At 39.8% G+C, this 72,089-nt stretch overlaps 1 long non-coding RNA gene across 1 annotated transcript; it reads left to right on the top strand.

Annotated features, from left to right (window-relative positions):
• Positions 1 to 48,491: 48,491 nt before the first annotated feature.
• On the top strand, positions 48,492 to 68,393 carry LOC138760143 (uncharacterized). Its single transcript, XR_011355461.1, has 3 exons — positions 48,492 to 48,579; positions 65,293 to 65,589; positions 68,237 to 68,393. It is a non-coding gene; the product is annotated as an uncharacterized lncRNA (long non-coding RNA).
• Positions 68,394 to 72,089: the final 3,696 nt, after the last annotated feature.

Below are 72,089 nucleotides of genomic sequence, written 5' to 3'. Positions count from 1 at the left end.
AGATTTAAGAAGTTTGGATGCTTCAGAGATTCTCTTTCTAGTGTCTGAAGGTCTCTATTTGATCCATATCTTTACATCTTTTCCCACAAGGTAACCTTGATTAGAGGGAGGGAAGAGATTACATTTAGTTTTTGGGTTTTTTCTTTTCTTTAAGATTAATTTGTTAAATATGGATTTAATTATGGTTTTCATAGATCATATCAGTAAATTAGACCAAACTTACCCTTTGTTTAGATCAAGGGATAGTCTAATGTAGTTTTACTTATTTTCTATTCATATGTATATGATAGGACATGTTATTTGTTTTATTAAAAGATTTTGTATGAAAGATTTAAATGTTAAACTCAATAAAAAATATTTTTTTAAAAAAGAAAGAAATCCATACATCTGTCTTCAATACTCTGACTGACAAAGGCAATGTTCCAAAAGCCATTTTGACCTCCCAATCTAACTGTACCACCTACAATCTTTATGACGAGAACACACAATAACATTAGAAATAGAAGCAGGAATGGGCAGTACAAATAGCATCATAGAGTCATACAGCAAGAAGCAGGCCCTCCTTCCAGAACCAAAATGTTCTATACATACCTGTACCACCTGCCTGCATTTGGCCCATAATCCCTGTAAATCTATCCTATCCATATATCTGTCTAGATTTTACAAACTTGCAATGGTACCTGCCTCAAAAACCTTCTCTGGCAGTCTGATCCACACACCCACCACCCTCGAAGTAAAAATGTTACCCTCAGTTTCCTGTTGAATCTTCCCAACCCCTTCCCTCACCACGTTAAACCTTTGTCATCTGATTACTGATTACCTTATGGGCAAAAGACGATCCATTCAACCTGTCTCTTCCTCAAATGATTTTGTATACTTCAATAAGATCATTTCTCCTGTGCTCAAAGGAATAAAGGCCTAGCCTGCTCAACTCTCCCCATAACTCAAGCTTCCAAATCCTGGAAACATCCTTTGCACTCATTCCAGCTTCACAACATCTTTCCAGTAGCATGGTGACCAAAATGATGTTGATGATGACGCTTCTCTTTATCATCATTATGCTGGTATACCAACCAATGAAACATCGACCAGAATATAAAACAGAATGCAATAAACACATACAATAAAACATGTACAATAAAACCACAATATTCTGAAATAAATTGTTAAAAAAATGACTGATTCTGAAATAAAAGAGCAGTGCCACTCAACGCTGTGAATTGGTATTTAACATTATCATGGTTTCCGTAGAAAAAAAAAGCTCTTTTTAAGTCTGTTAGTTCTCAAGCGAAGGCTCCTATAATTTCTGCCCCATGGTAGGAAAGTAAATAGTTCACGGTTAAGGTGTGCTGCATCTTTAATGACATTCCTCGCCCTGTCCAAACATAGATGGTAGGCAATTGCATTCCAACAATCCGTTAGGCAGTTTTCACTACCCGCTGGAGGCCTTCCTGTCTTGTGCAGAACAATTCCTGTACCACAATGAAATTTTGTAAGTCAGCCCACTCTCATCTATAAAAATCTAATAGTTTTCTAGGGTGGAGGTGTAACTTCCTCATACATCTCAAAAAATAAAGATGTTGTTGTACCTTTTTGATCAACATTGATGAATTCAAAGGCCACGTGAGATCATCAGTAATATGGACCCTCAGGAATTTGAAGCTCTATAGCTTCCCCATCACCGCTCCATTGATGGAAATCAGGGCACGAGTGTGCCTTCCCACCCTTCTAAAATCCATAATGATCTTTTTGTTTTCTGGATATTGAGTAACAAATTGTTCTCAGCATGCCACAAGGCTGGGTGCTGAATCTGACCCCTATAGGCCATTTCATCATCCCCTGTGATCAGGACTACACTGTGGTGTCATCTGCGAACTTTATAATTAAGTTTGCATTGTACATGGGAACGCAGTTGGAGGTGAAGATGGAATACAAAAGAGAGTTCAGCACGCAACCCTGGGGCATTGTCATGTTCAAAGTGATACTGGAGGAGAAAATGTTGCCCAACCTAACAGAATGGGGTTTGTTAGTAAGAAAATCCAGAATCCAGTTACAAAAGGATGAGCTGATACTATACGAACTAAGTTTGGTTATCAGCTTTGATGGTACAAGAGTGTTGAAAGACGAACTATAATCAATAAATAGTAATTTTATATTAGAGATTGATCTATCCAGGTGAGTTATAGTAGAGTGTAGCACTGTTGAAATAGCATTCTCTATCAACCTATTAACATGATAGGAGAATTGATGTTGATCCACAGTGGCAGGCAAACAAGGTTTCAGGCAAGATAAAACTAACCTCAAAACATTTTGTGAGGATGGGAGTAAGTGTAACAGGATGGTTGTCATTCAGACTCATGGTGGTAGAGCACTTTGGCACAGGCACGATTATAGCAGTTTTAAAACTTGTTGGAACAACCGCCTTGGCCAGACAGATTTAAAATATCCATTAAAAACCTCTGCCAACTGATCTGTGCATGCTCCAAGCACTCGACCAGGAATGCCATCTTATCCGGCTGCTTTCTGCACATTCACCCTACTAAGGATGGCCCTCTCCATGATAGATAACAAGAGAGGTCCTTCATTTGGTAAAAGATTCATCTTGAAAGGGACATTGTTACTTTCTCAATTGAAATGAGCATAGAAATAATTAAGCTCTTCAGAGAATTTTAATGGGTCACAGCTAGAAACAGATGCTGTCCCAAATTATTTATAATCTGTGATAACCTGTATACCCTGCCACATGCACTGGGTCCAAGGATACAAAGTGCTCCAAAGTGGGCCTCACCAATGTCTTATACAACTGCAAAATCTATAATCAATACGATCACTGATGAAGGCCAATATGCCAAAAAGCTTTTTTGACCACCTTATCTAACTGTAATGCTTCATGCCCCAGATCCATGCTAATCAGTGTGTAGGTCCTAAATCCCCACTATTCACTTGTAGGTCCTATCCATAGAACCGTAGAACATTACAACACAAAAATAACCCCTTTAGCCCTTCTATTCTGTGCCAATCCACTGCCTACTCTCACTGAGCTTCACCAGTCTATAGATCTCCTTGGGGCAGCATGGTTAGTGCAGAAGTTGGTGCAATGTTGTGGCAGTGCCAGTGTTTGGGACAGGACTTTGGATCCCATGCAGTCTGCAAGGAGTTTATATGTTCTCCCTATGTCTGCATGGGTTTTCCCCAGGGGATCTGGTTTCCTCTCACCCTTTAAAAAGTAGATTGATTATATGTAATGGCGGGGGGGGGGGGGGGTAGGGCACACCTCAAGGCTGAAAGGGCCTGTTACCGTGCTGCCTTTCTAAGTTATAAATTGTACCTCTCCCATCCATGTACTTGTCCAAATTCTTCTTAAATGTTAAAGCCTGTATTCCCCACTTCAGATGGCAGCTCGTTCCACACTCCCACCAGTCTCTGTGTGAAGAAGTTCCCCCTAAACTTTTCCCCTTTCACTCTTAGCTTTGCCCTCTGGTTTGTATCTCACCTACCTTCAGTGGAAAATACCTACCTGCATTTACTTTGTCCATACCCTCATAATTTTGAATGCCTCTTTCAAATTTTCCCACATTCTTCTACTCTCCAGAGAATGAACTCCTAATCTGTTTAACCTTTCCCCTGTAGCTCAGTTCCTGAATTCTGGGCAACATCCTAGTAAATCTTTTCTGCACTTTTTTAATCTTACTGATATCTTTCCAGTAACCAAAGCTACACACAATACTCCAAATTTGGCCTCACCAATTTCTTATGCAATTTTACCATTACATCACAACTCCTGTACTCAGTTCTTTGATTTATGAAGGCTAATATGCCACTTTCGATCTCTATTCCCAGATCCATCTGTTCTACTGCACTCCTCAGTGCCCTGCCATTTACTGTGAATGTCCTTTCTTGGTTTGTCCTTCCAAAATGCAGCAACTCACACTTGCCTGCATTAAATTCCATATGTTATTTTTCAGTCCATTTTTTCAGCTGATCCAGATCCCTATTCTAGCTTTGAAAATTTCATGGCTGTCCACAATGCCTCCAATCTTCGTGTCACCTGCAAACTACCTGATCCAATTTACCATCATCCAGATCATTGATATAGGTGACAAATAACATGTTCCCAGCACTGATTCCTGAGGCACTCCACATGTTAGACTTTCCAACATCCAACTCCTCTCATTTCTCTGTATTAAATGCCATCACCCATTCATCTGCCCACCTGCTCAAGCAATCAAGATCCTGCTGAACGTTTTGGCAATATTCTTCAGAATCTTCAATCCCAGATATTTAGGTAAACATCCATAAATTGCTGATCACGTCCATGTACTTCATTTTCAAAATCAATGACATAGAAAACGATCAACAATTAGCCTAGCACCAATCCATGTGGCACACCATTAATTCCAGTCTGAAAAACAACCTTCCACCATTACCCTCTTCTTTCTTCTTTGCAGCCAATTTTTCACCCATTCTGCTATCTCTCCATGGATTTCATGCAATCTAACCTTCCAGGGCAGCCTACCGTAAAGAACCTTATGGAATGCCTTGCAGAAATCAATATCCACAACTCTGCCCTCATCGGTCTCCTTGAGCTCATTTTCAAAAAAACTATCAGATTTATGTGTCACGACCTCCTACCGACAAAACAGTTCTGATTCTCCCTAATCAGCCTACGTCCATCCAAGTACATTTTTATCTTCTCCTTCAGAATACGCGCTAGCAACTTACCAACTACAGATGATAGCCTACTTCAGGGGGTGATCCCTGTACCTGCAGGAAGACCACCCAAGGGGCTGACTCCACCTGGCCGGCTGTCAATCAGCCGACCTGAATATAAACCTGAGTCGGCCCCTCCTGAGCCAGTCACACGGGGAGCCACCAAGGCTTGAACTTTACTGGAATAAAGCCTGTTGTACAGTCTTCTAAGTTTTGTGCTTCCGTGCTGCGACCTTAGCATATCACATAGAGGCACAATCTTTACTACTCTCCGGTCTTCTTGCTTGTAACCTGTACTTAATAATGATTCATAAATTACAGCCAGGGCACCTGCAATTTCCTTTCTAACTTCCCACAGTAGCCTTGGATATATCTGATCAGGCCCTGGAGATTTGTCTACCTCAGGTCCTTCAGCACCTTCTCATACATAACACCGAAAATGTCAAGACTACTACTGACTGCCCCAAGTTTCCCAGTCTTTCTCCACAGTAAAAACAGAAGGATGTATCCATTTCATGTCGCTCTGCATGGAGTTGACTACGTTGATACCTGAGGAGTCCAATTTTCTTTCTCTGGTTATCCTTTTATCTTTTGCATACAGTTAAACTCAGGTATCCAGCACCTCTGGGGATAAGTGGATGTCGGATAAGTGAATTTTCCAATTGCTTGAGATTGTGTGTTGTGTAATTCGCAATCTTACTGCTAGGGGCACTAATTTTAAACTTTAGTATTTTTTACCAATTTATTTTCTGCAATTTTTTTTTTTTTGCTGATTGATTGAGGCTGCTGGTTGCTTGAATTCCAGATAACAGGGATTTTACTGAACTTATAACATCTCTTGGGATTATCTTTAATTTTTCTGCCAGAGCTACCTCCTGTCCAATACACAAATGTACTGGAGAAACTCAGCAGGGGCACCCAGCATTCATAGGAAATAAAACATAACCAATGTTTCAGGTCTTTGTCAGGATCTGGAAGGGCTCAGATTTGAAATATACCCAACTTTTATTTCCAATGGATGCTGTATGACCTATTGTGTTTCTCCAGCACATTGGTGTGATCCCCTTGACCCTAGGATCTGCAAATTTTCCTGTCTCCTGTCTTCATTTTGCTATTCTGATTTCCTTTTTTACCTTGTTGCTCAGTTCCTGAAACTCCTCCATGTATTGTCCCCACTTTTGTTTTGAATATGTTATTTTAATTTTCATAGACTCAAACATTATAATCATTTTTAACATTCATGTAACATACAGAGTTAGTATTTATTCCCCCACCCCCAATCTTCATACAACTGAAAGTACAGTCAATTAAATTACATCTATAACAAAATGAAAACACCCCATAAATCCCCCCTCCTCTTTCCCACCATTACGGCACCAATATCTAAGCTGTTGGCACCAATCTTCCCCCCCCCCTCATCATTTTAAGACGTGCTCAAAGCACCCATCTACCACTTGTACCTCCCTCCCTTTCTTTGATCTCCCTGTATTCATTCTTACTTCTAATATGCATTAATCTTTAAACATTAACATTATGAAAATAAAACATATCCCCCCCCTCATATTCCTCACAATTACAATATTTATACTCCATCTTTCCCCTGAATTCTTCTTTACAATTTATTTACATTGAATCCCCGAAGCAGTGGTAGGATTCTTACAAGGTTTATCGCCTCCCTTGCATCCTTAAAAAAAACTTTCTTTCCCCTCTCACCCTTACTATCTCCAGCATTGCCAGATGAAGGAGGGTAAACTCAATTTCCTTTTTGTTTAAGTTTCTTTTTAACTGGGTCAAATTCCCTCCTGCATTTCAATAGCAACACACTTATGCCCACTCAGAATAAAACCTTTCCCTCATATTCCATGGAAATCCCCCCCACCCCACTCCCCAGCCTTCACACCCACTGCCTTCGCCCGTAAAATCCTCTTTTTATCCTGGAAGCAAAGGAGCCTTATCAGAAAAAAGCATGGCCATTGGTTTGGCCATGTACTGTATACACATGATCCCAACTGTTTACAATTCCCTCATTCCTCCTTCTTGCTCTTAACCAGAGCTTGAATTTCCGTTGTCATCCTAGTTTCCTAGTTGACCCTGTGCCTCATTTCCACTTACCCCACAAGACACAATATCACAATCCCCTTTGTTCCAAAATCTATCACTCTATCTTAAAAATCCTCAGCAAATGAATACTTATGCCCCTTTTTGATAGAAAATCCAAGTCTGAATGAGTTAGCAAAAATAAGGGAGCAGGACAACAGCCAGGCCTGGGTTGGTCATTGGAAAGTAACATTCTTGCCATAAAGCCTAGGTTCCTTTTCTATCCTAAATACCTGTCCAATTATCCTGAGGGAATGACTCCTAATTCTGAATTTTCTGCTGAGAGAAAACAGCAAATTACATCTATTCTGTCAATCTCTCTCAAAATCTTGTACATCTTTATGAGATCACCTCATTCTTCCAAACTCTCTTTGTGCATAGGCAATGTTTCTTTGATTGTTCTTTTTAAACACAACTCTTCACCCAAATCTTGCAAAAGCATTCTACATCAACGCCAAGATTCTTCTAGTGCCAAGATTTCTTCTAAAACTCAGAGAATGTCAGTGATGGTACAGTTAAATTACAAAACTAGTACAATTTCAAGGTTTTTTTTATATTTACAAGGGTACAGTGAGAAAGTTTAGATTGTGATCTAAACAAAACAAGCTTAATACAGCATGCAATGCAGGGTTACAGTGGAAGAGAATTAGAACAGGGAAAAGGCAACATTATGTTATTGGTTGGAAATTAATTCATGAGCCTGATAAGGACAGGGGAAAAAAAACTGTTCTTGAAACGTATGAGATCAAACATTCATGAATTTTCTTCTGAATGGAAGGTGGGAGTTTCCGCAAAGCAGATCGTGTTATATGGCGAGCTCTCCACTGGCCACCGTGACAGAGGTGCACCAAAGAAAAGGTACAAGGACTGCCTAAAGAAATCTCTTGGTGCCTGCCACATTGACCACCGCCAGTGGGCTGATATCGCCTCAAACCGTGCATCTTGGCGCCTCACAGTTTGGCGGGCAGCAACCTCCTTTGAAGAAGACCGCAGAGCCTACCTCACTGACAAAAGGCAAAGGAGGAAAAACCCAACACCCATCCCCAACCAACCAATTTTCCCCTGCAACCGCTGCAATCGTGTCTGCCTGTCCCGCATCGGACTTGTCAGCCACAAACGAGTCTGCAGCTGACGTGGACTTTTTACCCCCTCCATAAATCTTCGTCCGCGAAGCCAAGCCAAAGAAGAGAAGGAAGGTGGGAGAAGAAAATGTGGTCTTTTATACAATATTTGTAAGTATTGATGGTGTGGGTGGAGGGGATGAGGTTCATGTGATGGTCTGTGCTGCATTCATAACTTTCTCATCCTGACAGGCATGTGTAGAGGTTGCTGAGGGACAACAGGGACCTGCCAAATTTCTTCAGGCTTCTAAGGAATTGGTGGTACTAGTGTTTTTCTTGTCCATTGACTCGATGAGGCCCAACCAGGACTAATTGCTGAGAATGTTTATATTTCAGAATTTAAAGCTATCTACTATCTCAAAGTTCAAAGATCAGATTTATTGACAAAGAACATACATGGTATCACTAGAACATACATGGTATTGCTATGATCCTAAGTTCTTTTCTTCCTGTGGGCCAGGCAGAATTTCTGTTTATCAGTAAATGTAAACTGTATTCAGGAATGAAGGGGTGTGTACAAAAGATGAAATGTAAACAAAGAATTAAATTGAAACAAACTGACTGTCCAATACAGAAAAAAAAATTATTCAGCAATAAATAATGTGCAAAGTAAAATTCCTTAAATGAATCTCTGATTGAGTGTTGTTTAGGACTCTGATGGTGGAGGGGTAATAACTATTCCTGAATCTGGTGGTTCAAGTCTTACAGCACCTATACCTCTTTCTTGATGGTAGCTACAAGAACAGAGCATATACTGGGTACTGTGGATCCTTGATGATTGCTATTGCTCTCCAATGGCAGCATTCCATATAGGTTTTCTTGATGGTGGGGAGTGCCTTGCCGGTGTACTGGGCCAATAAAAGGAAATAGAGAGAATCCTGGAAATTATAGACCAGTGAATCTTATGTCAGTGGTGTGCAAAATACTGAAGAGGATTCTTAACGATAGGATCTATGAGCATTTGGAGAAGTACAGTCTACTCAAGGATAGCCAGCATGGATTTGTGGAAGGAAGGTCGTGCCTCACAATCCTAATTGAATATTTTTTGAGAAGCTAACAAAAGAAATTGATGAGGGTAGGGTGGTAGATGTGGATTTTAGTAAGGCATTTGACAAGGTGCCCCTTGAGAGACTCGTTCAGAAAGTGATAAGGCGTGGGATCCATGGAACCTTGGCTGTGTGGATAAGACCACGAGGATCTGTTCTGGGACCCCGGCTCATTGAGATTTATATAAATGATCTGGATGAAGATAGGATAGGCCAGTGAGTTCACAAATGATATGAAGGTTGGAGGAGTTGTGGATGGAGCTGAAGGTTGTCAATGTTTACAAGTTATTGGCCACAGTGGGCTATACACATTCTCACATTTTGCAGAGTTGGATGGAAAAGTGACAGATGGAGTTCAATCTGCTAAAGTGTGAAGAGATGCATTTTTGAAAGACAAACCAGAAGGCCGAGTACAGGGTTAATGGTTGGTTACTTAAGAGTACGGATGAACGAAGGGGAGGGACTTTGGTGTCCAAATACATACATCCTTCAAGGTCGCCACACAGGTTGATAGGATAGTTAAGAAGGCCTATGAAATGCTGGGCTTCATTAATAGGAGGATTTAGTTCAAGAGGAGAGAGTCATGTGGCATCTCTGCAAATCTCTGGTATTGAGTATTGTGCTCAGTTCTGGTCACCTCATTACAGGAAGGATGCTGAAGCTATGGGGAGGATGCAGAGATTTACCAGGATGTTACCAGGATTGTAAAATAAATCTTACAAGATTAGCAGAGATGGGACTTTTTTCTTTGGAGCTTAGAAGGATGAGAGGAGACTTGGTCCCTATCTCTCTTAACCCTTCACATCCATATATCTGCCCAAATGTCTTTAGTACAAGCTTTTTTGCTTCCTCTGGCAGTTCCTTTGAGATGCTGACCACCCACTCAATGAAAACTTTGGACTTCAGGTTCTTTTTAAATCTCTCACCTTAAATGTATTGTTATGAGCCCAAAGGACCCCAAAACCCAACAGCAATAGTCATTCACCAAGACAAGTAGTTTTTAAAATAAAAGTTATTTTTAATCAACTTTAAACATGAAAACAGAATCAAACTTTAACTTATCTCTGTACTTAACTAATCCAAATTAACCCCCTTCTAATTCCAAGTGCACATATATGTAATGTGTGTGTCAATTTAAGGAAAGTTCTTTAGTTCAGAGTTCAATCTCACTTCTCCTTCTTCCAAGTTCTCTGGATGCAGATGCAGGCAATTCTTATACTTGTGCACAGAATTTAACATGTATAAAGTTCACCTTGCTTTGGTTTACCATTCAGGATGGTTCTTGCAGGATTTGCAGAGAGAGATTTGTTGATCCAGGATTTCCACAACTGAGGTACCACCATTAGTCACCTTAATGTCTCACTAATTAAACTTGTCCCATCAGAAGGTAATCTCTTTCTTTTAGGCCACCACAGAGTTCCTTTTTCCCTCTTAGTTCAGACAGATAGCACTTTCAGCCATCAACTGCTCTGGAGCTTTTCATCAGTTTCAACCAGCTTCCTGGCTTACACTGTTCAGCTTCTCTTCAGTGTCACCCATACTAGCTGGGAGATCTTGATAACTTGACTCTCTCTCTCTCTCTCTCTCTCTCCGACTGAGACTGCTGGAAAGCCCATGTGACTCTCTCACTTGCAAAACCCCCACCTTCTCCAGCAAACAACAGGAGTTATTCTCCTTGGTCAAGTTGTTGTCTTAGATAAACAAAACCTAGGAGTGACCCTTCTGTGAGCACACTGTAAGTACTCTTCAAACAGCCAGTTGGTCTCCTAAAAACAATGGTCTTTCATTTCATGACATCATTTCAATTAGCACCTACTTGTGAAATGTGCATCACATTCTCCAGAGATCCTGCAATGTTATTGAATATGAATTCTTGAGATCTGTTTTAAAATGTGTGTATGCATGTAACCTTACTCTAAATCTTACCAAAATCCTCCCAAATATTTATAATCCATTACAATATGCTCTCTAGTCCCACAATCATCATTGCAGGGAGAAAAAATGTGAACATTCACTTCATCAATGCCTCTCATGGTCAACCTCAGTTCTGGGCGGTGGGGTGGGAGGGAAAGACCCAGTCTATCCAACTTCTCAAACCCTCTTGTCCTGGCAAGACTTGTGAAGTCTCAGTCACTGAATATATTCAATAAAGAAAGATAAATAATAAGAAAGAGAGAGAGAGAGAGAGAGAGAGAGAGAGAGAGAGAGAGAGAACCCTGGAAAACAGAGGTGCAGAGATCAATTAACCAAAATGTTATAAGAACCAGTACTCAGTTTGCTCTGGGGCCATTTTAAGGAAGCAGAACTTGAAAAATATTTATTGAAGGGAGATATGTACTGTGCTGAAGTGGCTTTATGTGGTAGCCAAGTTTGATTTCTCTCAGTAAGGAGAATGTGTATACCCCACTGTGGCCAATAACGTTTGAAGAGGGATTAGTGTACCACATCGTGACCACATTTATTTTGGCTGACCCACAAAAGGGTTCTAGAAGCTTTGTGAAAATCACTTGCTTTGTTTCCCCTACATCAGGAAAAGGGGAGCTTTGGTGGTCACTCATCTGAAAAGGACATTTCTCTAGAAGCACTCAACAAGCATTTTGTGAGTTTACATCAGTTTGTCACCCCGATATCTCTCATCTCATTCGTAAACACTTCTTTGCATCAATTTAAGAGTCTTCACGTCAACACTGGATTTCTGAGACTGGACTTTGAACTGATATTCAAGAATTAGGTCTGAATTTTAATGGTTTGGGATATTCACACACACAGCTTTGTGCATTGTTGAGGGTTAAGTTTTGAGAAGTTTGAGAAAGTGTTATATTATTGGTGATTAATAAATTAACATATTATTTTAAATATAAGAAGGTCTTAGATAATTTCTATTGCTGCTGTCTGAATATGTGACAGGATGAATATCAGAAGTGGAATGGAAGTAAATTCTCAGCCATGATGTTATTGAATGACAGAGCAGATTAAAGAAGTCAATTGGCTTACAGCTGCTTCAGGTTATCTTCTTATGCGTGTTACCTTTCCATAGTTTAATCCAAAATAACAGACTTCTCATCCAGCCTGCTACTGATCTCTTCCACCACAAATTGAAAACTTGTTTCTCCTTAATTCCACCCCATAGAAGCCATCTACGTGCCTTTAGGGCATCAGCCTGAATATTAGCTGTCATTAGTGTTGTTCCATTCGGCAGGGAATACTTTATAAATTGTAATAAATTAAAGAGAGATTTTTACTATGAACTCATGTGTGATATAAACTATATGGAGGCTGATAAAATGTGTTTAATTTATATCTTGAATTAAAGTTCATTGGGCAATTATTCTAATTAGTTTGAAAACAAAAATCAGCAGAATCAAATTACCAGACTATTTTACACATTCTTGATTTTCTTCTATGTTGTTGTCACTAATTTAAAAATAGACTGCCTCTTCATTGTAAAAAATTAATTGACAGAATAACAGAACATTTACAGCGAGGAAAGAAGATACTGTAAAATACCCGATATCCAGAATTCAAGCAGCAGAAGCCTCACACAAATAGCAAAAAGAAAAATTGTGGAAAAGAAATAAGTTTTAAAAAGTTTCAAATTACTGCTCACCCCCTCCCCCAATCCATGCAACACAGAATCTCAAGCAAACAGAAAATTCATTGATCCAACATTTACCAATCCCTATAGGTCCTAGATACCAAGGGTTTTTATTGTACTTGGCCTAGTATGTCCAAGCTCAGCTTAAGCATATTCCTGCTAACCCAAGCCTCCCAATTATCTTCTTCCAATACATAATCAGTTCCCTTTCCAAAGTTACAGTTGCATCTGCTCCACTGTGTTTTCTGGTTATATATTTTAGACCTTAAACTATTGATGTGTTTAAAATTAAAACTTTCGTCCTGTAATCTTTAATCCTTCTTCTTACCTTGTCCCTTCTATGCTTCCTCATTCCTGACATCTGCACCAATGGGAAATTGCCTTCTGATGTCATCAAATTAATACCAACCAATAACCAAACAATTTTTTTCACAGTTTGTCTTTGAACCTGCTTATCAGTCTTAATTGATAATTCAATTGATTAATTGCGTTTCAAATGAAACTCAAATTATTTGAAAAGTGAAGAATGTTGACCACTTACCAAATGATATGTTGCCAAAAAATGCTCCTTTATAAATCTAGATGGCAAGTGCACTAATTTAAAAAAAAGATTTTTACCTGGCCCAGATAGCAGATAATACATTGCATAATCAATGAATTGACTGTCCAATTATTTTTGGGTATGTGCACTTTTTGAACAAAACCAGCATTTATTGGTCATTAATCACTCTTGAGAAGATGATGGTGATCTGCTTCCTGAAGCAACTACTGTCCTTATGATCAAGCTACTCCCACCATTTAAAAACTCAATGCTGGAGAAACTCAGCAGGTTAAACAGTATACAGGTTAGGAAACAGGCCATCTTGGCCACTCTAGTCCGTACCGATCTAAGTGATTTCCTCCAGTCCCATCTACCTGCACTTTTCCCATAACCCACCAATCCCTCCCATCCATATACCTATTCAACTTTTCCTTAAATAACAAAATTGACTTTGCTGTGACCATCTTTTCTAGAAGGTCATTCCACTCAGCCACTACTCTCTGAGTGAAGAAGTTCCCTCTCATGTTACTTCTAAACTTTTGCCCCCTAACCCTTAACTTGTGTCCTCTTGTTTGAATCTCACCTACCCTGAAGGGAAACAGCTTATTCACATCTACTCTATAGAATATCTCTATCAAATCCCCCCCCCCCCACCCCCAACCTATGCTTCTATGCTCCAATGAATAAAGATCCAATCTACTCAATCTTTCTTTGTAATTTATATTCTGAAATCCAGGCAACATTTTAGTAAATTTTCTCTGCACCCTCTCTACCTTATTAATATCCTTCCTATAATTTGGTGACCAGAACTGTACACAGCATTCTAAATTTGGCCTCACCAATGCCTTGAATAGTCTCAACATCACTTCCCAACTCCTATATTCTATGCTTTGATTTATAAAGGCCAGCATAACAAAAGCTTCCTTCACTACTCTATCCACATGAGATTCCACCTTCAAAGAACGATGAACTGTATTCCTATATCTCTCTGTTCCTCTGCATTCCTCAATGCCCTCCTGTTTACTACGTATGTCCTGTTTTGATTATTCTTTCCAAAATGAAGCACTTTACACTTTTCAGTATTAAAATCTATCTGCCATCTTCTACACAGTCCAAATTGTTCTTCAATCTCTGAAAATCTTCTTCACTATCCACAACTCCACCTATTTTGGTATCATCTGCATATTTACTAATCTAGTTTACCACTCCATCATCCAGCTCATTAATGTAAATGACAATTAACAAGGGACCCAATACCGATCCCTGAGGCACTCTGCTTGGTACCAGCCTCCATCCTGACAGACAGTTATCCACCACAACTCTCAGGCATCTACCTTCTAGCCACTGTTGAACCCATTTGACTCTCTAAAAATTAATACCTAGTGCCTGAATCTCCTCAAAAAATTCAACAAGCTTTGTCAAACATGACCTTCCGTCCACAAACCCATGTTGAGTATTCCTGATCAAACCCTGTCTCTCTGGATACTTATATATTATCTCTAAGAATAATTTCCCTTAGCTTACTGACCACTGATGTTGATCTTACAGTCCTATAATTGCTAGGCTTACTCCTACTTTATATAGCAAAGATAAAGATACATTTTGGCCTTAAGCCCTTCATCAAGGTACGAGTAAAATGTAGGCAGGCGCCTGAGCAAAATGATATGGGTGAAGGGAGAGGGAGGAGAACAGTCCCACAGGCAGGAGGAAATAGTGGATTAGGGAGGGAGGGCACAGTACCATGCGAGGGGACAGGGGATGGCTCTGTGAGAGGAGAGGGAAGTGAGTAGAGAGCTGGAGGAAAGAAAACAGGGGGCTAAGGAAGAGAAAGAGAACAGGGAATAGGCTAGCAAATACCAGAGAAGTCCTGTTTTAAGTGTTTTGCTTCCCATCATTTTACGGTGACAATAACACATAAAAGATAAGTCTGAAGGATGTGAGAATTGGAAGGAAGTATTTTCAGGCATCTGCTGCCCTCATCCTCTTTGGTGTGAGAGATTATAGGCTAGGAGGACAGACAGGTAGATCAGGGGAATAAATACTGTATATTTTGGCGTATAAGTCGACCCCCATTTTCTGGTTGCCTGAGGTGCCCTGCTGACCAGTGTATAAGTTGAACCCCAAAGCTCGCGATGGATGAGATGGGCCATTGACTGGCAATACGAGGTTATTGTTATCATGGATGGTCCATTGACATAATGCAGCGAGCTTTAAGTTAAACGTGACAGAAATTGCCAAGAAAACCAACAACTGTGGGGCTGCAAGAAAATATGTTCTGCATGAGAAGTTGGTAAGAGAAAGGAGGAAGAAAGAAGAGACTTCATGAAAAATACCAAAGTCACCTGAAATAAAATAAAAGCATTTGCACCGCAATGGGCCAAGTCACACCAGATCTCAGTGATGATTTTGAGACTAGAGTAGGCACGTGTAATCATTTCATGAACAGTAAAAATCTGGTATTACGCCCAAAAAACAAAAAAATTGCACAGAAACTACCAAAAGATATTGATCATAAAGTTGTATGTTTCCTCCAGTTTATTAGACGGAACCAGCAGAAACACCAGTGTGTATTTGCAGATATGGGAAACATGGACATGAAACCCCCATGAATTTTGACATGATAGGCATTAGAATAGTGGAATGTAAAGGTGTTTACATTCGTACAAACCAGAAGTACAGGCCACAAGGGGACCTGGTTCACCAAGGTGTTATCGTGCATAGCCAATGGGACAAAATTAAGACCCATGGTAATTTTGAAACACAAAATTAAACTGAAAATGAAACTCCCTGAGGGTATTTTTGTACATTTTCATGGAAAAAAAGGATGGTTGGATGAAAATGGTGTAAAACTATGGATAGACAATGTGTGGAACAGTCAGCCAGGAGTTTGCAGGTCTGGGATATGTTTCATCGCCATTAAACTGAGAACACTAAAAGTAGATTAGCACAAAATAATATTTACATGACAATTATCTCGGGTGGTTTGACGTCTATATTGCAACATCTTGATGTCTGCTTGAACAAGTGTTCAAGCTTGGCCATGTGTGTGAGGAATGGAATACATGGATCTCAAGTGCAGAAATGTCATTTACCAAAGGCAGGGCAATAAGAGCTGCATCGCTTGATATACTATGTAACTTCATGCTCAAGGCAAGTGACAAGTTGACTGTGATAAAATTGTTTAAAATGTGCAATATCTCTTGTGCAATTGATGGCACAGAAGATGATATATTGCAGCTCATTGATGACAAATCTGACACCACCTCAACAAATACAGACCGGGACCCGTATGATGACTATTTAACAGTGAGAGTATGGATGCGCTTGCTGCCGTCTTTGCTTCAGGTGATGATAACAAGAGCGATTTTGAAGGGTTCTAACTGTGTTTCTCTCTCCATTAAAAATCTCAATGAAAATCTGTCACAGTCAGGTTTTTTTTTGTTTTTCAACGGTCGACTTGTACACCAAATCAGTTTTCCCAGGGTCGACTTATACACTGGATCAGTGCTGATTGGATTTTGAGCCGAATTTAAGGTTTCAAAAGTATATCTGGCTTATAAATCGACCCCCAATTTTTGGAGAGTTTTTTGGGTTCAACAACTCAACATATATGCTGAAATATACTGTTTAATGAATGTTATAGAGCACATGCATTGCAGCCACTTCACAACTTTGGTGGGGAAATGAATCTTTAGGACGATGGAAATGAAATAAGATTTTTTGTCGTGAGTAGTGTTGTTGGAATTGCACTTATCCACTCAACTGAAGAGCATTCTATCTTGTTACCAACCTGCATCATGGAACCATTGGAAAGGCTTCAGAATGTTAGGAGATGAATACCCAACCTTCGATCTGCCTTGTAATTTGCATTATTAATTCTAATTTTTTTTTAATTAGATGGACAGCATAGTAACAGTCCCTTCCAGCGCAAGAACTGAATTACATGAATCAAGCTGCAACCCCATACATTTTAAAGGGTGTGAAGAAATTGGAGCACCCAGGGAAATTCCATGCAAACATGGGGAGAACATACAAACTCCTTACCAACAGCGCCAGATTCAAACCTGGGTCAATGCTGCAGTATGCGTTGTGCTAAATGCCGCGCTAAGCATGCCGCCTACATAGAATCAGCTTTATCAGCTTAATCCACTAAGTATTTCCTACACTTTCCATTGTTATCTCAGATACGCAGCAGCCAGCTATATTGCTTTCATAAAATATTGATGTTGATGCTTGTATTGGTTAAATTGGGCTGGGGATTGGCAACTGCTCGGTGAGGTGATTCTTAAATGATGCTGTTGTTTTAGGCTAATTAGCATTGCATAAACAATGATAAATATTGTCCCCTAATGGCTAAGGCTTTTAGTGTCACTGTTAAAAGAATATGATTATGTAAGCAAGATGATAGAAATATCACAAGCATTTAGATTCATAGCTCAAAATATTAGAGTGCTCTTTCATAAAACAGAATTTTCTCAATCTATCAGACAAAAATACATCATTCCTATTGTTTCAGAATGCCTGTTGTTTTAAAATATGCATAGAAATGTGTTCAAAATGTGTTCCATTACTTATTACATTTAGTGATATATGCCTGAATGGTACAATTACAGATATGCATATTTTCTGCCACAACCTTATTTTAAGATACAAGGTTATGGTAATACCCTGTAGAGCACTTTGAAGTGTTTTTTTTTAATTCTCTTGATATACCTATCTAAAGAATTGTAAATTCAACAATAGGTCCAGTAATCCTGTAAAATTCAGTCAAATGCATTATTGTAAATCATCCCTACCTTAATTAAAAAAAATGCTTTATTTAGTTACATTATCCAATCTCTAAAGACATTTATTTGGTACAAACTGCTTAGGTGCATTGTAGTTTGACAGCTGAGGGCATTGAAAAATTCTTTGATGGTGAAGTTGATTCATGTTTCTTTCTTCATGTGGTGACTACTTAAATTGCAATGATATTGCAAACAAAATTTTAAACTTGTACTTCAAGAAGAATTTTATACACAAATATGGTATAACTAATGCACCACAAACTGGGAATAAAATGGTTCAAAGACTTTTTCAAACAATATTCTTCCTTCATGCTTGCACAGTCCTTATTGTATGAAAAATTGTGAAATTTAGACATGGCGTGTACTGCTTACCTTTGAGTCTATGTGATAATGATGACAAACAACATTTTGAAAGAAATCCTTTGAGATGGGAAAATATTCCATTTCAGTTCACAGAAATGTAAAGAGAAATTGATGCTTCGGCAAAAATGAAACCAATGCTGGAATCATGGAGGATGAGAAGTACTGAGAGAGGTAATGGTTTAAGGAGGGTTTGCAGATCCCCAATGTTACTTACTAATTTTTATATAATATAGGTATAGAAAGAGGTTGTTGTCCTGGCATTAAGTCCCTCTCTATAGAAAGCTTCTTTCTATACTCCAACTCAGAATTGTCTGAGATCCAGCCAATGGCTGTGAAGTCACCTGTGAATGTATAGATGGAATTGGAGCAGTATTTTCCCACAGTCATGGGAGTATAGGAAATATAGTAGGGATGGAGTATGCAGCCTTGCAGGACACTGGTGTTGAGGGTGATGGTGGAGGAGGTGTTGTTAACTGTCACTGATTGCGATCTGGAAGACAGGATGTCATGGATCCACTTGCAGATGCGGAGGTGTGCTGAGACCAAGGTCTTAGAGTCCGAGGAGTAAGTTATTTAAGACTATGGTATTGAAGGCAGAACTCATCTGCTGATGCACTTGATGAAGTTGAGGAAGATTTGTTATGATGTATATATGCAGAATGTACAGATGCACCAGGATTATTTTTTGCTGCAGCCAAACATGCACATAAGATACACTAACTACAATAGTATGAATGAAATTACAACAATATCAAAACAGAAATAAAGATAATACACATGAAAGGATAGGTACACAAATAATCAAATCTTCACACTTGCAGTAAGTGCAAGAAAAATGTGAAATTCTACTAGTGCAGACAAACCTATTGGTAATCCTGGTCCTGGAATAGTTCATGGTTGGGGTTAGGGCAGTACAGGGAGGCCTGAGATAGCTTGGGCTGTGTCCACTACCTTTTGCAGGGCTTTGCTTCAGGGGTATTAGTGTCCCCACACCAGACTGTGATGCAGCCGGTCAGCACACTTCCCATTATACATCTGTAGAAATCTGCCAGGGTTTCCAATGTCATACCAAATATCTGCAAACTCCTGAGAAAGTAGAGGCACTGACGTGCTTTCTTCACGATGCCATTAGTGTGTCATCTCCAAGAAAGATCCTGCGAGAAAGTGACTTACAAGAACTTTAATTTGGTCACCCGCTCCACCTCTGGTTCCCCCAATGATCACTGGATCATACACATCTAGTTTTCCCTTCTTAAAGTCAACAATCAGCTCCTTGATTTGTTGACATTGAATGTGAGGTTATTTTTGGTTCACCATTCAGCCATGTTTTCAATCTCCCTCCTGTATACTGAATTATTGTCTATTTTTATACGACCCACAACCATGGTTTCATCAGCAAATTTGTAGATGGTCCTGTTGCCTTCCGAGCCACACAGTATAAAACAAGTGGAGCAGGGGGATGCAGGTGGATGCAGCCCTATGGTGCTCTGGTACTGATAGAGATTGTGGAGGAGATGTTCTTACCAATCTTCACTGATTGTGATCTACAGGTAAGGAAATTAAGAATCTAATTGCACAGGGATGTATTGAGTCACACATCTTGGAGTTTGCTGATCAGTTTTGAGGGGATGATGGTGTTAAATGCCGAATTGTATTCGATAAAGAGCATCCTGATGTATGCGTCTTTGTTGTCCAGGTGTTCCAGGGCTTTGTATGGAGCCAGTGAGATGGCATCTGCTGTAGACCTGATGCTCCAATAGGGAAATTGGAACAAATCCATGTCGCTGCTCAGATAGGAGATAAGCTTCAACATCAACCTTTCAAAACACTTCATCACTGTTGTATGAACTTCCAGGAATTTGAAGGACCTAATTTTCTCCAATCATCAATAAGAGAGGTGTACAGTCCCTTGGCTTCACTTGCTGAAGTCTATAATAAGTGACTTGCTCTTGCTATTGGTGCCTCGCACAATTCAACCAAATTTTTGATCTTCATCCTATATTCTGACTAATCATTACTAAATATTCATCCAACAATTATGATGTTGTCAGTGAATCAATGGATTACATTTGAGCTGAACTTGGCTATAGAATCATGAATCTATAGGGAACAGAGCATGGGACTAGGCACAAAGCTTTGAGGTTCCCCCATGTTGGTGGTCAGTGAAGAGCAGGTGATGCTACCAAGCTGCTCTGTTTGGGGTCTGATGATGAAGGAATTCTGGATTGAGTTGCAGACTGCTGAACAGAGTCCCCAATCTCTCAGTACAATGATGTTGAATGCTGAGCTTTAGTTCTTTAGGTCCAGGTGATCTAACACTGGGTGGAAGGCCATCAAGACATCATTCCATCAAAGACCTGTTCTGATGATAGGTAAATTAGAATGATAGAACATTACTGGACAGAAACAGGTCCCTTTGGCCCTTCTAGTTTGTGCTGAACAATTATTCTGCCTAGTCCCACTGACCTGCACCCAGTCAATATCTCTCCACATCCCTCCCATGCATGTATCTGTCCAAATGTTTCTTCATTGTTAAAGTTGAGTCCACATTCACCACTTCAGCTGGCAGTTTGTTCCACATTCCACTCTCTGTGAAGAAGTATCCCCTAGTGTTCCCCCAAAACTTCTCCCCTTTCGCTATTAACCATTGTTATCTGGTTTGTATCTCATCTAACCTCAGTGGAAGAAGCCTACTTACAATTACTCTATCTATACCCCTCATAATTTTGCGTACCTCTATCAATTCTCCCCTCATTCTTCTACACTCTGGAGAATAAAGTCCTCACCTGTTTAACCTTTCCCTGTAACTCAGTTCCTCAAGTCCATGCAACATCTCAGTAAATTTTCTCTGCATGCCTTCAATCTTATTGATATTTTTCCTATAGTTGAGTGACCAAATCTACACACAATACTCCAAATATGTCCTCACAAATGTCTTATACAACTTCACCATAACATCCCAACTCCTATACTCAATACTTTGACTAGTGAAGGTTGCAGGAGTTGCTGAATACATGCTGAATGGCCAATGAAAAGGACACACTCAATGGTCTTCAGCAAAAACCTGGCGACATTTTATTTCACTCTACATTTATTTTCTTCTTCCTAGCCACCTTCCGTGCCACCTCCCCACCCTCCTCCCAGCCTTTCCCATTCACTGCAGTCCCACAGGTGACCACAACACTCCCTTCTCTCCTCCATCTGACCTCAAGCATGAGCGTCACATTTTCTGAACATCAGCATTGTTGTGTCACTAGCAGTGACCGGCCCTACTTAATGCCAAATGCCAAAAGCTCTCTTTTTGACCCCATCATGTCCACCCTCTACTACACATTAATAGCTTGGTAGTGGAGAGAGTAGAGAGCTCCAAGTTCCTCCAAACTTGGATACACAACATCTCCTCACTTGTCAGGAAGGCACAATAGTGACTGCACTTTCTGAGAAGATTGAGGCAGACAAGGCTACTGGCTACCATCCTGTCAGCTTTCTACAGGAGCTCTATCAATACCACCCTGGCCAGCTGCATCACAGTGTGGAACAGTTGCTGTTAAACATTGATTTTGGAGGTCAAACCATAAGACCATGAGTGGCAGAGAGGATCACTGAGTTCACTCTCCCCCCTATCAACATGTTCTATTGGGATCATAGTTTGAGGAGAGCTCGCAAAATCATTGAGGACCCCTATCATCCCATGTGCAGCATCTTACAGCTACTCGTGTCAGGAAAGAGATATAGGAATATCCGAGCCAGAACAACCAGGCCATGAAATAGCTTCTTTCTTTGAGCTGTGAGACTGCTGAACAACTGTTGGTCTGCTCATACAAACCTGCTGGATCTCTACTATTTATTTAACATATGCATATACATACTGCATATCTATTGTTTGTATGTGTGTTATGTCTGTATGTGTGTTTGCATGTTTTGCACAGAGGACCAGAAAGCACTATTTTGTCAGTTTGTACTTGTACAATCAGATGATAATAAACTTGAACTTAATCTATCCACCTGTTTTGCCACTTTTATGGGATTATGTATCTATATTTCCAGATCTCTCTGTTCTACCACACTCCTCAGTGCCCTACCATTTACTGTGTAATCATCCTTGGTTTGTCCTTCCAAAATGCAACACCATATTTGCCTGCATTAAATTCCATCAGCCATTTTTCAGCCCATTTTCCAGCTGGTCTATGAGCTTTGAAAGCCTTCCTCACGGTCCACAACTGAAGTGGATCTCAGGTCCTTCCTGAGACAGGAGTTAATTTGCTCCATAATCAACCTCATAAAGCATTTCATAATAGCACATTTTATTTCCACAGGCTGACTGATGTTGAAGCACATTACCTTGCTCTTTTTGGACACTAGTGCGACAGATGTCCTTTCAAAGCAATTGGTGACCTCTCAGTGAAGAATCTAGACATTGAAAATGTCTGGAAGAACACCAGCTGGTGGGTTCACCAGAGTTTTAAAGACATGGCCAGGGATATTATTGGGCTATATGCTTTCCTCCTGAAGATACTTTTCATGTCAACTCAGAAGCAGGGATGACTTTCCTGAATCATTTTGGGTAATTTTGGTATACATGGCAACAAACAATTCAATTCAATTGATAGCAGTTGTAGGGCATTGACAGAAAATAGACAAAACCCAAAGGGAGAGAATAAAATAATAATTTGAGAGGAAAATATGATGAAATGTGAAGGTAACTATGGCTGAATATAAGACATTAATAAGAACTTCATAGACTGGGACCACAAGCCAATGAGCACGAGGATCATCTTGTGTTTGATTAGGGAAAGGATATGTCAACATCAGCAGAGTTTTGAAGTTTATGGTGGAAAGAAAGCATGGATACAGATGACATGGATAATGATTTTTGCAACAGGCGAGTTGGGTAGAGTGCGCGGCAAATGACATTAAAGACCGAAAAATAGATTGTCTTTGTAATAATGTCAAATAATGGACTTTCTTTCATCTGGCCTGAATGAGACTGATCAGGAGTGGAAAATAACCTGGTTTACATTGAGAGTCTGGGGAGATATCAATCGATAATAGGTTCAGCCTCTTCTTACAAAATACCATACAATACCTCCACTATTGTTGTAAAATAGCCCCCTCGAGATCAACACAACTGTTACTATCTTCTGCCAGCCAATGTTTGAATGGTATTGCTAATTTAATTCCACAAAGCACCGAATATAAAACATTTTGCTATTGAACTCTCCACCAAGTCAAGGGTGCCACATTGGGCTTCGATTTCACATTCAGCAAGAGCAACATGTCTGCTCAAGGTTAGTCAGAATGGCTTTATGAAAGGACTCACCCTCCTGAAGATACTTTTCATGTCAAATCAGAAGCAGGGGTGACTTTCCTGAATAACATGTAAAATAAACTGTTTGCATTATTTTGGTACACATGGCAACAAACAATTCAATTCAATTAAGTTTTATGAGGAGGTAACAAAAGAAATCGGTGAAGGTAGGGTGGTAGATGTGGTCTATATGGATTTTAGCAAGGCATTTGACAAAGCCCCCCATGAGAGGTATGTTTAGAAAGTTATGAAACATGGGATCCATGGAACCTTGGCTGTGTGGATAAAAAAAATTGGCTTGCAAGTAGAAAGAAACTTTTTTTTAAATATTTTATTTTAAAATTTTCCATACATGCAATAATCAAAATTCATATAATTATACAAGTTCCAAAAAAAATTAAAATTATATACATGATGGTATTCACCCCGACCCCAACCCCCCTCCCCCATCTCCCTCAGAATTGTTAATATATAAAGTCTAATGTAGCTATATAAACATAGAAAAAGAAGATTTTTTTTAGGATTGCACAGAGAGATTTCGTCTAACACACATATATAAGAATTCTTCATTACAATTCAGAGAAGAATCTTGCAGTCAGTCTTGATTTAAACCTAGTCTCCAAAAGTAAGAAACCTTTAGTCGTTATCCCCTTCCTGAGAAAAACCACCTACTTAGCCCCTACTTAGCATTTCTACATGATGGTATAGACAATTTTTGTTTTTAAAGCTGTTAATGTGTTAATGTGTGAATTAACAGTTGCAGCTTGCATCCTGTCACTCAGCAAATTCATTAATACGCTCCAGCTCCTGCTTTCGTGGTTAGAATATATTTTAGTCAATTTTAAAACTTAGTTAGTTTGCACTCATAAGCCATCAGAATCGGTGCTGAAACTGTGGGGTTTTTTTTAATTTTAAATTTAGACATCTAGCACGGTTACAGGCCATTTCGGCCCACGAGTTGCCCAATTTACGCCCGATTAACCTACACCTCGGTACATTTCAAACACTGGGAGGATACTGGAGTCCCTGCGGAAAACCCACACAGACATGTGGAGAATGTACAAACTCCTTAAAGGCAGAGCAGGATTCGAACCCCAGTCCTGATCGCTGACACTATAAAGGCATTACACTAACCGCTACTCCATCTGTGCCACCCTAATTATATGCAGCAAAATAAATCAGTGCTACAATGGATTGCAAATAAAGTTCCTTTAATTTCCTCATAGAATTTCAATATAAGTTCTAGAAAAAAATTTATTTCTCCTCTAACTAATAACTTTGGAAAGTTTAAGGAAAGTTGCTTCATGATGACTGGCAAAGGACAATTGTGCAGATAATCCTTCAGTCATCCATTGAAAAAAAAAAGTTATCAATAAGTAAGTTCTCCCATATACAATAGATGATCAAATGTGTTCTCCAACCATGATTAGGGTTATATTTTACCCTAATCATGACCAGTATAAATGGTTAACTCAATAAACAGAATCAGAATCAAAATTTATTGCCATGAGCATGGCATAAAATTTGTTATTTTGAGCACCATCACAGTGGAAACATTTGTATAAACCACATTTCAAAATAAATAAAAATAGTGCAAGAAAAAGCAAAAGACAAGGTGAGGTACTGTCTATGGTTCAATGTCCATTCAGGAATCTGATAGCAGAGGGGAAAAAGCTGTCCTTGTGCTACTGAGTGCTCGTCTTCCCAATGGTAGCAGTGAAGAAGGCATGGCCTGGTATTGTTTGGGGGGGGATCCTTGAGGATGGATACTACTTTCCTAAAACACCGCCTCTTGTAAATGTCCTCAGTGGAGTGAACAATGATCTCACAGGCCAAGTTAACAACTTTCTTGATTTTTTTTTCCTGTCCTGAGTGTTAGCACCTCCATACCAGACATACCCCTCCATAAATCTTCGTCTGCGAAGCCAAGCCAAAGACCAGACAGTAATGCAGCCAGACAGAATGCTCTCCATGGTACACCTGTAGAGGTTTTCAAGAGTATTTGGCGACATACCAAATAGGCACACACAACAGTGATCCGAACATAATCCAACAATTTACTCAGCCTATAGCTGAGGATTTACTCAGCCTGTAGCTGAGGATTCCAGCATATTTGTATAGAACCCTAGAGCATAGAACAATTACAGCACAGTAACATGGCACTTCAGCCCCTCTAGTCTATCCAGAACCATTTTTCTCACCTAGTCCACTGACCTGGACTCATTCCATACAGGGTCAGCACCAGAACGAGTGTTAGAGTGGGGCATTAGCATAACCACGGATAGGCACAGTGCAACGCTCATAAACTCACTTAGTAGAGTGGAGGGGGGGGTGCAGTTGGATGCTGGTGTGACCTGCCGATGGACATTTTAGTCCTCCGGTGTAGCAGATGAAAGTGCTGCTTTTATTGCTGGCAAAGTCACTAGCATGTGTCAAGCCAGACGCTGGTGATGCGAATAGGGCTGAATCTGACGGCGAGCAATGGGAGACACAATACCTGTCTTTGGGGGGGCAAGCCTGCTGATGCCCCTCTTGATGCTAACCCTGAGTCCATAGTCCTCTATACCTCTCCCATTCATATACCTGTCCAAATTTCCCTTAAATGATAACATTGAGTCTGCAAATACTACTTCAGCTGGAAACTAGTTTCACTCTCTGAGTGAAGATGTTCCCCCTAAAATTTTCCCATTTTACTCTTAAATCATATCCTCCTGTTTAAATCTCACCCACCCTCAATGGACCAAGCCTATCTATATTTACTCTGTCTATCCCCCTCATAATTTTAAATACCTCTATCAAATCACCCCTCAATCTTCTACACTCCTAAAATAAAGTCCTAACCTGTTTAACCTTTCCCTGTAACTTAGTCCCTGAAGTCCAGGCAACATCTGCACTCTCTCTATATTATTCATATCCTTCCTGTAGTTAGGCGACCAAAACTGCACACAATAATCTAAAATAAGCCTCCCCAATGTCATACAAGGTTAACATAACATTCTAACTCCTATACTCAATACTTTGATTTATGAAGGCCAATATGCCAAAAAGCTTTCTTTACAACCCTGTCCACATGGTATCCACATGCGATACCACTTTCAGGGAATTATGTGTCTGTATTCCCAGATCCCTCTGTGTTACTTCACTCTCCAGTGCCCTACCATTTACCATCCTTTCTTGGTTTGGCCTTCCAAAGTACAACACCTCACACCTTTCTGCTTTAAATTCCATCTGCCATTTTTCAGACCACTTTCCCAGCTGCAAGCTTTGAGAGACTTCTTCCCTCTCCATAATATCTCCAATCTTAGTGTCAACTCCAAACTTACTAATACAATTTACTACATTATCATCCAAGTCATTGATATAGATCTCAAACAACAATGGTCCCAGACCCAATCCCTGAGGACAAAGGCCTCCAGTCTGAGAAGCAATCATCCACCACTATTTTCTGACTTCTCCCATCCAGCCATTGTCGATTCCAGTTCATTATTTCACCATAAACACATAGTGTTTGAACTGCCCATGCAGAACCTTGTCAAAGGCCTTGCTATAGTCCATGGAGACAACATCCACAGCCTTTCCTTCATCACTTTCCTGGTAACCTCCTCAAAAAACACTATAAGATTGGTTAAACACAATCTACCATGCTTAAAGCCATATTGACTATCCCTAATCACTAATCAGTTCCTTGCTATCCAAATAATTGTATATCAGATCTCTTAAAACCCCTTCCAATAATTTACATACAACTGTAATCAGGCTCACTAGCCTATAATTTCCAGGGTTACTTTTAGAGACTTTTTTAAACAATGGAACAATGTGAGCTACCCTCCAATTCTTCAGCACCACACATGTGTCTAAGGAGATTTTAAGTATTTCTGTCAGAGCCCCTGCAATTCTAACACTAGCCTCCTTCAAGATCAGAGGGAATATCTTGTCAGGCCCTGGGGATATATCCACCCTTATTTGCTTTAAGAGAGCAAGCACTTCCTCCTCTTTAATCTGTAACTTATATTTTAACATACATAAGCTATTGTTGTGTATAATTAGACAAGAGGGTTAATATTCTGCCATTATGATCAAGGTATTGTGCATTGTTCTTATGGGAAGCGGGATTAACGTCCAATTGAAGATAACCCACTGAACTCATTAAATACTTACCATTAGTTTGAGCGAAGACCAAGACGTCTGAGGTAATCTTATATCACTACCATCCTTTACCAATTGTATTGGTAACTGAGGAGAGTGTGGATGTTAAGATGACTTTACATTGGTGCAAATCAAATTTGCTGTGTAGACAGATGGCCTGATAGGTCAAATATCTTTATCATTGCTTAAAATCAAAAATATTGTTTACTGAATGACAGATAGAAGCATGGGTCCACTCCTAAAGTAGTCCATATTTTCCCCATAAACTCTATAATAAAGTATTAGGTGAAACGGGATATCTCCATTGTGTTCATAGATACCTTCAGCTTCCAACCCTTCTTCCATTTTCCCCTTACTTATATTTTATGAGAGATTATTCATGTTATGCTTAATATACATATAGTCTGGTAGATGCCATCATTTTGGTCTTGGCCATGACACACATTTGTCTTTTGTGCTTGCCCCCCAATCATTTACCTGTTGAAAATCTACTGATTTTAACTTCAAGTGGCGTGATTGCTTCAACCCTTCTATGAAACACAGCAGTCAGTGAACATGTAATGGAAAGAAAGCCATTGCTCCTGGTATGCATAATGCATGCTATCATCAATTAAGACAAATTTTACATTGAAATTCATTTATTGGATGTTGCTGTTGTTACGTGCCAGAGGGCCCCAAAGCCCAGCAGCAATAGATATTCACCAAGACAATTGGTTACTTCAACAAAAGTTGCTTTTAATTATCTTTAAACATGAAAATAGGATCAAACTTTAACTTATTATTATTAACTTAACTAACCTCCTTCTAATTCTAAGCGCACGTGTATGTCATGTGTATGTAAGTTCAGAAAAGTTCTTTGATTCACAGTCCAATCTCACTTTTCATTCCTCCAACTTCACTGGTTGCAGGCAATTCTTATACTGTGCACAAAATTAAACATTTATGAAGTTCACCAGGCTTTGGTGCTTGAAAGGTAAATGGTTCCTGCTCAGGAAGGTTCTTGTCAGTTTTCAGAGAGACTTATTGTTCCTGGATACAAACTGATCCCTTTTAATCAGTTGCATCAGTGTCTTGCCGAAGAAACTTGCCCCATCAGGGTTCTCCAGATGATAACCTCTTTCAGATCACCACAGAGTTCCTTTTTGTTTCTCTTATTTCAAGTGAAACATTAGACAGCCAGTCCTCTCCTCTTGCATGAACCACAAGGGCTTTGACAAGGCTGAACCAAGCATTCACAACCCATCTTCCAAATGGGGTTTTCCACAAACTTGCCAGCTTGTCCTGTTCCAGTCCCAACTGCAGATGATGGTAAAACTACAAAACTAAAATTATCTCTCTCTGTCTCTCAGTTTTATTCTCTCTCTTTGCAAAATCACATGACCCTCTTAGAACAGCAAGCTACACACCCAGACAGCCTGCGGCTCCAAACTACTCCTCAGATCTCTTTCATCTGTTGCTTTTCAAAACAACTATCCATTAGTGAAGTCTCTTGGGCACTCCCCAAAGTTTATGCAAAGGCCCTCAGGAGCCGCCCTGTCTGGCTTGAGCAGAGCTCCAGTATTTCAAATGAGATCCGTTTTGATGTTTGTATATAACCTACACTAAAATCTCTGTCCCAATTTATCTCCCAAAAACATGCAATGCAAACTTAACATAATCTGTCACACTGTTGTTAAACAGGTGAGTCGTTATTAACTGACCAAATTGCAATTATTCTCCATTAGTTTTAAGATGAATTGCACAAAAAGTGAGCCTTAAATAAATATAATATTAGCAAACAACTTCACTAGCATTAAAACTTGTAAAATTAACAGAGACTATAGAGTCCAAAATTCAATTTGTTATTGGAAAGAGGAAAGGCTCTTGAAGTAATCAACAAGCAATATGTGATGTTATCCAACTGGATTAAATAGAACCTTGTCTCCTTTCAGTTCATACCTCATAGATATTTATCAAATAAACCATGCACATTTGAAAACTAATTTGGTTTTTACTTGAAGAGTAGGCCATTTTGACAGAATTTGCTCAGTCTGAGTGATGACTAATAGCCAAGAGGAACGGAAAGCAAAGTGAACATCTGGGGAATGTGCGAACAGGACAACCAGGACACATCTTTGCAACCAAATGGAGGGAAGAATACTAACTGAAGCATGAACATTGTAAAAGAAAAATTGTGGGTTTGAATGGCGAATTCAATGCAAAATCTGCACACCCTCATAAAGGATAAGAAAGCTTCAATGAAGGGCAACAGAGGCAGGATGAAAATATATATATTTTTGAAGTCTTAAATGTATTTAGATATGAAAGAATTAAAGTCCATATTTATTCCATGTAATGTTCAATGTCAGGGTGGTAATTTGATGATAATTAAGACATCATGCAATTAAAAGTTCAGAAACCTGATCGGTTTAACTTCTGAATGTGTTAGCTTTGAAGGAATACTGAAATTTCACACACTCTGGCTGTGTGGGTTCCGACTCCTTTAACGTTTCAGAGGCGGATAAAACCAAAAAGTGATGTCCTGAGTAACTGGAAGTCACCATCCAGTTCACTCATAAATAATGGACAACAGTGATAGCTTCACCGTTATTACTACAGCCAAAAGTAGGGTTACATCTTCTAGATGATAACAGAGAATGGAGAGAAGGAAAATGGAGATCCAAGAATATCACTTATTCAATCCTATTTTTGTTACCCCTAAATTTGTATTAGGCCTCCATCTCTCAGGTTCTACTACTCACCTATGTACTAAGCACAATTAACAGTATGGTGGCCAATTAACCAGACAAGCTGCACTCAGAGAAAATCCATATCACAGAGGCAATGTACATACTCTTTGCAGACAGAAGGGGAAAGCAGAATGAACCCAGAATTGAACACAGAAGCTGTGAAGCAGCAGCTCAACTTGCTGTGGCTCCTTGTAACCTATTGGAAAGATATGCAAGTTTTCCCTCTCTCCACATTCTCTCTCTGCCTCAGAACCAGTTTTAAACTGCTTCATTTTCCAGTTTTGACAAAAGGGAGATATGAGATCAATTTCTCTCTCAGCAAATGGAACATGCCCAGCATTTCTGTTTTCTTTTATAGATTTGCAGTCCTTGCCCATTTCATTGATGAATACTAAAGATTTATAATCAGTTCCATAATATGTTTTATGGAACCTATTTTTATTATAGGTTGTAAAAACAAGACAATTTGGTGGAGATATCCATGCAAAGCAGTAGAATGAGTGTTGGCTCATGATGAATTTCACCACTGTTACTCGAGTCACAATCACAATGGAAGTAAATTGGCCAGAATCAGCCATTGGTATATTTTCACACTAAAGTGAAAGATGTTTTTTTGAAAAAGATTGACTGTGTAGTTAAGTTGCCTCAGAATGCAAAAATGCTTGTGATGGCAACCATAATATATATTAACGTGGGAATCTGTCAAATATCCGATTGTTGCTCTCAAAATCTCAAATTTGATTATGTGATATTCTTACAGCCTTGAAGCTACAAAAATAAAAGTGGTTTCCATGGCATCTGGAGAATGCTTGAAATGCCTGCCTGTGGAGTTAAAAGCAAATCCCTGGAGAGACAAATGAACTAATTGTGTGAAATGATTGAGAAATGATATTGACCCCAAAGCCCTCTGTTTAGTTTTGAAATTCTGAGAATAATACTGGTTAAATCTCACAATAGGTAACCGAGGTCGTTACCCCCCTTCCAATTCCATGTTCAATATTGTTTAATTAATTTTGTTTCAGTTTATTTGTCACAAGATACCTGGTGCAGCGAGTAGGGTTCTTCTGTGTACCAGCGAGCAGGTTATCCCTGATGATCCCTCAGCTCGGGAAAGAGTATCATTTATAGAGCATCGAAGTACAGCATAATGAAAAATAAGATAAATTAGCACCAAGCAAGGACAGCATGAGAGATCTGTTCTGGAGCTCATTGGTGACTGTGGGGAAGAAACTGTACTTAAGCTAGTTGGTGTACACTTTCACACTTTTAAGCCTTTTCCCTGATGGGTGAAAGGAGAGTGCATCCATAGAGCGATGAGTCTTTTAGCATGTTGGCTGCCTTTCTAGGAAGTGGAGGGGAGGGGAGTGTAGAGTTCTGAGCTAAATTCACAACTTCAACTGAATTTACCAGATGAAGCCAATGTGAGTATTGAACACAATCTCACAGATGAGGCATATGGAATGGGTAGGTTGTGAGCTGGTGTCCTCCTTTTATCGTGGCAGATGTCTTAATGCTTCTCATGTCTGGAATCAAAGTTCTCAATACCATCCCAAATGCCCATTCTCTACACTGGGCAGTCAAGGGTCAGTGGGAATGGCTTTTCAAGGAGACTTTGGGCACCTCTTGATATAGCCTGGCAATCTGCCTGTTTCTGGAGTCAGGCATGAAAATGGCATGGCCTGTACAACAGTGCTAAATAATTGCATTGAATAATCTCAGTGTAGCTGTTGTTGCTTATCCTTCCAGTAGATTTGAAGGACCTTGTAAATGTAGTAATTGTGGTATCTTTAGATTGAGCTATCTACTGAAGTCTCAGAAACAGAAAGAAGGACAAGGACCATTGCTGCTAGGTGGATCACATTTTATCCCAGTATTGAGGTCTCGGTCTTCAACTCTGGGATGTTGAAGTTTTTATTTAAAAGTTTAAAATAGAAACAGAAAACGCTGGAAACACTCAGCAGATCATGTAGAATGTCCAAAAGGAGACACTGTTAACATTTTGGTTGCAAGGCCTGTTGTCAGAAGAATGAGAGCACACTGAAAGTGATGGTAACTTTCAACAGTGATATCTGCCACCTTGGGAGATGTATTCTGTCTGGGCCAAACCTTTATTTTTTAAGGGTAGTGTAAGAAAGTGGGAAAGGCTGGTAGAGGATGTGTGACATTGAAATTGAATGTTAAGCCCATCCTATCACACATATAGGTCAATGGTAACTTGGATTCTATCTCTAAACATGAGCAAACACAAACAATTACTACATACTGCAACTTGATTACTAAGGTTTATTGTGACCCTTGGTTCAGAAGTCTGGGTGCCATAGGTCAAATAGTTACCCATTTGTCCTGTAGATTAGATCTATTTTAATGGGAAGGTAGTTCATTGAGAAAGATTGGAAGAAATGTTACACCAATTACAATATCTTCAATGAATTTGTCACTGTTTTTGACACATTGATTAGATGGCGGCTTTCATGTAGCAGACTCAATATTGAGATAAATTTCTCCAGCAATACTACCTGGTCTCGGGCCCTTCCTGTTTTTTTTTTCATTTGGCATATTGCCTTACAGTTTTTTTATTAGTCAGGAGTGATAATAAGGTTGAACCAAATGGTTTGCTGCGGGACGGAGTCAAGAACACTCATGCTAAGGATCTAAAATACTGTGCTGAAACTGACAATGTCCAAATTTCATAGTTTTACACAAGGAAATAACACCATTCTATAAATTACATAATGAAGATAACAATATTTATTTTACTTTCATAAGTAGAGCTAGATTAACCCATGAATAGTAAAGCAATTGCAGGCTCCGTATGATTCGGGACAGGTCCTCTCGGGCATTGAAATTCAAATAAATAAAAACATTGAAAATGACTTAGATCAGAAAATGTTTAGTTAATGTGTTGTGAGATATGTGAAATATCTTACTGTGACTGGCAACTCAGTTAGTATGAAGACATCATGGCTAGTGAAATCATTTTGAACATATCTGAGAGTAACTAAAATCTGGGAAGTGACAGTACAGGCCACAGAGATGATGACATTGGTATATCAACTTTCTTCGAACTGTCAATCACTGTAAAAATCCAAATTGCAACTTTACAACATGCCATGCAGGTGATACAATAGGTTCACGAAATGTTTCTTCCCAGGATCTTCCATATTGTTTTATCTTAAACCAGTGGATATAAAGAATGATTTGGCTTTCTTTTGCAAGAAAGCAATTAAGAAGGATATCAGAAGGGCTAAAAGAAGTTATGAGGTGGCTCTGGCAGAAAAGGTGAAGGGCAATCCCAAGGACTTCCACAGAAATATTGAGAGCAAAAGGATAGCAAGGGACAAAATTTGTCGCTTTGAAGTCCATCCATGCATGGAGCCAGAAGAAATGGAGGAGATCTTAAATGGATTTTTGATTCTGCATTTAACTGGAAGCTGGATATTGAGTGAAGTAAGGTAAAATGTCAGTAAGATTATGGACCAGAAAAGATTAGAGAAGGAAGTGGATGTTGGCTTCAGGCACATAGAAGTAGATAATCCCCAGGACCTCTGATCTTGAGGGGGGTAAGTGAAGAATTGCAGGGTCCCTAGCAGAGATATTTAAAATGTCCTTTTCCATGGGTGAGATGCTGAAGGTTTGGAGGATAGCAAATGTTGTTCAAGAAAGACTCTAAGAATAATTTGAGGAAATAGCAGCCGGTGACCCTGATGTCAGCAAAGGGAAAGTTATTTGAGGGCAACCGGATATATAATTACTTGGATAGACAGGTACTGTCTACAAAGAATAGTGCATGAAAGTCCTACCTGCTACGCTCTTCCAAAGTGCAACACCTCACACTTATCTGCATTAAATTCCATCAGCCATTTACTGATTCAATTTCTCAGCTGGTCCAGATTCCTCTACAAGCTTTGAAAATATTCCTCACAGTCCATTACACCTCTTATCTTTGTGTCATCAGCAAACTTGCTGATCCAATTCACCACATTATCATCCAGGCCATTTATATAAATAACAAACAATAATGGTCCCAACACAGATCCCTGAGGCACACCACTGGACCCAGACCTCTAGTCTGAGAAGCAACCTTACACCACCACTCTCTGTTTTCTTCCACCAAGCCAATTTCAAATCCAGTTTGCAACCTGTCTATGTTTATCAAGTGTCCAACCTCTCATGTGGAATCTTATCAAATGCCTTTCTAATGTCAATATACACAACATCCACATCCTTTCCCTTATAACCATTCTTGATAACTTCCTCAAAAAACTCTACAAGATTTGTTAAGCACAACCTACCATGCATAAATCCATGCTGAATGTCCTTAATCAACTGATGATGGTCCAAATATCTAAATATCCTATCTCTTAGAAATCCTACTGACATAAGGCTCACTGGCCTACAATTGCATGGTTTATTTTTGGAGCCCTTCTTAAACAGCAGGATAACATGAGCTACTCTCCAATCCCCTGGCATCTCCCCCATGACTAAGAACATTTGGAATATCTCCACCAGGGACCCTGAAATTTCAGCACCTGTCTCCTCAAGGTGCGGGGAATATCATATCTGGTCCAGGGGATTTGTCTACCTTTATTCATTGCAAGACAGCAAGCACCTACTTCTCCTTAAACTCCATATGTTCCATGACACTTCTATTTGTTTCCCTTCATCCTTATTCACAATGCCAGTTTCCTGCATAAATGCTGATTGAAAAAAAAAACATTGTCAAAGTTCTCCCCCATTTCACGAGGCTCCACACATAGTTGACCACTCTGATTTTCTAGGGGTCCAATTTTGTCCCTTACTATCCTTTTACTTTTAATATACTTGTAGAAATCCTTTGGACTTTCCTTCACATTATCTGTCAAAGCACCTTCATGTCTTCTTTTTGCTTCCCTAATTTCTTTCTTAAACATTATCTTACATTTTCAATACTCTACAAGTAGCTCATTTGCTCCTTGTTGTCTATACTGCACATATAGACCTTCTTTTTCTTAACCAACTCTCTAATATCTCTTGAAAACCAAGGTTCCCTATGTTTGTTAACTTTGTCTATTATTCCTGGTAGGAACATGCAATCTCTGCACTCCCAAAATTTTATCCTTGAAGGCCTTCCACCTGCTGGATGCATCCTTGCATGAAAATAACATTCTAATTGACTCTTCCAAGATCCTTCCCCCTTTCCTCAAAATTGGCCTTTCTCCAATTCAGAACCTGAACTCAAGGACCAGACTTATCCTTCTCCATAATTAACTTGAAACTAATGATATTATGGTCACTGGACCCAAAATGCTCACCTGCACATACTTCTGCCACTTGACCTGCCTGGTTCCCTAAAAGATGTTCAAATATTGCATCTTCTCTTGTTGCTACCTCTACTTATTGATGTAGAAAACTTTCCTGTGCACATTTCACAAACTCCACCCCATCCATTCCTTTTATCGTAGGAGAGTTCCTGTCTAGGTGTGTAAAGTTAAAATCTCCTACTATCATAACTTTTTGTTTCTTATACTGGTCTGCTATCTCCCTACAGATTTGCTGCTCTCGAACTATTGGGTAGTCTATAATACAGCCCTATTAACGGGGTCAGGCCCTTCCCATTCTTCAGATCCATCCATATGGTCTCTGTAGACGAGTCCTCAGTTCTCTATCAATGCACAGCTGTGATATTTTCCCTGACTAGCAATGCCACACCTTCTCCTTTTTTCCCTTGCTCTCTATCCTGTCTGAAACAATCCTGCCCCTCTTGCAACCAAGTCTCACTAATAGCAATAATGTCATAACCCCGCATGGCAATCTTCACTCTAAGCTGATGCACCTTACCAACAATACTCCTCGCATTGAAATAGATGCGAGATCATTTCTTTCCTGTAAAACCCTCTCTTTACATGCAGTCCTCGCATGACTCTCATCATCCTTCACCTAGGTATCTTCTCTAACACTCTGGTTCCCCTCCCCCTGCAAATCTAGTTTAACCCCCCACCCACCCCATGAAGGAGCACTAGCAGAGCTACCTGCAAGTAAGATAGCCCCCCTCCAGTTCAGGTGCAAACTGTCCCTCTGGAACAGGTCCCAGCTTCCCTGGAAGAGAGCCCAATTATCCAGAAACCTGAACCCCTCCCTCTTGCACTATCTGTTTGCCATTTCTTCTAATATTCTATATTCTAATATTCTCAGAACTCAGCAGGTCATCCAGCAACTCTGAGAGAATATCCAACGGATACCACATGATCTACTGAGTTTTTCCAGCACTTTGGTGTACTACACTGGACCCCACATCTGCAAATTTTCTTGTTTAACTCCTCATGTTAACCAATGGTTATTTCATCCCTTAAAGCCAATTGCTAAGATGGGCAAAAAGATGGTATCAAAATATTACATACAAATTTATACAAATTTATGTATCTTTTTCTGTGAGGCAATGTTTAAGAACGTCAAGAGATTTCTGAATTGATTTCTAAACTTACCATTTTTAAACTGTTATCCTCCAATCTGCTCAGTGGAAAATCAGAATGACATGACTCTCATCTTGGCCAAGCACCTGATGTCCTGCAGGCCTTGCTGCTATAGTAATTCAATGAGACAGAATTTTCCAGAAGCAGCAACTGGACCATTGATATCATATACTGGACCTGGTCTACAGGCTTCTCTGAAGTTTGTCTGTCTTTCCCATTGTTTCTAAATGTATGAAGATCAGATGACAGAAAATTTTTAAAAAAAATACATTTACAGAGCCCTCCATAATATTTAGGACAAATACACTTTTTTTCCTTTATTTGCGCCTGGCTCCACACTTTTACATTTGTAATCAAACAATTCACACACAGTCCAGATTTTATTCAAGATTATTTGTATGCATTTTAGTTTGACTTCTTATACATAGATCCCCCACTTCAGGGCACCATAATGTTTGGAACATTTGGCTTCACAGGTATTTGTGAGTACTCAGGTATGTTTAATTGCTTCATTGCTACAGGTATAAGAGAGTCTAAGCTTGCATCCAAGCTTCTGATCACCTTTAGAGTCTATGAGGACCGGTGTTGTGCCATTGAAAGTTAAAGAAGCTGTTTTAAGTCTGAAAATTAAAAATAAAACAGTAAGAGACATCATCCAAACATTAGAATTACCAAAATCAACTGTTTGGAAGATCATTAAGAAGAAGGAGCGTACTGATGAGCTCAGTAATCAAAAAGGGACTTGTAGGCCATGGAAGATCTCCACTGCTGATGACAGAAGAATTCTCATCATGAAGATGAAAATTTCCCAAATACCTCTCCAGCAAATCAGAAACACTCTTCAGGAGGCAGGTATGGATGTGTCAATGTCTACTGTCTGCAGAAGACTTCATGAACAGAAATGCAGAGGCTACCCTGCAAGATGCAAACCATAGGTTTGCCACAGCAACAGGTTGGCCAGATCACAGTTTGCCAAGAAGTATTTAAAAGAGGCTGCAGAATTCTGGAAAAATCTCTTGTGGACAGATGAGTCCAAAATTAACCTGCATCAGACTAATGGCAAGAGTGATGTATGGAGGCATAAAGGAACTGCCCAAAGCAATCAAGTGCAGAAGTTGAAGGGCATTCGAGGTCAGGTGGCCCAAACATCGCTGTCAAAGTGAGGGATTGTGTCACAGAGCGGTCTGAGTCACAGGCTTTGGCTCAAGGGGCAGTGAGAAGAGGCTGAGGTGGAGGTGTAGGAGTTGAGGTAAGAAAGGATCACCCTATTCAGCACAGATAAGGACAGGGTTTTACCTATCACATAATTTTTTTTGCTCTAGACATGGACAAGGCAGGGGAATGCTCCTCTTGCAGAATGTGAGAAGCAGGCAGTATCTATGATAGCTTAATCTGGGAGAAATGCATCCAGCTGCAGCTCCTGAGAAACTGTTAAGGAATGGGAGCTGGAGTTGGATGAACTCCAAATCATTTGTGAGGCAGAAGGGGTGATAGACAGGAGTTACAGGGACACTATCACACTTAGGAGGCAGGATGAGGGTAGATGGTTTTTACACCGGTCCCTAATAGTTATGTCTCAAATAATAATTACCCAATTTTAATTCACAATCGAATACAGTAACTGCCAATATTACTACATCTGTACTGGAGAGGGTCTAATATCCTTGCTGGAACGTTTCCTAGTACTGCTCCTTAAGGTTTAAGCTAAGATTTGCAAGGGGATGGGAACCAGGGTGTCAGAGCAGATAGAGGAGATGAGGATGGAAAAGATGATGTGAAAATTGCCGGCACTGTTAGAAATCAATGGGTTGTACATGGTGGAAATGTTCTCAGGTGCATCTATTTCAATGCAAGGAGTGTTGTAGGAAATGCAGGTGAGCTTAGAGCGTGAATTGGCACATGGAAATATGACATGGTGGTCATCAGTGAAATTTGGTTGCAGGAGGAGCAGGAATGAAAACTCAATGTTCCTTGCTTCTGTTTCTTCAGGCATGACAGAACTGGGGATGAAAGGAGGAGGAGTGGCAATACTCAACAGAGAAAATATCCTAGTTGTGCTTAGGCAGGACAGACCACTGAGCCTATATGGGTGGAACCGAGGAATGAGAAAGATATGACCACACCCATGGGGTCGTATTACAGTATTATAGACTGCCCAATAGACAACGAGAATTGGAGGAGCAAATCTGTAGAGAGATAGCAGGCAGCTGCAGGAAACATAAGCTTGTGATAGTATGAGACTTTAATTTCCCACATATTGACTGGGACTCCCAAACTGTAAAACAACTGGCTGGCTTTGAGTTTTTCCAATGTGCTCAGGGAAGTTTTCTAAGAGATACCAACTGGAAAGCATACAATATTGGATCTCATATTAGGGAACAAGCAGGACAGGTGAGTGAACTATGTGTAGGGGAACATTTTGGGTCCAGTAACCATAATGCCATTAGTTTCAATTTAAATATGGGGAAAGATAGATCTGGATTTTAGGTTGAGATTCTAAATTGGCAAAAGGCCAATTTTGAGGAAATGAGAAAGGACCTAGAATGCAAGGATCTGGATAAGTTGTTTTATAGCAAGGATGTGCGAGGTAAGCGGAAGACCTTTAAAAGTGAAATTTTGAGAGTAGAATTTATATGTTCCTGGCAGGATCAAAGGTAATGTAAGCAGACATAGGGAACCTTGGTACTCAAGGGATATTGGGGATTTAGTTTGGAAGAAGAGAGAGGTGTATAGCAGGTATGGGTAACATGGAACAGATGAGGTACTTAAAGAGTATAGAAATACAAGAAAAACCTCAAGAAAGAAATCAGGAAGGCTAAAAGAAGACACTGCTTTGGCAGATAATGTGAAGGAAAATCCTAAGGGTTTGTACAGGTATTTTAAAACCAAATGGATAGTAAGGGACAAATTTGGTCCCCTTGAAGATTGGAGTGGTTGGCTTTGTATGGAGTTAAAAGAGATGGAGGAGATCTTAAATGTTTTTTTTTCCCATCAGTATTCACTCAGGAATTGAGCAAAGTCATGGGAATTAAGGAAAACAAGCAGTGAGGTCATGGAACCTATACAGATTAAAGAGGAGCAGGTGCTTGCTGTCTTAAATTAAATAAGGGTAGATAAATCTGCAGAGCCTGACAAGATATTCCCTTGGACCTTGCAGTAGAAATTTCAGAGGCTATGACAGAAATATTGAGAATGCCCTTAGCCAAGGGTGTGATGCTAGAGGATTGGAATGTAGCTCTTGTTGTTTCATTGTTTAAAAAAGGCTCCAAAAGTAACCCTGGAAATTATAGGCCGCTGAGCCTGACGTCAAGAGTAGGTGTTCTAAGAGATCGGATATACAATTATTTGTATAGCCAGGGAATGATTAGGGATAGTCAATATGGCTTTGTGCGTGGTAGGTCATGTTTAACCAATCTTACAGAGTTCTTTGAGAAGGTTACCAGAAAGGTTGATGAAAGATCTTGTTTATATGGACTTTAGTTAGGCCTTTGACAAGGTCTTACATGGGACGTTAGTCAGGAAGGTTCAAACACTAGCTATTCATGGTGAAGTTCTGAATGGATTCAACAATGGCTGGACGGGAGAAGCCAAAGAGTAGTGGTGGATAATTGCTTCTCAGACGGGAGGCCTGTGACTAGTGGTGTGCCTCAGGGATTGGTCCTGGGACCATTATTGTTTGTCATCTATATCAATAATCTGGATGATAATGTGATAAATTGGATCAGCATTTTTTCAGATGACACTAAGATTGGAGGCGTTGTGAACAGCAAAGAATGTTTTCAAAGCTTGCAGAGGAACTGGGCCAGCTGGAAAAATGGGCTGAAAAATGGCAGATGGAATTTAATGCAGACAAGTGTGAGGTGTTGCATTTTTAATAAAATCTGGAATGTGCACTTCAATCACATGTGAATTGTTTGACTACAAATTTAAAATTGTAGAGCACAGGGACAAATAAAGATAAAAGGATCTTTGTCACAATCATTATGGAGGCCACTGTAGGTAAATGAATTAATCTATTAGAATTAATAGAAGTTAAAAAAAAACATTGCATTTACTTACCTTTCGATAAGAAAGCACCATCAAATGAATGGTTAGTGGTACATATATTGGCAGGGCTATCATAAGCATTGCGGAATGTACTACATAATCACTTCATGCCGCAGTGTTACCACAGTCTGAACTCCAGCGTACTCTGTACTTTAGGGCAAATGTGTATCTGTGTGAAACTCTGACACATATGCACAAGTGAGAGTGACCCGTCTGGTGACGTCATTGTGTGGTATCGTAGCTGCAAAGCATCAGACCGAAAGTGAATACAGAGGATAATCAAAACAGCCAAGAAGATCACTCGGGTCTGCCTTTTTTCCGTTGACAACATTTGCTGGGAGCGTGGCTTAAATCGGGCTGAAAGAATTATAGAGGACTCTTTCCACCCAGCAAATTGTATCTTTGACGCACAACCATGAAGAAGGAGGTAAAGGAGCATCAAAATCAGAACTGCCAGGCTGGGAAATAGCTTCTTCCCACAGGTTGTGAGATTACGGTACCGTATCCTATAACTCATGCTAAAATATTTATCTATATACTATATGTATGTATATATTTGATTATTAGGTGCTGTGTATTGTGTGTGTTGCTATGTGCTCCAATATGCAGAAAAATGCTGTTTTATCTTGTTTTAATATTGTACATTTAGATGTTAATAAACTTGAATTTTCTGATTGGCTGCAATTTTCCACAGTATTTTCAGAATCAGAATTTGTTGACATAAAACTCAGTGTTTGCAGCAGTAATCATTCATATTATAACCATCTTATGACATTACTATAAAAAAATAAACTAATAATAACAAGAATTGAACACAAATTAAGGCAGTGTCTTTAGTTCATTAATTATTCAGGAATCTGATGGCAATGGGGAAGAAGCTGTCCTTGTGCCATTGAGTGCTCGTCTTTTGGCTCCTGTACCTTTTCCCTGATAGTAGCAGAGTGAAGAGGGCATGGCCTGGGTGGTGGGGGCCTTTGAGGATAGAGGCTGCTTTTTTAAGACACCACCTCATGTAGATGTCCTCGATGGAGTGAAGCCTAGTGCCTGTGATGTCGCAGGCCGAGTTAAACACCCTCTGGAGCTTATTCTTGTCTGCGTGTTGGCGCCTCCAACCAGCCAGAATGCTCTCTACGGTACACCTGTAGAAGTTTACAGGAGTTTTCAGTTATTATCAGTAGGATCTGGCCCAATGGAGCAGAACATTCCTCTGGGATCATGGGTGGCCTGAGAGATACGCTCGGGCCACAGGTTAGTTGTCTTTAAATTTTTTTTTAATTTGGAGATACAGCACAGTAACAGGCTTTTCTGGCCCACAAGCCCACTCCACCCAAATACACCCATGTGACCTAATTAATCTACTGAAACTATATGTCTTTGGAATGTGGGAGGAAACCACAGAACCTGAAGGAAACCCAGGTGGACACCGGGAGAACATACAGACTCCTTACAAACAACAATGTTAACATGCTCAAAGTACAAGCTCAAAGTTTAAATTTAAATTTATTGTCAGAGCACATCCATGACATGACATACAACCCTGGGATTATTTTTCCTACGGGCGCAGAAGAATTTCTATTTATCAGTAACCGTAAAATGTACTGGAGAAAAAATATGTATGAAAGAGAGAAATGTAAACAAAGAAAGAAATGTAATAAAACCTATCTATGCAAATAAAGAATAAAATAATCATTTGGTAATAAATAATATACAAAGTAAGAGTCCTAAAATTTAGTCTCTGGTTGATTCTGTTGTCAGAGGGTTGAGGGGTAGCAACTTTATCACTTTGTGTTTTGACTTCTTAAATCCAAAAAGACTGCTTTTTGCTTAAATATTGAAAAATGTCTCATGCCCAAAACATCGGTATATATCTTTACCTTCTCTGGATGCTGCAAGACCAGCTGAGTTCCTCCAGCATTTCACTGTGTTTTTACCACAATCACAGCATCTGCAGACTTTAATATTTCACTTTCTTCTTAAATTCATATTTGGCCCAAATCCAACAACATGGCAAACTTCAGGAAACTAGTAAGTTTGGAATGGTCGACACGAGTATATAAAGCAAAGCCTTTGATTTTTTTAAAAATTTTCTTTTAAAAATATTTTTATTGTTTTTAATAAAGAACATATACAAACAAAAAGGGTACAATTCAATATGATAGTATGGAGCATTACATAAACTAAACAAGATATTCTGTATATTGCTAGTATACATAAATTGTAAATCATATCCATAATTCATATTTTAAATAGTATCCAATTTTTTTGAAAAAAAAGATATGAAAAAAGAGGAAAGAAAAAGAAAAAAAGGAGAAAAACTCAAATTCCTTATCTAACTGCATTGCCACATGTTATATATGACTGGTATTAAAACAAAACTGAACGTTATAAAAATTGAACATAGAAAAGATGCAAATCAAACAATTTAAATTCTTTCAATTAAGTAAAATTCCTCACCTCAAGAGGGGAAAAAGAAATAGCATGATTCTGAACCAGAGATAAAGAAGAATCCCTCCCATTGTACTGAAGAGGGCCACCAAAAGATTTGGTATTAAATCAATATTGAAAAAGTTTGATAAAGTATGGAAAGACTCTCTCCAGTATTATAAGTCCAGAACATATGAATTAATGATGCTTCTCTGCTCTTACACTTGTCACACTAGGGACTCACATCAGAATAAAAGTGAGACAATTTAGCCTTAGAAAAATGTGTTCTATGTATCACTTTTAATTGTAATAGACAATGTTGAGCACATAATAAAGAGCTATTAATTAACCAACTGAAGATTTGTGTCCAAATTCACATCCAATATAGTCAAGTTTAAATCCTGTTCTCAAGCATTTTTGATTTTAACTAACAAAGACTGATTTAATATAACAATTTATCTTAAATAATAGATTTTAATCTTTAATGAGAAGGCATTAAACTAAAAAATATCATCTACAAAATTTGATTCACACTCTCTTGAGAAATTAGAAACTTGTGATTCAAGAAAATGCTGGACTTGCAAATATCTAAAGAATTGAGATTTAGACAGGTTCAATTTAGCATTAATCTGTTCAAATGCTGCAAAATATCCATCAATGAACAGATCCTTAAAGCTTTGTATACCCTCTCTATATCATCTCTGAAAAATATTGTCATGTAAAGAAGGTTGAAAGAAGTGATTGGATACAATAGGACTTGAGAAAGAAAAATTATGAAATGTAAAATGTTTTCTAAACTGTGCCCAAATTTTCATAGAATAGTTAATAAATTAGTTATCTATTAATTTAGTTGAAAATGGAAATGAAAGATAGCTTAGCACCACCTCATGAAATGCAATTGCCAATGGTTCAATCATCAAATCAAATAATAAAGGGCTTAACAGACATTCTTGACTAGTGCCACATTGAGGTTGAGTTTGTTGAGGTTGAGGTTGTTGTAAATTAGTAATTGTGGCAGAGGGCTATGGAATAGTTTAACCTATGTAATAAAATAGAACCAAAATTAAATATTTCAAGGCTTGTAAACAGATGTCCATTCTATCCAATCAAAACCTTTTTCAGCATTCAAAGAAAGGATAGACTGAAGAGTTTCCTCAGAAGGCAAATACATAATATTAATTAAAAGGTGCATATTAAAATAGGAATATTAGTTTTTAATAAGCCCCATTTGATCTTCAGAAAAAAAACTGATGGTAAAATGTTTTAGCCAAGATTTTAGCATCGACATTCAATAGGGATTTCGATCTACATGAGAAACGTTCACTTGTATCTTTACACTTCTTTGCAATTAAAGATGTACAAGCATCACTAAATGAGTCTGGAAGTTTACCCTGTTCAAACGAAACAGCAAACACCACCTTGATGTAAGGTGTGAGCCATTGAGAAAATAATTTGAAAAATTCCATCAGGAACATATTGGGTCCATGGGTATTTCCAGATTGTAATGAGGAAATAGCAGCAACTATTTTATCTTGCAAAATAGATTCATCCAATCTGCTTTGACTGTCTAAAGAAATGTTGGGGATATTCAATTGATCTAAGAAATTTTTCATCAAATTGCGGTCATTCATACATTCAGGAGAATATAATTTGGAGTAGAATCTTTTAAATGTATTGTTTATCTCTAAATGATCTGAAGTCATAGTTACCATTATCTTAACAAACTTTAATTATGTGACATTTCAAACCAAATCTTCTCAATTGTTTGGCCAAAAACTTACCAGATTCATCACCATGGATGTAAAATTGACTTTTAGATTTCAAAAGTTGACATTCAGCTGGGTATGTTGAGAGAAAATCAAATTTAGTTTTAAGTTCAATCCATTTTTTGTAAACATCTGAGTTTTTGGTTTGAGTGTAATGTTGCTCTAACCATTTAATTTGTTTAATTAACTCAGATCTTTCTGTATTAGAATTACTTTTCTTATTACAGTATATGAAGTAATTTTCCCCCAAAGAAAAGATTTCAAAATATCCCATATAACTAAACTAGAGGTCTTGGAAGAGAGATTGGTATCAAAAAAGTAAACTATCTGGTCTTCCATGAATTTAACAAAGTCTTTCTCTGATAGTAATGCTGAATTAAAGCACCAGAGTCTTTTATCTTGAGAAAAATTAGAAAAGTTCATTGACATTGTAACAAGAGTATGATCAGATATTACAATACTATTGTATTCAAAAGAATGAGCTAAATGAAATTAAATGATTATCAATAAAAAAAGAATCAATACGTAAATGTGTGATGAACAGGGAGAAAAAAATATTCTCTATTGGTGGGATAAAAGAAATGCAAAACATCTGAAATGCTATAATATGTTTAAAAAATGTATTAATAGGGCAGATTTGTTTAATGTAGCCAGATTAGAAGATGAGCAATCCAGGATAGGGTACAACCAGCAGTTGAAATTCCTGCCTAAAATAAGCAAGTATAAACTTAAATCTGGCAAGGAAGTAAAAATAAATTCAAAGAACCCGGAGCATAAATATTTGCAAAAAACAATAACAAAGAGGCTGCTAGAATCCAAACCAACCTTATGTGTACTAAAAGGAATATTTTGATTAATCAGAATCAGCTTGATTTAGCTTGAAAGGAAGAAAGATATTGCTTCCCCTTCCAACATGATATAAGGTGCAAAACATCACTACCATGTAAATGTGTCTCCTGTAAAAATATCATCATAGCTTTAAGTTGTTTTAAATGTGAAGCCACTTCCCTTCATTTTACTGGATGATTCCAAACTCTCACATTCCAACTCAGGAACTTATTCACCATGATCATTCAATTATAGAAAATATACACTAAAAGTAAGACTACTTTCAGAAATCCCAATGAACATGTGCAAAGCTGGGTTTGTGCAGTATACACAATGACTTCTGGCCTGCAGATGGCCTTATTAAACCATAGAGTATGTAAGCTGGAATCAGAAATATTTACACAATTAGGCAACATGGTAACACAAAACACCCAAGATCCCTTCCCAGTTTTTCTCCAGTCCCATCCCATAAGGCTGATGAACAGGATGCCAGTGTGCTAATTAATTCTAAGAACCCATTATCTCCCAGTTTTGATTAAATGTTCTTACTCAGAAAGAAAAACAATAACAATTTCCCAAACCAAAATAAGCCATGTTTAATCTGAAAACATTAAACATCGAAAGAAAATTAAACATTTCTCAGAATAATGTTTAAAGAATTTTTTTAACTGAATATATAAAATAGATATTTATCCCATTTTAATAAAGTAGATTTATTCATAAATACAATCAAAATGTGTTGAATTCTTTCCCTAACCACTCCAAGCTAATTCAATTCACTATAAAAACTCTAAAATCAAATGACTGGACCTTTAATATATTAAATTCAATCCCTGTTTTAAAGCATTCATTCAACAGAAAACAAACTGTCATTCAGGAGCGGGTAGATTGCGAATAAATTCCCTAGTGTCTTCCGTTGAAATAAACCATTTCTTACTCCCATTGGAAACAGAGATTCTAAGACGAGCTGATATAATTCTGACATAACTTCCCTGTGGATGGCCCAATTTTTCACCACTTCAGGAACAATTCCTAATCTTTTGCCTAGATATAGCAAGGTATCTTTATACGAGTTTCACAAATCAACAGTTCCTCTGAAGGTGTGGAATTTCAATACAGATTTATTTTGCAATTCAATGAATATTTAATTATTTATCTTTGTTCTGCTCAAACAAGGCTAAAAGCTAAAGCCTGATCTGCATTTCTGTGTGAAAGCAACGAACTTTCCCTAGAGATCCCTCCAGCAAGCAAACATATATTTTGGACTTGCAATTAAAAATTCTGTTTCATCAGGAGTTATGCAATTACACAGTAATTAACTGGTTTTTTTTTGGTGTAGCTTTGGGTTGAATGGATTAAAAGCAAGAAATATTGCAAACATCTGACTCTGCAGATGTAATGGGACATTTGGAAGTGCATCTGTTCACATCCTTAGGCTCTCTCTAACTGTTGGCCAGTTGGACTCTTAACAAAGAGAAAAAGAGCTTGAATATATAAAAAGGAAAGCAATGAATAAATGTGGAAATAGTAGAGTTACTTCCAGAGAGAAAGGAATGCTTGCTGCTCCATGAGCCTTTTGGTGTTGTTGTGTATTGCAGATTTGATCACCTCAACAAGAGGAAATGAGCCTCTTGATTCCCATCAGAAGCAAATGGATCAGAAGCGAAAGTATGCTAAATGGAAACCTCATGTCATGACTCAGAAATCAACCTCGAAAGCTTTGTTTCACAAGTAATAAACTGTGAATCATTTCAAGTAAGAAAGGTGCCTTGAGGCAGATGTGTTTCAGGTCCACCAGAATCTGCAAGCTAAGTAAGCTCAATGAATGTCAAATTCCAGTATTAATCACTTGGAGATGAATACAGACAGAAGCCCTTTTTATGGAGCAATACCGCATTGAAGCAGGCTCAACAAGGTAGATAAAAAAGGTAAGCTTACCTTTTATGGAGAAGGCCTATAAGGCTGATCCAGCATTGCTTTTATGGAGTGTGGTGTCGCGAACCATCCTCCGGAGCTGAGGGAGGCGGGGAGAGTGGTGCAGTAGCACCACCTGTCACCGTGATATCAAGCATGCACACCCATAATCCCCCAGGCAGCTGGAACCACTCTGTCAGTGCCAGTGCCAGGAAAGGCAGAGCAGTTTCAGCTGCCTGGGGGATTATGGGTAATGAAAATGGCTATTGATCTCACATTAAAGCAAAAAGAAGTTCTCGTTATAAAACCCGAGGCTCCTTTTCCAACTCTTCTGCCTGACATTTCCAAATGGCAGCTTGGGTTATTTTACTTTTGCAATTGATCTGATTTTCTGCCATTTGTGGTATTTAATGTGCTCTTAGGTATTTTAATAAAATGTGATCAACATTGGAACCATGACCGAGGTTTGTGGTGAGACACACATGCGATAGCCCTCGGCACCTCCATGATCAGCAGCACACTGGGCTATGGCACCCTGAGCCATCCCCAGCACCAACCACCATGGGGGCCCTGGATAGTGGCTCCTGGGTCGTGGTCTGACAGTGCCATTGTGACATCATCAGCCCATCCCTTTACAGCCACTTGTGGCAATGCCTTTACAGAGGAGGTGGAACAGCCGAGCTCCACCTGACTGTATCTTCAGGACAGGTCAGAGTTTGCATGCTGGATCTGCCCTCTGAGCTTTTATGAAGGAAATTTAAGCGATGTTTAGGCAGAAAATATCCACCTTTACACTCACTTATTTTCTCACTATAAAAGGCCTAGAGAGACACACCATGGATAGAGACATTTCAGCCTTTTCATACTCAGATTACAGCATTCATTCTCATTTGGCTGTTCACTGATTGAAAGGTGCTTATGTTTCAGGAAATCTAGTGAGTTATGGTAAGCATTAAGTATTAAAGTATTATTTTTAATGTAAGTGGAATTGAGTATGCCTGATAGTAAGAAAAAGGAGCAGAAAATAATCAATAAACCAGGTGAACCTATTCTGCCATTCAATAGCTTCATGAATAATCTATTCTTGGCCTGAATACTCCTTTCCTGCACTCTTCCCACATGCTTGAGTCCCTTGTTATTCAAATGCCTCTCAAGCTCTGCCTTGAATATATTCAACCAGGTCTTCTCTACAGTCTCTGGGGGAAGAAGTTGCAAAGAATGACAAACCTCTGGAAGAAAAAGTTCCTCTCTATCTATAGGCCTTTTTATAGAGAAAAAAACTGCGAACTTAAAGGCAGAGATTCTCTGCCCTCACGTCGCTGACCCTACCCTCATAAATGCTCTGTGATGCTGACTCCGATCCTTCGTTAGGCTTGTGGCAGAGGTAGAGCAGAGTGCTCCACCTTGCTTCATAAATGTATTGCCGCTGCAAGCGGCGGGCTGGGGGTGGGCCGATGACGTCATGATGATGCCATCAGCCTGCGACCCAAGACTTCATGTTTACATGCAAACATGGTGATATATCGGATGCAGGAGAATGAATATTCACGGCACAATCAATCAAACTTAATAATTAATGCGGATCATGGAATTGGGATGTTGTCATCCCTTGCCCATTCCTGTCATATTTGGACACAGTTGAACTGTTGCCCGAACCAGTCATGCTCCACTTTGATTCTGCTGCATTCCCACTTCACTACCTTTGTTCTCCTTTGCCATTCGTTTTAAAGCTTGAGGTTTGAAGATGTTGAGGAATTACAGAAAACTGGCCAAGTCAACCAGCCTTTATTATGTTTTATTGGGATTGCACTCCGTAATCAGGTCTGTTTAAAAATAATCTGTAATACAAGATACAAGTGACAATGTCGTAGAGCGAGGTTGTCATGGTAATATGTCCTTGATGCGCTCGTCACGTAGACCAGTCGCTCAGCCCCCACTGTAATCGTGTTGCAGCTACTGTACTCACAGTAGAGGTTTGCACATGCGTGAGCTCCAGATTGGCAGGCTGGATTTCAACGGAGTCCAGGCATGGTACAGCCACCATGTGCAGAGCTCTCACTTACTTGTAGATAGTAGTAAACAGTTATTGTTATGACCTCTCCTCTCGAGTCCATGTCATTACTCATCAACAAACATGGTTTCTGAAGTGGGTAGCGAGCGTCCTGTCCTTGAGGGATCACAGTCGACTTGCAAGTGAAGAGCCAGCACCATGTTGCACCAGTCGCCATGGCAGATGGATTAGATGACCTGGCCCACTCATCTTTGAGAAGAATGTTGCCGGGAACTGGCATATTTTCGAACAAGTGTATGATATATTTATCATGGCAACGCATAGTGACAAGCCTGCCCGCAACAAAGCATACATTTCATTAAATTTGCCAGGTCCAGAAGCCATAGAGAGGGAGAGATCATTTGTTTATGCAAGTGAAGTGCATAAAGGGGAGTTGATTCTCAGTCCAGCAGAATCAAGAGAGGACCCTGAGTGCTTGAAAAAGGAATTTAGAGAAATGTGCAATCCACAGACAAATATCACGATGGAAAGGCACAAATTTAATACAAGAAATCAAAAGCCTGGCAAATCAATATAAAGATAAGAGCAAAGATCTGCAACTTTGTATTGCACTCAGAAGAACTAATCAGAGATATGCTGATCTGTGACATTTATGACAGCATGAGGAAGGTGCTTCTGCACAAGTGATGTAACATTAGCGAAGGCCATCTCTACCTGTCTGATTTATGAAATGACGGAGGAGAATAGCAAGAAGTTAGCCTCCTGACAGCAAACTACCATGAAAGTTAATGCAGTCCAGATGGGATCTGCAAAAAAATAGTGGCCAGCGACCAGGAGGAAGAGTCACCCAGACAAAACCACATCATCGTCCATTACAAAGTGCAACAACTGCAGAGGTGACCATGCAGCGAGGAAGGAAGTGTGACCAGCTTTCGCCCAGCAGTGTCATGCCTGCAGAAAGTGGAACCATTTCAAAAGTTGCTGCAGATCTCGACAGCAAATCAATGCCAGGCACAGACCTAGAAGGACCAACTAGAGCCTGAATAGGATGAAAGCAAGATAGAAGAAACATATTTCATCAATGGGTTGACATTGTGGACTCAACAGAGACACAAATTAGGGGAAACAATGAAGCTTTCATAACCATAAAGGTCAATGGAAAGGCAACGGAAATGAAAGTCGACACAGGAGCCAAGTGCAACATCATGTTGGAGAAGGCATTCAGTTGACGAAGAAAAGTGAAACAGATCAAACCATGCATCAAGTCAACAAGTCTAGTGGCAAACGGGGTCACCAAGATCAAAACCATTGGCATGGTGAAGCTGTGGTGCTACCTACAAGGACAGTTACTTTACAGATGTTCTTCATTGTCCATGAGGATGTTTTGCCTCTGCTTGGCAAAAATGCATGTATGGACATGGAACTCATCTTGTTTAGTAGAGACGATCATCAAGTATGCCCCTCTGAAGATGATTTGTTACAGAAAATTTTCTCGGTTTACAGTGATCTCTTCTCAGACGAGTTTGGGAGGCTGCCAGTAACATATTCCATGAGGCTCAACCCAGACCTAAGACCTGTGGTTCGTCCAGTGCATCGCTTACCTGTGACCATGAAGGACAAAGTCAAGGCTGAGCTGAACAGAATGCAGGTGTTGGGTGTAATTACTTCTGTTTCAAAGCTGAGCGAATGGGTGTCCTCCATGGTCACCAACAAGAAGGACAGGAAAGAAATCTGGATATGCATTAACATACAGGACCTCAACACATCCCTGAAGAGATCACACCATCTGATGCACACCATGGAAGAGGTTGCAGCACCAATGGCTAGTGCAACCGTATTCTCAGTCCCGGATGCCAAGAACTCCTTTTGGCAGATCATGCGTGATGACAAATCGTCATTACTGACGATATTCAGCACTTCTTTCAGTCAGTACAGATCTCTCCAGATATCATTTTGAATTAATTTGGCCTGTGAAGTGTTCTAGAGATCCATGGAACAGATTTTTGCTGGGTGCCCCTGTGCCATCATAGTCGATGACATACACATTGGAGGAAAGAATGTAGAGGAACACAATGCCAATTTAAAGAAAGTGCTCCAATGTACCAGAAAGGTGAACCTGAGGCTCATCCCCCTTCAAGTGCAGGTTCCGGCTGAACCATGTCAGCTACTTTGGCTACATTTTTACCAGCAAAGGCCTGAAAGCAGACCCCTCGAAAATGAAGGCCATCAGTGAGATGGCGGTGCCAGGGGATGTTGCAGCCTTGAAAAGGTTTCTTGGTATGGTTAACTACCTGGGCAAGTTCATCCCAAACTCATGAACTCACGGTTCCATTGAGACAGCTTGCACTTAAGGATGTGGAGTACACTTGGCATGACCAGCAACAAGTTACTTTCAACACTTTAAAGAAGCACGTCACACCCACCAGTTTTGTCATATCACGATGTCCAAAAGCCAGTAATGCTGTAATGCCTCGCAGTATGGGCTTGGTGCAGCATGCTTGCAAGATGGAAAACCAGTGGCTTATGCTTCTAGGTCACTCACAGATACAGACACCAGGTACGTGCAAATTGCATTACATATACTTGGTGATCATCTTGTTATTTCCACCCATTTATAATACTGTCTGCAAAAAAAATTACAGTGTTCAATAACTTATGGTTAACACAATACCTTTACAGCACCAGCGATCGGGTCTGGGGTTCAAATCCAGTGCTGTTTGTAAGGAGTTGGCACATTCTCCCCATGTCTGAGTGGGTGCAGTGAAATGGGATTCACTGGTAGTGTGTTGTGCTAATGGCTGGCCCCACCCCATCTGCTCACTTATAACCCTGGTTTTCCCCCTAAACCCAGAACCCTTCTGAAGACTACTGTGAGACCCTATAAGCTATTGTTATAAGCTAATAAAAACGTTTGTTCTCCCTCCAGTCGTGAGAGCTTTTATTCACGCTACAGTGTGTTTTCCCCAGTGGCTCCAGTTTCGTCCCACCTTTGAAAAATACCAGTGATTGTAGGTCAATTGGGCATAAAGTGGGCAGCATAGACTCATGGCCATTTGTCTAATTTAAATTTAAATCTTATATTTGGAATGCTAAGAAATTTTATGAACTTTGTTGGTACCTTTCCATCTTTTAGCCTTTGCTTTCACACAGCCCCACTGTGGCTCAATGTGGATACGAGACCTTTTCTTCTCCTCATTGTCACCTTCAGAATCACAGTCAGCTCCTTTTACCTTTCATTTCTGGACAATCACCAAGGTATTCAGCTCAAACATTATGATATTTGATTTGCTCTGCTTATACTCTGGCTACACAGTTTTGGGTTGAGGCAAGTAAGTCCACACCTACTGTAATATCTCTTGTGAAGGTTTTCAGGGTTTTGGAGCTTCTTTCATCTTTCAATACTGACCTCTCTGAAAGCAGCAACTTGAATTTTCACATGATACAGCCTATTAGCAACATGAGTCTGAGACTGAAATATTTCCTCTTTCTGTCGGTTGACTTTGGAAGCCTAATCACCAACAATTTAAATGCTGCATCTTGTACTGAATCTGATACTCCCCACTTTGTGCGCGGACTTTTGTAGTGACACGGCTTATTTTCTAAAACTTCTGTTAATTAGTTTTCTCCAGCAATTCAAAATAAATTACACTCTTCCTCTCATCTGTCTGTCTTTGAGGTCTAATTATTGCATTGTTCAGAAAATGCCAAGTTACCGCTGAAATTACATCTTAAACTCTGGCTACTCTTGAAGGATTGCATTCAGAACATCTGGGTATTTCAACTGGTGCAATTCTTTGACCAACCCTTTCAATCCCCCTCAACTAAACTCTCTCCTTCGCTTGGCGCTGACGCATGATCAATTCACCAAAAGACTGAAGTTACTGGAACTGAAGACTTTTATTAGCTACAGATGGACAGCATCTCTTGAGTTGCTAGCTCACACTGACCTGGACTTGAACTGGGGGCAGAGTTATAGCATGACAACCTTTATAGGGGATAAAGGGGAGCAGTCATGAGCCACCCAGTGAGAGCAAGGTCGAACATATAAGATCAATTTACATACACAAGTGGTTTCACCACAGATGCAAAGTGTCTTTATCTTAAGCACCTTCTCCTTTGATTCCTCCCGTTTCCTCCAGATCCAGACTGTAGCCATGGACACACTAAGCACCCTTACCATTCCTACCTTTTTGTCAAGTGTATTGAATGGTCTTGGATCCAATCATACTCGGTCCCATTCTCCAACTCTTCCTCCAAAAACTTGATGACTGCTTTAATACCATCTCCTTGTACCCATGCAGAACTTAACAATTCTATTGAATTCACTCCAAACTTCTACTAGTCCTTAAAGTTACCTGGACTGTTTCTGACACCTCTCCCCCCTTTCCTGGCCATGTGGCTTCATCTTTGTTATACTCATTATTCATAACCAGATCAAAGAATTGTAACACTCAACTACTTAATAGAGTTTCAGGCTGAATATCTGGGCCAAAACCACATATCTGCCCACACGACCTGCTGTTTAAACATTATTTTGTCTTTGTTACCTTTAGTGTCCACTGTGTTAAAAGTCTCTTAGCAGATCTTTCCTTCTTAAGTGCTGCCTTTAACCTCACACTGTCCAGTTCACCAATGACCTTGATCAAAATCAGAATCAGAATTTATTGTCATGAAACTTGGTGTTTTGTGGCAGCGTCATAGTGTAAACGTTCAGATAATAACCATCTTACAACATTACTATAAAATAATAACAATAAAAGTGCTCGAGAAGTAAGGCAGTGTCTTTGGTTCATTGATTATTCAGGAATCTGAAGGCAGCAGGGAAGAGGCTGTCCTTGTGCCATTGAGTGTTCATCTTTAGGCTCCTGCACCTTTTTCCCTGATGGTAGCAGAGTGAAGAGGGCATGCCCTGGGTGGTGGGGGTCTTTGAGGATAGAGGTTGCTTTTTTAAGACACTGCCTCATGTAAATATCCTCAGTGGAGTGAAGTCTGGTACCTGTAATGTTGCAGGCCAGGTTAACAATGCTCTGGAGTTTATTGTTGTCCTGAGAGTTGGCACCTCCATATCAGGCAGTGTTGCAACCAGCCAGAATGTTTTCCAGGGTACATCTGATGAAGTTTATAAGAGTCTTCAGTGACATACTGAACCTCCTCAAACACCCCACAAAATATAGCCACTGCAAGTCTTCTTTGTGGTTACATCAACATGGAGGATCCAGGACAGATCCTCAGAAATGCTGACACCCAAGAATTTGAAGTTCTTGATCCTCTCCACTACTGAGCCGTCGATGAGAATTGGGCATGTTCCCTTAACTTCCTCCTGAAGTTGCATCTCTTTAGTTTTGCTGACATTAAGCGCAAGATTGCTATCGTTACACCATTTAACGAGCTGATCTATCTCCCTCCTGTACGTTTCCTCATTGCCGTTTATGATTCTGCCAACAACTGCGGTGTCATTGGCAAACTTGTAGGCAGCACTGGAATTGTGCCTGGCCACACTGTCACGTGTGTATAATGAGTAATCCTTGGGGTGTGCATGTGTTGCTAATCAGTGAGGAGGAGGTGTTGTTTCGAATTCATACTGACTGTGGTCTTCCAATGAGAAAGTCGATCCAGTTGCAAAGGGGGGTACAAAGGCCTAGAGTTTGTAACTTCTTAATCAGCACTGAGGGAATAATGGTATTGAAGGCCGAGCTGTAGTCGATGCAGAGCAGCCATATGTATAAAATGATCCAGAGCTGAGTGGGAAGCCAGCAATATTGCGTCTGTTATGGAGCGATTATGACGATAGGTGAACTGCAGCAGTCCTAGTCTTTGCTTAGGTACATGTTAATTCTGGCCATGTCCAGCTTCTCAAAGTATTTAATCACAGTAGAAGTCAGTGTTACTGAGCAGTTGTCATTGAGGCAGCTCAAACTACTCTTCTTGGGTACCGAAATGATTGATGCCTTTTTGAAGCAGGTGGGAACCTTTTATTGCAGCAATGAGTGGGTGAAAATGTCCATGAAACACTCCAGCTAGTTGTTTGGTGCAGATTTTCAGTACACTGCCAGATTCGCTGTCAGGGCCTGACGCCTTGCAAGAGTTCACCCTCTTGAGTGATGTTCTTATGTCGCCCTCAGAGACAGATATCACAGGGCCCTCAGCCTTTTCAGGGATTCTAGTCGGCACTGTTTGGTTCTTTTTCTCACAGCGGGCATAGAAGGTGTTCAGCTCATTGGGTAATGAAACATCACAGCCATCTAGTATTTTCCCTCGCTTTGTAGGCCGTAATGGCCTGCACTCGCAGAGAGACAATGATTTACATTGTCTCTCAGTTAATCAATTCTTCCATTTAAAAATTGTCCTCTGTTTTCAAAACACTCCATGACCTGACCTCACTCCCCATTTCTATCTTTATAATTCCCTTTAGTTCTCTAAACCTTTGGGTATCTCCCCAAGCTTCTCTTTGCCTGGCTCATCTTAAATTGGTTTTACTTTATAATATTTCTTGAGATACAAAAGGTGCTATATAAATGGGAGTTATTGTTGAGTTGCTGTTGGTATTTTTCAGTGGTCCAGCCACAACAAATAATGTCATAATTTCCAGTGCAGAATAACTTGTCTCCTTTCATGTTCCTGTTCTTTACTGAAATGTCAAGTGTTCCTTATGGATTTGCTTTGTGATAAAATCCATAAACACTCAGTATTGCAGAAGAGATAAATATTAATCCACCATTAAAATAATTGGAGGAGGAACCATTCTCTTGAGACTATTTCATCAGCTTTCAAATTGCTCCCAGTAATTTGTATGATTTTTTTGCACAGAAATAAAAATTTAGATAATTTTTGAGGAAATATAGCAGACTTGAAAGGCCAACATGTCCTGTTTCCACTCCATAAATGATTATATGGTTATATTTCTAGAGAACAGTTATTCTTCAGTTGCATTAAATCCACTTTATATTCTGATATAAAGAAATGATTAAATGATATTGTTTGAAGATTTTTTTTTAAAGTGATAGAAATAGATAGAGTTATATAAGAGACTACTGAAGGAACTCAACATTTTGGCAGCATCTGTGGAGGAATGGTCATCCAGTGTTGCGACTCTTTACTCTTTATCTCAACTGAAAGATTAGAGATGAGATAACATAACAAATTGAAAAGGAGGGATGGGTCAATATCTGACAAATGATAGGTGGATCCAGGTGAGGAGGGATTGATTGACAGCTGGAGTGAGGTGGGAGAGGGAAAGGTGCAGATGATGACATAAGTGGGAAGTGATAAGCGGAGACAACAAAGGGCTGCAGCATCCATTTTAACCTCCACCTTCCACCCTACTCCTCTTCCCATTCCCACACTGATCTGTCTGTTCAGAGCCATCTTCACTGCCAGACTGAGGGCTAATGTAAATTAAAGAACAACACCTCATATTCCACCTATGCTGTCTACAGCTCAGTGGTATGAATATTGAATTTTCTAGTTTCAGGTAATGAGTCTACTGAATTATGAATTACCTTCCACTTCATCTCTTCCCATTTATTTCCCTTTTCCCACACCTACCTATCCTTATTTCCCTTTCTTTAGTTCCTTCCTCTTCCACCCCTATTTTTCCCCATTGGAATCTTCCACTTACACTCCCCTCTCCACCAGCTCCCTCTGGACTATTATTATACCCCTATTATCACGTTATTAAATACACAAAACTGCTGGAGAAGCTCAGCAGGTCCTGTAGCATGTGTAGGATGCTGATGAAGGGCTCAGGCCCAAAATATTGGTTATATAACTTTGCCTTCTATGGACACTGTGAGATCTGTTGAGTTTCTACACAATTTTTGTGTATTTACTACAATCTCTGCATCTGTTGGCTTTCTTGTTTCAGAATCAGAATTTAAAGTCATGAACATATTATGAAATTCATTGTGACAGCATTAAAGTGCAAATGTTGCTATAAAATTACATTTAAAAACAAATAACAGAGTTCAAAAATAAGAGAAAGTGAAATAGTGTCTGCGATTTATTATCTGATGGCAGAGGGGAAGAAGCTGTCCTGCTCTGGTCTTCAGGCTCCTGTACCTCCTTCCGATGGTAGCAGTGTGAGAGGGCATGGCCTGGGAGGTGAGGGTCCTTAAGGATAGAAACTGCTTTTGTAAGACACCACCTCTTGTAGATGTCCTCGATGGAGTGGAGACTAATGTCTGTGATGGCACTGGCCGAGTTTGCAACTCTCTGTAGTTTTTTCTTGTCCTATGCTTTTTGACACCTCCATATCAGATAGTGATGCAATCCATTAGAATGCTTTCCATGGTGCAATGTAAAAACTAGAAGTCTATGGTGACATACCAAATCTCCTCAAACTCCTCAAGAACTATAGCCACTGATGAGCCTTCATCATGATTGCATCAACATGGAGGCCCCAGGACAGTTCCTCAGAGATGTTATCATCTTCTCTTATCAGATTCCAGTGCTAGCAATCTTTGCCTGATCTATCATTCACTCCACCCCATATGACTCATCCTCTACCTCACCCCTTTGCTTTCCTTTACCTTCATCAGGCATCAGTCAACCAACTGCTTCTGTCTCTTTTTTCCTTCCTGATCCACCAATGCCCACTGACCCCAGTCCTACCCCTCCCATACTGAACTCATTATACCAGCCCTGATGACATGCAACAATGACCATTCTTTACCTCCCACTAATGTTGCTTGACTTGTTGAGATTAGGTTTAACTTTAGATTCCAGCAACTGCCCTCTCCTGTGTGTCTCAAGCATTTAAAAATTAATTTGTTAGGCATCTTTTGCTCTAGTGTCTCATCACCAGTCATAGCAATTTAATCAATATATTTTGTTTTAATTGCAAATGTAACTAGATATTTTTGTAGCATTTAATTAAATCTTCAATGATATTGTTTATTTCCAATAAAAAAAATGAAGATAAAATTTTCTTAAGCAGATTATGTTGATCCTGTTATCACAGGATCTTACTCCAGTATTAGTGTGGTGCAGAATGCAGGTTGATAGTATTCAAGATAAGTGGACAGCTTCCCCGCACTTACATGGATGGTAATATATGCTGGTGGAGTCCTGAAGAATTTCTTCTCAGCTCTGACAATACGAAGCCTGGACAACTTAATGGCTCGTCAGCTTTCCATTTAAAACAAGCCAAAGATGAGAACTATCTGGCTGACAGGAATGCACATGCACGCACATATGCAAACACGAGCTGTAGAAATATTTTGGGTGTTATTGAATATATTTCCAGATTACCATCATGAAACTGTTAAATTAAGTTTACACCCTAAACTTTTACATTCTCAGTGCTTTAACATTTTAAAGGCCGTGGTTAGATCATTACTCAATCTTGCAAACCAAATACCAAAACATTTTTGCATGCTCACTATTCTTAAAATTTGCTACCCAAATCTGATCACAGCTTCCTAAAGTCAGAAAAATTAATTAATTAATTTCAACTTTGAATCACTTACGATAAAGGGCAATATCCCACTATTCTTTTTTTTGATCGCTGTTCTGCATGTGCTTACGATGACTTGTGGATTAACTCATAGATAACTACTTTGAACTCCATCCAAACTAATTTAGTTTCACTGATTTGGGCTTTCTATCTAACATTTCCATACAATTCAATATTCATCTACTGATTCCAATCTGTATTGCATTAATACATGATGCGACTGAATGAATAATATTCAGATTCAAATACTAGTTCATTCAGATGGTTACATAATGAAATTTCCAGATTTAAAAGACATTTTCCACAAGGATAGCTGATTTTTTAACACTATATACTTTAATAAAAAGAAATCACGTCAATTTCTAATTGCTTCTTGAAATAATTTAGTTTGATAAAAACATGAAAATATTTTTCAAAGTGGCTTCAAACAAGCAATTGTTTTTATGTCTGCATAAAAAGGAAAATACTCTCATTACAAAGAATGTAATTTATTACTTCATTTATTTTTTTGAAGCCCTACATCAAATATTCCAAACAAATTTGAAGCCATTCCTTGTTTGTTAGCAGCATGCCATCTTCATGCTTTAATTGTATGTTGTGCAATCAATATTATGCAACCTACCAGAGACAAACAGGTTTTATATCAGATATGTGATAATTTGTGAATTTTTACTGCAAAGTCATGCAATCTGCCAATATATTGCAACCCACATTACAGTCAAAACAAGCAGCATAAACCGTAATGAAAACTGTTTCAAATCAGATGGCTCAACAACATACTGGATGGCACGGAACAGGTGGGTGAAGGATGCATTGAGGTAAATTGCTGAAATTTAGCTCTTTATTTAAACTGAGCAGTTGAACATTTATTTAAGGTTCTGAAATTATAGGTGTGGATAAAAACACCAAAATGCTGGAGGAACTCAGCTGGTCTATTCAGCAACTATAGGAGACAGAGATATATTGCCGATGTTTTGGGCCTGAGCCCCTCTTCAAGGAAAAATCAGAAAAGGTAGAAGCAGGAGATATCAGAGAGCCGCAGAATTCAAACAATGGGGGAAGAATCCAGACCAACATTCTCTTCATTTCTTGTCTCCCTTCGCACAGACATGACAAATTCTACCTAGTCCCTTATCACATCCAATTAACACCTATTGTTGGTCTAGAAAATACACATTTAACATTTTAGTGAAAAGAATAAAGAGTCACCAACATTTCGGGTCTGAGATTTCAATACTTCCAATAGATTTTGGGTGACCTGCTGAGTTTTTCCAGCACTTTTGTGTATTACATGAAGATTTGCATGAACTGTGGCCAAATTATAAGATGCCTGTAAATGAAAATTGATTATTTAAGTATCATGTCCAAGAGGAAATCTATCAATGGAAGATGAATGGAAGGCGTGGAAAGTTGTGCAGATGGGAGCACTGGTGGGGGGGAAATAGGGGACATCCTGGAAATCCCATAGCGACAACACAAATGACAGCAGGTATGGTCACACAGCTTTAGACGTTTGAGGCTGAAGCTTCAAGGAATGGTACGAAGGTGTCATTGAATGCCATCAGAAAAAAGGTCCAAATAAGGTAGTATCACATATATTCAATTGGAACCATCTGGTTATTAATCTATTAGCAATATAAGAAAGGGACTGATATTCACACTTGATTAGACCACACTCATCAATTCCCATTCAGAAAGAGGCCACTCATTCTAAGGGCAAGCCCAATCACACCTCTTTAGGTTTGCTGGATGCCATAGCTCTGTGAGTAAAGCAGTCCATTCTTAAGAAGAATCCAACATAATGTTAATGACATTTTTAAAAAGTTAAATTAGTATTTTACATCTGTCTTCCACAAAGAAGAGGGTGCTTCCAAGTAATAGCAGAGGAGGAGATGGTTGACTCTGAATATAATAAACATGATATCAAAGAGGTATTGATAAAGTTGGCTGGCAATTCTCAAGAAGTGGCTGGGTTGCAACCTTGGATTTTGAGGGAATAATTCTGCACGAGGTGTAACCTTGAATTTAGATGACAAAATTGATGCCTTTGAGGGCAAGTTTGTGGATGACATGAAGATGGGTGGAGGGGCAAGTAGTGTTGAGTCTGCAGTGGGACATAGATAGATTGGGAGATGAGAAAAGTAGTAGCAGATGATGTACAGAGTAGGGAAATTCACTTTGATGGAAGGAATTAAAAAATAATTTTCTCAGTGGGGAAAGAATTCAGAAAGTGGAGATTCAAAGGAACTAGGGAATCCTTGTGCATTGAGTTGGTAGTAAGGAAGGCAAAAGCAATATTAGCATTAATTTCAAGAGGGTTAGAATATAAAAGCTAAGATGTAATATTGATACTTTACAAGATGTTGGTCAGACCACATTTGGAGTACTGCAAGCAGTTTTGGGCCGCATATCTAAGGAATAGTGTATTGCTGTTGAACAGGGTCCAGAGGACGTTTACAATAACTATTCCAGGGATGAAAGAGTCAACATTCAATGAGCTCTGATTCCAAGAGTAGGAGAATCTATGACTAGAGGGCACAGACTCAGAATAAAAGAATACAGAACAAAGAAGAGGAGAAATTTCTTCAGTCAGATGGTTGTGAATCTATTCAATTTGTTGCCTTATCTGCTATAGAGGCCAGGTTATTGGGTGGATTTAAATCAGAAGATGATAAATTCTTGATTAGTTAGGACCATAAATGTTATGCGGAGAAGGCAGAGAATGGGGTTGAAAGAAAAAATACACAAGCCATGATTTTAATGGTGAAGCACATTTGATGGGCTGAATGGCCCAACTCTGCTCCTAGGTCTTATGGGAAGACTGAGAAGAAATTACACAGGCACAGAATATATAATTTATTGATGGAAAAGTATTTAGAATCATTGATCTGGGGCAGGATTAATAGTTGTCTTGAAGGAAATGAATAAATGTAAACAGTACAGATTTAGTGAGGGCAAAATCTGTTTCAGCAATTCTTTGATGAGGTAATGAATAGAGTGGATAAGAAAGAAGCCGTTTACAGACTTCCTAAAAAACAGGTTTATTGGCAAAGTGAAAGGAAATCCAAGATACAGAGTCTTTAAATGTGAAGGTTGAGGGCATCAAGTGCAATAAGGAGGGTTGATATTCTGGAAGGCTCTTCAAGAGTTAGATTGTTAGAGATTAGAAACAAAAAGAGAGTGATTGCTTTCTAAGGGATGTGCAGATCAGATTCTTACTTAAATGGCAAGCAATTGCAGCATGCTGCCAGACTTGGGAATGCTGGTGCGTGAATCGCAAAAGTATAGTTTGCAGATACAACAAGCTATCAGGAAGACAAATAGAATGTTGGCCTTCATTGCTAGAGGGATTGAGTTTAGGAGTAGGAAGGTTATCCTGCAACTGTGCAGGGCACCGGTGAGGCTGCAATTTAGAGTACTATGTGCAGTTCTGGTCTCTTTATATGAGGAAGGGTAATACTGGCCTTGGAGGCAGGGCAGAGAATATTCACTCGATTGATTCCAGGTTTGAGAAGGTTAGCTTAAGAAGAGAGATTGAATTGTCTGGGACTTTAGAGGAATGAGAGGAATTCAGAGGAATGAGGGGGAATTTATGGAAATGTGATAAAATTATGAAAGGAATAGAAAGGATAGAGGTAGGTAAGTTGTTCCCATTGGTAGGGGAGACTAGAATTAAGGGACATAGCCTCAGGATTCAGGTTAGTAGATGTGGGATGGAGATGAGGAGGAACTGCTTTACCCAGAGAGTGGTGAATCTATGGAATTCACTGCCATTGAAGCAATAGACACTACCTCAGTAAACATATTTAAGAAGACTGAATAGATTTTTACATAGTGGGGGAAATTATTTAAATTAAGCAAATTAAGCAAATTAAGGAATATGAGGAAAAGGCTGGTAGGGGAGATAAGCCAATCATCTCATCAGCCATGATCTTACTGAATGGCAGAACAGGCTCAACGAGCTGGATGGCCGACTCCTGCTCCTATTTCTTGTGTATCACAGGCGTCCTTACAGTCAGCAGTATATAAAGCAGCAGACATGTAGAAAAATCATGGAGAGGTATAATAATAGTAGGGTTATGGCAGTAGAACATTTTAACTTGGATTGCTTTAGTGTGAAAGGTATAGAGCAGATAGATGTTTTAATGTGTGTCCAGGAAAGGTTCTTGAGCCAGAACATAGACCAACAAGAGAGGGATATTGGGATGGAAATGTCAATTATGAGGAGAGACTGAATAGTATACCCTTCTTCTCTTTGAGTGAAGAAGGCTAAGATTCAAGATTATTTTATTGTCAAGTAATAAGATAAAATAAAAGAGAAAATATAATATTATACAAAATTTCCTTTAGTTTAAAGACAAAGGCAGACAAAGACTCACTATCAGCAAAATCCGCCCATCACCCTTTACTGCCAGAGAAATAGAAGCAAAAGAGAGTCCCTTCAGTGTCCCTGCATGTCCATGGCTCACTTCCAGCACTCCTGTAGCCTCTGTAAACACACAGCCTTCAGTTCAAACCATCAGCAAACCGAGCTCCAGATGCACACCTCTGCTTTGATCTGGAAACCTCCAGCTCCCCTCTCACATCGTGGTTCCAATTCAGCCAGTTTTGTGCCAGTTTCCAGCAGTCCACAGCCTGGTGTGAGTCCTTTGACCACAGTTGCCAGTAGCCCACATCCTATGTAGGTAGGTACCTTACCTCGAGTTACCGTCAGCCCACCTCCTGTGTTTTCTTCAGCCTCAGAACCCCTCACTGGTCTGCCACATGGTCACTGTCCCATGGGTCATCTCCTCTGCTTCTCCCTTTTCAAACAGAGGGGTGGTCTCCCAGTTTTATGGTGCCCGGCATCAGTCCTCTGCTTCCCCGGAGTTTGCAACCCCTCATGGTCACTGCTGATCATAGGTGCCAGAAGCAGGATTATAAAACAAACCGTCGGGACTACTCCTTTATTAGGGTGTTTAAAGCCTGTCCGGAGCCAACAGCAGTTGGACCCCACAGGGCAGCACTCAGAATTCGCTCCCCACTTTCCGTAGGTCCGCAGAAGTGGCATCATTTTATTTTTGGAAGAGAACTGGTAGAGATATAAATAAAAGGCAGAGGGTTAGAGTCAAAGCGAAAAGGGCTTCTCAGGAAGAACTTTCTCATCCTGCTTAAGCATATGGAGAAACCAGATACTCTTACAACATTTTGGAAGTATCTACATGAGCCCTTGATTACTAATACTGGTAAATAGGACTAGTGCAAATAGGTCAGCAAGTACAGTTCCCTGTTTCTATGCTGGATGACTATTTTACTCTATGGTATAAAAAGGGCATTAAGAACATGGATATGAAGTGACAACCAACAGAGGGTAATGGTAAATGTTCTTGGGCGGGAGGACAGTGAACAGTGGAGCTTGTTGATGTTTGAGGCAGCTGCATTTTTATTTCTCTTATTGACTTAAACATTGGTGTAAATTGCAATTTCTAAATTTGTACATGGTACAAATACAAATGTTATGAACTGCAAAGAGGATAATGATAGATTACAACAGGATATAACCCACTGGTGGAATGGGCAGATACATGGCAGATGAAGTTTAATTCAAAGAATCATGAAGTGATGCACGTTGCAAGGAAGAGTAAGGAGGAGAAATAGAAAAAGGACACCATTCTAAAATGGGCACAGGAGCGGAGGAACATGGGAGGAAAATAAGCACAAATTATAATACGTGGAAGAGCTGCTTACAAAAGCATTTAATGAATATTTGAAGTTCTGGGCAATGCAGGTTCTATAAAAAGGAAGTCATGCCAAACCTTTATAAAACAATGATTCGGAATGTACCATTCAATTGTGGTTGTTACATTAGAGCATTAGGGAGAGTCCAGAAAAGATTAATGAGATGACTCCTGAAATAAGAGAATGTTGTTTCAAGAATAGACTATAGGGGCTGAAACTGTTTGCTTTGAATCAATAGAAGACAGAACGCATTTGATGGAGTGGTCAAAGACAGTCACAAGGCAGCACACCTTGATGCTTCTGATCACTGAGGGGTCTTCAACCAGCCCAACCTGAAGAAGTCTCTAATGCACCACCTGCAGGATGAGAGGAGCCAAAACACACAATCACTGCTACCCCTCCATGAAGAATGCTGACCGAGCCATCCCACAACCGCACTTTGGGAGGACTGATCACCTGGCTGCACTTCTACTACTGACAAACAACAGACACTGAGGACTACAGCACCAATGGTGAAGATGGTGGAAGTATGATGGTAACCTTGATTAGAGGGAGGGGGTAGATTAGATGTAGTTTTTAGTTTTTTTATTTTTCTCTGCTTTTTTTAAATTTGGTTATTTTTTTGTGTACAAATGATTTGTTAGGTGCTTTCTTTTCTAAAACTCTGTATGTAAGCTTTTATGTTAAACTCAATAAAAATAATTTAAAAAGAAAAGAAATAAAATATGGTGGAAGGTGGTGGAGGAGTTCCTTCAGGACTGCTTAGAATTGGTGAACTGGACCATATTCAAGGATTCATTCTCAGACCTGAATGAATATGCAATGATTGTCACCGACTTCATCAAGTCCTGAGTGGGTGACTGTGTGCCCATGTGAACATACTGGGTGTACCCCAAACAGAGGCCATGGATGAATCAAAGGTCTCACAACCTGCTGAAGGTGAGATCTACAGGAGTCCAGGTACGGCCTGGGGAAGGCTATCTCAGCAGCAAAGAGGCAATTCTGAGGGAAGCTAGAGTCTGAGTTAGATACTCACTAGCTATGCCAGGAATTGTAGGCCATTACATCTTACAAGGTGATGCCGAACACCATAAATGGCTGTGAAGCTTCATTCCCAATGAGCTAAACAACTGTTGTGGTCAATTTGAGAATGAAATCGCAACAGTGCCTACAAGAATCCTTCCAGAGGCACACAATTCTGTGATATCTGTCTCTGAGGCCAATGTCGAACATCATTCAAGAGGGCAAACCTTTACCCTGATGGCGTACCTGGCAGGGCACCTAAAATATATGCCAACCAACTATCTGGAGTGTTCACAGACATTTTCAATCTCTTATTCATGTCGTCGGAAGTTCTCACCTGTTTCAAAAGGGCATCAATCATCCCAGTGAGCTGCCTCAATGACTATCATCCAGTAGCACTCATGTGTACTGTGATGAAATGCTGTGAGGTTATGTACCTATGCAAAGATCAGGACGATATGCAATTTGCCTACCACTGCAATTGCTTCATAGCATGTGCAACATACTAGCTCTCCACTCAGCACTGGATCACCTAGACAACAACACATACATCTGGCTACTCTTCATCAACAACAACTCAGCCTTCAACACCATCATTCCCTCAGTGCTGGTCAACGTTTAAACACCTGGGCCTCTGCAACTGGATTCTTGACCTTCTCATAGGAAAACCATAGTCCGAACGAATTGGAAACTCTCTTTCCTCCTCACTGATATCAACACAGGAAGACCTCAAGGATCCGTGTATAGCCCACTGCTCTACTCACTTATACTCCCATGACAATATGGCTAAGCTCAATTCTAATGCCATCTACAAATTTGCCAATGACACCATGACCATCTGCAGAAATACAGATGCTAACAGGGAGATAGATCAGCTAGTTGAGTACTGTCACAACAATAACCTTGCATTCAATGTTAGCAAAACCAAGGAGCTGATTGTGGACTCCAGGAGGAAATCAAGAGAACATAAACCAGTCCTCATCAAGGGTCCAGTAGTGGAGAGGGTCAAGAACTTTAAACTCTTGGGTGTCAACATCTCAGAGGATTTATCCTGGGGTCTCCAGGTTGATGGAATCAAGAAGAAGACTTGTCAGAGGCGTATGAAGAAATTTGACATGTCACGAAAGACTCATGAATATTTCTACAGGTGTACCAGGGACGAAAGACTCAGGTGTGCCAGGGAGAGCATTCTGACTGGTTGCATCACTGACTGGTATGGAGGTGTAGGGAAATAAACCAGAGAGTTGTTAATCTGGCTAGGAATATCACAGTCTTCACTCCATCAAGGACGTACAAGAGATGGTGCCTTAAGAGAGCAGCCTCTATCCTCAAGGACCCCTATCATCAAAGCCATGCCCTCTTCACACTGCTACCATCAGAAAGAATGTATAGGAGCCTGAAGATGAACACCTATTGATAGCTCCTCTGCTATCAGATTTCTGAATGGACAATGAACCACAGACACCACCTCACTTTCCCCTACTGTTGCACTATTTATTTATTTGGAAATGTAACTATATTTGTACTGTAATGCTGCCACTAAAGTACAAATTTTGTGACATAGTCATGACAATAAATTTTGATCCTGATACTTAAATAAAAAAGAGATGATGAGCGACAAGAGAAAATGCCTCTTTATGAGTTGGAAAACAAAGCGCAGGCTAATGGAACTCAAGGATGTTTGGTGGAGAGCAAGCAAAATTCATTTGTGCACAATGTTGGATTTTCTTTGATAATTGAAAATCAGAAATCTAATGATGGATCACAAATTCACGATTTTGATTCCAGTTCCTCGTTGCTTCTGAAGCGCCAATACATGGAGGATCCTGTACTTACAGAGTGGTTTTTGGTATTGAACAATGTACACTTCTGAGATTCTGAGGTCACTCTGGCCACCTTTGTAACACCTGCAAAGCTTGCTTTGCATGACTTAAAGAATTGACTCATGAGTAGGTTCCAAACCATTGCTGGGAACCCAGGTGAAGTAATGGCCTAGAAAGTGACCTACAAGATTTAAAAGGATTTATAATAAAGTTTTCTGCCATCTCAAAGCATTTTTTTTAATAGCACATATTTCAAATGTTTTGTTACCGGAACAGTGATGTTGAAATTTCCTATGTCCAGTTCAGGCTCTTATAAAGACGTTGTTCTATTTGCAGATATTTAGTCTAACTTCTGCGAATTCAGCATATAGTTCCTAAAAGTGCTCACCTCAACGCAAGCAGCAGATCTCCAGCTACTGAGAAATGCTGCAGCTTAAGCAATGGATGCTGAAATGATGGGAATGGGATGGGAGATTTAACAATAAGAATTAAAAGGACCAGAAGAATCTTTTGAATAATCATTCCAAAAGCAGGCATGTTCTTTGGGTAAAGAGGGAACAGGATCGTTCCAGAACCACAGGGTAGTGTGAAGCTCAGTGGTATTACTAATGAATTTTGCAATATCCATCCCTTCCTCTCCCTTTCTCCCTCCCTCCCGTTTTTCAGAGCTCTGCCTTTTTTATGCCCTGAGCACTTTAAGAACAGTGAGTACATGGAACAGTAAAACACAGTACCAGCCCTTCAACCACAATACTGTGCTGTCCCATGTAAAGCAATCCTAACATCAATCTAACACTTACCTCCACCTATTTTTCTTATATCCATGTGTCTATCTATGAGTCTATTAGTACCATTGAACCATAGAACATGACAGCATAGAACCAGGCTATTTGACTCATCTACTCTATGCCAAACTATTATTCTGCCTAGTCCCATTGACCATAGCCCTCCATACTCAGCCCTTCAATGTACCTATTCAAATTTTTCTGAAAAGACAAAATAGAGCCCACATTCACCTCTTCACGTGCAGATCATTCACGCTCTCACCGCTCTCCATGTGAAGAAGTTCCCCCCAGTGTTCCCTTTAAGCATTTAAATTTTTATCTTTACCCATGCCCTCTTGTTTTTAAATCAGCTTCAACCACAACCACTGGCAGTGCAGTCCAAGTACCCACTACTCTGAAAGCAACCTACCTCTCATATCTCCCTAAATTTTCCTCAAATTAAATAGATGTCATCTGATATTGATCATTGCTGCACGAGAATAAAAGTTGGTAGCTGTCCACCTTATCTATATCCCTAATAATCCTATATATATCCATTAATGCTACACATCACCTGTTGCACTGAAAAGTCCTAACTTGCCCAACCTTTCCTCATAAGACATGTTCTTTAATCCAGACAGGTTTCTGGTAAATCTCCTCTTCTTTGGCTTGGCTTCGCGGACGAAGATTTATGGAGGGGGTAAAAAGTCCACGTCAGCTGCAGGCTCGTTTGTGGCTGACAAGTCCGATGCGGGACAGGCAGATACGGTTGCAGTGGCTGCAGGGGAAAATTGATGGGTTGGGGTTGGGTGTTGGGTTTTTCCTCCTTTGCCTTTTGTCAGTGAGGTGGGCTCTGCAGTCTTCTTCAAAGGAGGTTGCTGCCCGCCAAACTGTGAGGCGCCAAGATTCACGGTTTGAGGCATTATCAGCCCACTGGCGGTGATCAATGTGGCAGGCACCAAGAGATTTCTTTAGGCAGTCCTTGTACCTTTTCTTTGGAGCACCTCTGTCACGGTGGCCAGTGGAGAGCTCGCCATATAACACGATCTTGGGAAGGCGATGGTCCTCCATTCTGGAGACGTGACCCACCCAGCGCAGCTGGATCTTCAGCAGCGTGGACTCGATGCTGTCGACCTCTGCCATCTCGAGTACTTCGACGTTAGGGATGAAAGCGCTCCAATGGATGTTGAGGATGGAGCGGAGACAACGCTGGTGGAAGCGTTCTAGGAGCCGTAGGTGATAACTCATATATCTTTCCTATAATGAGGTGACCAGAAATGAGTACTCTAAGTGTGGTCTAACTGGAAATTTATAGAGATGGAACATTACCTTGCAGATTCACAACTCAATCCCACAACTAATGAAAGTCAACACCTTCTTAACCACCCTAACAATTTTTGCAGCAACTGCCAATAATTCTGCCATGAATCCTGTACTCTGTCTTCAGGCTCAATCTTCCAAGGTGTATTACTTCACACTTTTCTGAACTGAACTCCATCTGTCACTTTTCCACCTAACTATTGTTAGGTCTGCTTTGTTCATGAATGAGTGAGACAAACACCAGGCTGAGTCGAAATCAGGGTTCTTTGTTCTTTATTACCGGATTGTAACACTTGCGACTAAACATGTTAGTCGGAGAATGCATTCTGCCGTTATCAGCAAAATGGTGATTTTTTATACCCTTGGATATGTGCTTAGAACATCATCATATCATTACTTGTCCAATGACTAAAACTGTTGCTATCCTTTCCCTGCTAGCTTCCTGCCTCTCAATCCATCAATGTCTCTCTTATCTTGTAAGTACAAGGATGCATTCACATCTTGTTACTGCCCCGTACATTCCCATCTCATGATGTTTTACCTAACAGGAGTACAAGGACACCTCCCCTTCTTGTTACAGCCTTGTACAGGGTAACTCCCTACACATTCCCATCTCATGATGTTTTACCTTACAATATGCATTTTGGAGCCTATGATAACCTTCCAAACATGCTATGTGCCAATGCACTCAAGGTTCCTCAACTCTTCCTCTGCTTCATTGATGACTACATTGGTGCTGCCTCATGCACCCATGATGAGCTCATCAACTTTATCCATGTTGCTGCCAACTTCCACCTCAACCATAATGCCAACCTTCTAAAGGAGCTCTATTGAGAGCACACTGGATGGTCGCATCACACCATGGTACGACTGCTGCAGAGAAATTGATCAGATTTCAATCCACAGGACCTTAAGAGTGGCAGAGAGGATCATTAAAGTCTCCCTCCCTCCCCCTTCCCACCCCCACCATCGAAGTGATCGCTGGGATCATTGTCTGAAGAGGCTGCACAAAATCATTGAGGATGCCTTCCACTCTGCTCAAAGCATCTTTCAACTGCTCCCATCGGGGAAGAGATACAGGAGTATCAGAGCCACCCCCACCAGTCTGTTCAACAGCATCTTCCCATGGGCAGTGAGAATGCTGAACAACCAAAGGAACTGCTCACACTCTGAGACACTTGTATTCATTAAACAATATTTATTTCTTTGTATATATTAATACTAGTCCTGCATATTTATTTTTTGTCTATATGTGTGTTGTGTGTCTGCGTGTTTTGCACCAAGAACAGGAGAATGATGTTTTGTCGGGTTGTACTTGTACAATGATTAACTAGACTTCAAATTCACTTAGTCATTCTCTAATAACACTCTTCCCTTTGTTACGAGCCTAGAAGACCCCAAAACCTTTCCCAATTTTTCTCTCATAAACATATCTATATACTCTGTCACACCTTTCTCAATCTCTCTGTCTCCATGTCAGGATACAAATTCTCGACAGACATTTTCCAAAAACCCTCCAACTTCCATAATTACCTTAAGAAAACTTCTTCGCACCCTCTCCCCTGTTAGAATTCATTTCATTTCTAGCAATTTCTCCAATTCTACTGCTTCTGCTCCGAGGACAAACTCTTCCATCTAAGATCATGCAGGATGTCCACCTTCTTCAAAAAACATGGCTTCCCCTCTACTACTATCAGCTTGGCCCTCACCCACATGTTTCCCATTTCCTGCACATCTGTCCTGGTCCCCAGATGCAACCCCATCAGCTACCACCCAACATATCATCCTCTATAATTTTCACCACCTAAAATGTGATTCCATCATCGAGCACATCTTTCCCCCTCCTGCTCTCTCCACCTTCTGCAGGGACTGCTCCCTCTGTGGCTCCCCAACCAGTCCTTCCTTCCTACCAATTGCTCCATTGACACCTACATCTGTGACTACAGAAAATGACACCCATACCACCTCCTTCACCACAATTCAGCAACATTTTACTTGAGAACCTGCAGGGGTCATCTACTGCATCCAGTGCTCCCATTATGGAGAGACTGGGTGCAGATTGGGAGATTGTTTTGGGCAGCACCTTTGCTCTATCCATTGCAATA

The sequence above is a fragment of the Narcine bancroftii genome, chromosome 4 (genome assembly GCF_036971445.1).
Source record: "Narcine bancroftii isolate sNarBan1 chromosome 4, sNarBan1.hap1, whole genome shotgun sequence".
In the NCBI taxonomy this organism is placed as follows: Eukaryota; Metazoa; Chordata; class Chondrichthyes; order Torpediniformes; family Narcinidae; genus Narcine; species Narcine bancroftii.
Note: the sequence above shows the minus strand (reverse complement) of the source record. Positions and strands in the feature narration are given on the sequence as shown.